The 60774-nt window shown below is 39.2% G+C and overlaps 3 protein-coding genes across 4 annotated transcripts; all 3 read left to right on the forward strand.

The window, feature by feature from the left end:
* Window positions 1–470: 470 nt before the first annotated feature.
* On the forward strand, window positions 471–19349 carry mid1 (midline 1). 2 transcript variants are annotated; one of them, XM_085373861.1, is made up of 10 exons: window positions 471–501; window positions 7761–8482; window positions 13556–13651; window positions 14097–14204; window positions 16458–16606; window positions 16703–16830; window positions 17453–17596; window positions 18146–18307; window positions 18398–18605; window positions 18882–19349. In XM_085373861.1, exons 2-10 carry the CDS (start codon window positions 7817–7819, stop codon window positions 19228–19230), a joined length of 2010 nt encoding a protein of 669 aa, XP_085229987.1. In that variant the 5' UTR covers window positions 471–501; window positions 7761–7816; the 3' UTR covers window positions 19231–19349. The 2 variants fall into 2 exon arrangements, with proteins under 2 accessions (XP_085229987.1, XP_085229986.1); XM_085373860.1 differs by lacking the exon at window positions 471–501 and adding an exon at window positions 1982–2163.
* Window positions 19350–22507: 3158 nt separating this feature from the next.
* cog3 (component of oligomeric golgi complex 3) lies at window positions 22508–36967 on the forward strand. The gene is made up of 23 exons (XM_085373883.1): window positions 22508–22702; window positions 22946–23092; window positions 23194–23255; window positions 25086–25251; window positions 26292–26366; window positions 26687–26779; window positions 27780–27905; window positions 28007–28087; window positions 28174–28217; window positions 28339–28465; window positions 29098–29189; window positions 29462–29601; window positions 30712–30872; window positions 32754–32862; window positions 32955–33073; window positions 33187–33276; window positions 33891–34011; window positions 34311–34399; window positions 34525–34659; window positions 35099–35174; window positions 35284–35411; window positions 35896–35994; window positions 36161–36967. The coding sequence occupies exons 1-23, from the start codon at window positions 22535–22537 to the stop codon at window positions 36188–36190; spliced, it is 2478 nt and encodes an 825-aa protein (XP_085230009.1). The 5' UTR covers window positions 22508–22534; the 3' UTR covers window positions 36191–36967.
* Window positions 36968–51916: 14949 nt separating this feature from the next.
* Window positions 51917–54990, forward strand: LOC146616153 (endothelin receptor type B-like). The gene is made up of 8 exons (XM_085375247.1): window positions 51917–52073; window positions 52224–52675; window positions 52801–52913; window positions 53100–53304; window positions 53512–53652; window positions 53741–53874; window positions 54004–54112; window positions 54823–54990. The coding sequence occupies exons 1-8, from the start codon at window positions 51917–51919 to the stop codon at window positions 54988–54990; spliced, it is 1479 nt and encodes a 492-aa protein (XP_085231373.1).
* The last annotated feature ends 5784 nt before the right edge of the window (window positions 54991–60774 follow it).

Consider the following 60774-nt stretch of genomic DNA (forward strand, 5'->3'; position numbering starts at 1 on the left):
CATCTTCACAATTCAATCTATCCCAGAGCTCTCATTTGTCATGCAGAGCACCTCTGTTCCCTGGTGACCAATCAGGAGTTCTTCCCTGTTGGCTAAAAGCACCCCCTTCACTGCCTCATCATCATTTGTGATTGACAGCCTCCCACAGGAAGGAGGGGGCTTATTTACCTCCTTGTGTTCTCATGGGACTAAGTTAATGATCCCAGCCAACAAAATAATACAAAGAGGGAAAAGCCTGAGAAGTCGGCGCCTGGTTGAACCATTTGGAGCAGTTTTGGCTTCTTTTATAGAGGATTAGAGAAAAAGAGGCTGTGTGAAGAGAATTTCAGAGATAGCAGTGAGACAGATGAAGCAGCAGAACCCAGACAGAAAGTGGGAGCTGAAGGGAGGCTTCTGAGGAAAGCCGGTGTTTTGAGAAAAATCCCTTCCTGGGCTTTATTTCTGTATTCATCTGTCACCCTGGCTGTGAACTGTGTGCTTGACTGAGTAACAGACAGCGAGGTAAGGCGTGATCTGTATTTCCAGTGGATGACACTTTAAAAGCTGTTTAGGTTTCTTTTAGACTTTGGAGTTTGGCTTTGAGGGAGTTTTAGTGTGCTAAATTAAATACGGTATTCTGCATATTTTTTTTGTCTGCATGTTTGAAATGTAGATATAAAAATGTAAACAAACATCAATGGTGATTTTATGGCCCAGTGAATTTTTCTGTGGTGCTCAGTTAAATATTTTTGCACTTTATTGCATGCTTCCACACTGCACATGGTGCTGACCTAACTGCAGCTGCAGTTATGATGCATTTCAACTCATTATTTGAGTTAACATATATAAGAATCTAAGTGTTTTTGTCATTCCCCTACATTTCTTTTGATCCTTTTTTATACTGAAAAATAAGATCTCACTGCTCCTCCTCCGGGGTTTTGGCTTAAAGTTAATCCAAACCAAGCCATGCCTTATATATTGTGGTTTAACCCCACAACATAAACGTCTGCTTTATATGGATGCCATTTAAAAAAAGAAGAACAAAAACCACTCTGACCTTATGTTGTTGACAAGGTTGTTGCAGGTAATGCCCTGCCTCAAAAGTAAGCTCGAATTCAGTGCTAATAAACGGATCAAACTTGATGTTATCAGTCTCACTATTTGGATGCCAATCCTGTCAGCCAGCACATGTTTGCGTTGGAAGCGTTTCTGTGAGACTGGTGAACAGATGCCAACAATCTGAGAAAACTTTCAACAATATCTAAGTCAGCTGTCGCAGCCACATTACATTCCTGTGTGTTTCCATTTCAGTGAATGTGTTCACAAGAAAAAAAAGGAAGAAAAAAAGAAGAAGGTGTTATTGCTTTAAGAAATAAGCTTTCTTCTGAGCGTTTTCCAAGCTAACATAAAGTAACCTTCCTACCTTGAGCAATGTTATTCATCAGCATTGAGATAATGAAGATAGCAATTCTTAATAGTTATATGGCATAAATGACTGACAGTCTATTAATATACCTCTGCTTAGCCATGATAGCATTTGCAAAGTGTCGCTCTTGTACTTTCTGAACAGTTGATTAATAATTGATTACTGTGTTTCATGAGGCACTATTCCATTTGGCTCCATTGAACCGTGACTTAGGCGTGAAGCTGCATTATTCTAGACTAATTTTAGCAGGGTTAACTATAAAGCATTGCAAATTTTGGTTTATATTATATGCAAATCTCATCGTACGAAACATGCAATGAATCTGAAATGAATCTGTTTATTAATGCAGTGCATGTTGTTTTTGTGGCATGCAGCTCAGCTATTTGGGGGGAAAAATCCATTGGAGGATGACAGCAAACCTCTTTCCGGAGTTATGGTAACACCCTATGCTCTAACAGTTCCGAGAGACAGACCAAACCAGTGAAAGGCCTGCCCCTTTCTTATGATTGGCTATCTCAACAATTTGCAGCCCACTACTTGTAGATGGGATAGGTGCAGTTCTCAGTGAGGGAAGAGAAAAGGGTGGTAAGTTTTGATCTTCCTGCTGTTTTTTCAGTAGGCTAGAAGGAAAGAGTTAGTGTCAGAAACTCACAGAGATTCAGGGGGCGAGTGACTTTGCTTAAAGTTCAGACCGCTGCAGTGGATCAGCTTGGTAGAGCCTAACTATCTGCTTGTTTATTGCTGTAATCATGTGGCAGGTAAGTCAGAGGGTCATTCTTAGCTCTGTTCACTGTGTTTCTGTGCCTCTGTATTTTTCTACCAAAACAATGAGTCATATGTTTCTAAGCCTGTAGGCAAGGATCTGTGCAAGAGCTGAGGTGGTTTGGCCTTGTGGTGCTCACAGATTCCTTCATGTTATGAAGTGTGGGTAGAACTTGTGGAATAAGATGACTAACTTGGAGGGCCAACAGGGATTTTGTAATTAAAAAGCGTCAAAGAGAGTGGGAGCAGACAAAGTCGATTTCCAGTGTTAAAGCAGCAATTCAGTGTAGCATTTCCTAAAACACACACTTTTACATGGCCTCTGCCTGAAAGAATATATCTTTTAGCCTTATTTTCTTTTCTCCCTCCCTCTCTCTCTCTCTCTCCTCCCACTTCCCTTTTTTTTTCCAACCCTTGCTCAGACTTAGAGATCCACTGCAGCACTGAGGAAGATAAAGCCACTCTTCCAACCACAATCTTGTGGCCTCGTGACCTACAAAATACCATTTACGGAGCTGATAAGATAAAGGATACAGACATTTTCCCTCTGCAAAATCTATCTCTATATATATTTATATAGTGTGTGTGCGTGTTTGTGCGTGCATGCGTGAGCCCATTTGCATCAGCCCTGCATACATAAAAACAGAGCAGAGCTAATGAAGAGTGAAGCTGAGTTATCGCATTTGAGTCTGTGGTTGCCCCTGTTAATAAGTAACTTATCTCATTCACTTGAGGAGGAATGTTAGACATCTTCCCACCAGAGCACTGCTTCTGATCACTAGTGTGACAAATAGATATCAAGCTGTCACCATGGTAACTCACGAGGTCTTTTTATAATGTATAATAATTAGAGTTTAGGAGAAGGAGCTGCAAGTGGTGGACGCTTTGGGAACAGAAGTATTAACTGACTATTAAATTTTTACACGTTTCTTAAGATTGCAGTTATTTTTTATTTGGGTGGGAATTTATAGGTCACCATTTAATTTCAACGTCAGACCGGACACTGTGCTTGCTGTAGTTCACAAATCAGCCACACGATGTCGCTCTTTGAATGTTTTCCACAACAGTTAGACTCATTCTTGTTGAATGACGTCTGCAAACTGGTTGTCCTTGCACAGGGGACAGACGGTAAACAAGAGCAGGTCTAAACATTATTTATGATTTCAGCAAAAACGTGCAGATTGAGATAGATCCGAAGTGAATGAGACATTTCTTCTGTGTGGACGTTTGAGTCACAAAACCACAGCTGCATACTTGGAAAGTCACATTTTCTAAAGTTCCTGTGGTGGTGGAAAGGATACAGTGTTTCCCCGCTGATGCCACCTGCCAAGCCGCCGAGAGGAAATGAGAGTTTGGTGCAACTTCTGATGTTGACCGGGATGACCTGTGTCAGTAAACATGCAGAGAAGTGACAGGCAGGAAGAATGAACATATTTCAGCTGACCTCTACACCTCCGTTTCCATTTCTTACGCTGTGAGAATGCCATTGCTAACATTAATTGGACCTGGTTTCCAGCTAAAGCTTTGTTTGCACAGCCACAACACCAAAACTTATAACGCTGTTATTCTTCTCCGTGCAGTTGTGCTTGACAGATGCGTTTTGAATTCAGTTGCCGAAATATTTAGATTTGTAATTAACTTGTCCTCCGTAATCATTTAAATAACAGCATTTGTAGCCCTTGGTCAGGGCCAGTTCCCATTAAGCTAATCTCAGTAATGTGTGCAGCTGCACATCAGGTAGATTTGTCAGTCTAATCAGCTGATTTGTGCTGCTGCAGCTGTAAATCATATTAGGCCAGAGTGGGCCGCTGCTGAGCTGGCTGCTTCAGGGAGCAGCAACAGGCCACACATTGGTCACAGCTACGCTGTGAAGACAGGATTATAGATAAATATGTTAGGTGTGTGCCCCAGGAAGGAAGACAAAGAGCAATCACACTCTTTCAGACTCCAAATACAGGGTTCAGAGCTATCATTAAGGGCGATAAAAGACCATAACCAAAGGGATTAGGCAGTACTTGAACAGGAAATTGTCTTCATATCTGAGACTTTGTAATTGTTTCATCTCTTAGTGACCCATTAGGCGACTTCCTAATCAAATAAAATTACACATGTTCAGTTAATACTTCAGTTTAAAGACAATCACACATTTAATTTCTTATTTCCCATACCTGTGATTCTTTGGATACCATACCCTAAGCATCTTCCTCAGTATAGAGTATGAAGAGAAACTGTCAGCTGAAAATGCTGCACTTATCCAAAAGCAATCAGTTTGCCAAACGTAGCTGTTAAAGTGATGTATAGAGTCAGATGTTTTTGTACAAGGTTTTATGTAGTATTCTGGTTGTATGGTCGTATTACTCTCCAAATTTAAGGTCTCATCTTATTTAACCATTATTGTTGAGAGAACTGAACTTTGGATCTCATTTGTTTTCATATTTAATGCTTTATGGTCTCAAAGTATGTAACTTCATAACACCAGAATACTCCCATAGCAATATTATATCAATACAATGTCTGTCATTATTAATGCATGTTCCAATTGGTGTGGATATGTGATATAACCTAATACAGCTTGTCCCAAAAGGTAATGAAATTTTATGTAGGCAATGTTACAATGCCCCATAGACAGACAGTAAGTACCAGAATTTGACTGTTCCCCTTTTTCTCATTAAATGGGGACAGAAGTCAGAATTTTGCCTTACACTTGTGAATACTTTGGTAAAGAGCAAAAAAAAAAGAGGTTATTTTTAAACTTAACTTTGAATCTTTTCAGTCATCAATGTGCATTTTTCTCCTGGTTTCCCTAAGCGCTGTTTATTCAAACTGATCAATTCTCTGTGCGATCTTATGATAGACACCAAATTCCCTGGCAATACCAGTGACATTCCAATATGTATCTCGCAAGCAATGTACCTTCTACCCAGTCCTTTGTACGAACTGTAGCATGCCTTTAATAGTTATAGTGTACCTGTCTCTCAGAGAGAAAAGTCACCCTGGGGACTCTTTTGATTGACAGAAGAATTCAAATGGAGCGCAGCAGGGGTGTGTCTGGAAATAGAGGCACATGGTAAGCAGATGGTACCTCAGTGATTCCCACATGAGGGCCAGCTGGTACAGACTGGAATGTAGCACATAATGTTAGAAAGTGCCAGTCTTTATTTGTAATTGTATGGCAGATTCTTCGTGCCTCAGCATTTTTTTTGCTGAGCAACTTTACAGTTATTTTGCAGCCTGTAAAAATCCATTGCATCAGATTTGTTGCATATTAAATAACAATGGCCTCAGAGAGGAGGGATAACAGACTCCGATAGATGGTGAACCAGCGATTCCACATAATTTTCTTGACTGGATGCTGCGGGAATCCCAAACCTCTGTCCCACATCACAGATGAGTCCCGCTGCCTCCCGGGCTCCTTCTCATCTGTGTTTGTGTCTTCAGCCTTTCTTTTTGAGTCTCCGGTGGAATTGCCAAGTACCTCAGCATTGTGCTGCTTGAAGCAGAGGTACAGTCACACAAGGGAACCTGAAACTGATCCGAACGCTTTGAATTTCTGAATGGGCAGGGCTGAGGGGACACTGACCTGCCTGTGAGGATGTGAACTAGGGCTCTACATGATACTGTGCCTCTGCTTATTTGCTGATTTTGACTCTCGCTCTCTTACACGCGCACTCTCTCTTTCTCCCTCTCTCTCTCTCGCTGTTGCCTGCTCTCTCTCTCTCTCTCTCTCTCTCTTCTTCCAGTACTGGCCTGAGCTCCAGCTGTAGGTGGAGCTGGCTTTCCTGGAATTGTCGGGCAACTTTTCCTGTTGTGCTTGCTACCTCTTGCTCAATCACTTGCTTAATGACAGCTCTGCTGCAGGACTTATGGGGCTCTGAAAACTTGTGCCATCTGGATGCATATCTCTACAAGCATGCTGGAGTTAATGACTGGTGCATTTTGTGGTATAAAGATATTTTCATGATTCGAGTCAGAAGTTCTCCTTCAGCAAAAATGTCTCGGCAGTACAAAGTGGGGCGAAATCCATCGGTGGGTAAAGTAAACTGTGTATGAATGGGAGCACTTTCAGGAGTGCGTAATGTACTTGGGGCTGTAACGCACTTTGCAAGGGCTCTTTGCCACAGTGTTGTTTTACAAGCTTTTTATAATGTGTGGATATTTTATACCATAAGCGATGACATCAGAGGATAAGTGTCTTTTTGCTTTGTGTTTGTCACACAAAGCCCTTTATTTAGTTTGTATTTAGGGCATCCTATTGAAAATAACAACTCGCAAAAGCATTATGTTTATCCAGTTGCTTTGCTAAAAAAAATATAATGTGTGATTTTGTCTTTTCTCTTGCTGCGGAAAATCTAACAAGTGGATGAAATTTTGAACAAGAAGTTGTTGTTTTTTTACCATGTTTTACTATCATGTTGTTACCCTGTAGAGGTTTATTTGCTTTAGTACAATGCAACAATGACTTCATATCATCTGTAAAGTTAACATAATATAGTATTGTTATTAAATAACATTTGTTCCTGAAAGCATATTTTGTTCACACCAGAGGGGTTTGGACAATGGAGCGGTATCCCTTGATTCTCAATTTCTAGGCACCTACATTTGCTGCTTTGCCTTTAAAGAACAAAATAGCACTGAAACAAAGGCCCGCAGATGCATCAGAGTCACAAGAGACACGTGCAACAATTGCTTCTTTTCTTGTGCAGTACAGTGGGATCGCTGAATGTCTGCGAGGATTTGAATAGAATAGAAAGAACAAACCCAGGTTTGTAGCTCATAGGTAATTGCTGTATCCTCATAACTTCAAAAGGCTACTTGTGCCCGACTGTCCTGATAATGAGCTTTTGCCTTCTTCACACATAATGAGTGGAGGTAGAGAGTTCACATAGAAAGACGCTGTGAGCACAGTGTGTCCACTCGCAGCTGGGGTGTCTGACTGGCCGGGAACAAAGGCTTAGTGTCTGTGATGGTGTGTAGCCCCAGCCATCAGCAAGCAGGCCAATACACTTCTGCTTGGCTGAGTTGTCAGTCCTCACTGGCCTGCTGGCCTACGGGCTACAGTATAGACAGGCTAGACTATTCCTGTGCCAAATTAAAAGGAGCTGCTGCTGCATTCTTTAAGTTCTCAGTTGAGCCACACAGACCAAACTGAAAGCTGATACATGTTTATGTATTATGTGCAAACACGTGTTTTTGCCCGAGAATTCTCCTGCTTGCTTGTTTTATTTTTCCAGTATTCTTCATTTCCATAATCAGATATCTCTTACAAATATTTATGTAATAAAATATTAATGTTTTTTACGTTCAGTCGATTTCTGGTGCATGCTGAAACTCAAGTAGAGATGAATAACTTTGTTTTTATTATCATAAATACTGGTAATTAGATCGGGTATGCGTAATGTGTTTTTTATTGTTCCTTCCAAAGAATATGTTGGATTTGATTGTGGACATTAGGACTCCAGCTAACTATTGTTTCTCCATCAGTTAATCTCAGAAAAATAACTTGATAGAAACTAATAAGCAACAGTCTATCATTTTTTTAACCTTTGTCGCTGCTGCTAGCATTTCCTGATTTATTTTTGTGTCATCTTTACAGATAGCTGATCAGCTTCCCTGGATTTCGCTGAACATCCCGCTTTGTTTTGCTTGAAAATGGAAACGCTGGAGTCTGAGTTGACCTGCCCAATCTGTCTGGAGCTTTTCGAGGACCCACTGCTGTTACCCTGCGCTCACAGTCTTTGTTTCAATTGCGCCCACCGAATCCTGGTCTCCCACTGCACCCCCAGCGAGCCAATTCAGTCCATCAGCGCCTTTCAGTGCCCCACCTGTCGCTATGTCATCACCCTCAATCAGAGGGGCTTAGAGGGACTCAAACGCAACGTCACTCTGCAGAATATCATCGACCGCTACCAGAAAGCTTCTTTAAGTGGACCCAACTCTCCTAACGAGACTCGGCGTGAGCGAGCCGTCCCTGACAGCACAGCCATGACGTCCCCCTGCAACCGGGTCCAGTGTCAGTTCTGCGAACAGGACCCTCCACAGGATGCCGTGAAGACTTGCGTCACCTGCGAGGTGTCATACTGCGAGGAGTGTCTCAAGGCCACCCATCCAAATAAAAAGCCTTTCACGGGACACCGTCTAATCGAGCCCTTGCTTGACTCACATCTACGAGGGCTTATGTGTCTGGAGCACGAGGACGAGAAGGTCAACATGTACTGTGTGACGGACGAGCAGCTGATCTGCGCATTGTGTAAGCTAGTTGGCCGACACCGAGACCACCAAGTCGCAGCCCTCAGTGACCGATATGACAAACTCAAGGTAAGAAATAATTTTAGAGAAGCTCAGGGATTTAGGACACAGTGAGAACAGATTTTTCACTAATGTTACCAGCACATAATTGAGAGACGGTTTCTGAATTTTTCAAAAACCTCTTTCAGCTTCTCAGCATGACAGGTTGGCAAGCTGATAATGAAAATATTGAATTTCCACATTATGATAAACTTAAGTGGGCTTTTTGCACAGCTCGATTTTGGCAACGCACAAACACACAGAGATAAATTAAGAGTATTGATTACAGGAATGTGAAACTAAATCTCATCGATTTATTTTTTAAGTCGTTTATCTGAAACAGACAGTCAACAAGAAAGTACTCCATGACGGATTTGCTACTCGAAAAATACAGATGATTTACAAGAATAAGTGCAATAATACTTCGCAGTTCTAGTAAGAGAGATAGAAGGGTGTTTTTGTGAAGCAAGTTTAGAGTTGAGTTTTTCTGTAGCGAATTAGCAAACACTACAAAAGTTCCTTTATTCGGCATTGTGAAATAAATAATTGTACGAAATGACTTCCTCTCTAAATTACGCTTAGCGATAATGTGTTTACTTTGAAGCTGTTTCCCACTTGGCCAGTCAGAGACTGCTTTCACACTTTTAGGTAGTACTGCTCATTGTCAGTAGATGGGCCGACATGAATAAGACATAAGAAGATGCTGTTTGCTGGAGTATAAAAGGGCGGTTTGGCTTTTCTTCACAAATAAGCTTCTATCATAAAAAAACTAGCTTAGGTAGGTGTATAAAGTAACTCGCAAACTCAACAGGATTATTTTATCGTCCACTATAAGCCAGTTGTTCCATGGAACTTTAACACAAAAAAGAAAGTTACCATACACAAGGGAACATCAAACATTTACTGTTTTAATTTGGGAAAGTCTTAAACTCGGCTGCAAAAAGCTTTTCAGTTCAGTTAAAGTTCACCTTAAAGTTTGTCTGCATGGCATAGGCTGCATAACAAAAAAAGAGCACCCTTATTCTTTTCACAAAACACTCCCTTAATGCATGACTCACAAAAGGATAGTTTTATGTATCACACGCAGCACTGAAAGCCTTTTTTGTCCCCATTCCTTTCTTTCACAATGCTTGGTCACAGTGGAAGTGGGATATAAACAATCTTTTTGCAACATATTGGGAAGATAGGACCAGCCTTAACCTCTCTCCTTTGTTTGATCGTGCTGTCATTGTGCAGAAATCTCCCGGCCGCTTTCTCTGTGTGGGGCGTGATCATTCGTTCCAGGAGGCAGAGCAGGTGATCAGCATCATTTCTTTAATTACACATTCGGGGCAGATTTACTGCGTAGATCTGCCTGGACCTGAATGTAACTTTTGAAGGGATCGATTACCAAATCAAGACCAGTGAAATGAAAGTGAAACGCTAGTTGCAGCTGGTCTGCATAACATGAAGTAATGAGGCATGGCAATATGGCCTGGATGGTTATTAATGCTAGAGTTAAAGCACTCAGCATTGTGAGCCTGGTGTGTTTTAATTATTTCACGAAGTAGTTAATGTGTGCTGTGACATTGTTACTTCCCTTTTAATGAGAATAAAATCCTGCAGATGTTTGCAGACATTAGGATTGTGGGTGAATTAAGGCGAACCGAATCATTTTCATCCTCTTGCAGACTGTTATAAGCAAAGGTCTATTTTCTCTCTTGAAAAACATTAACCAATTACCTTTTTCGGTATCCTATCGCCGTATCTCATATTTTACTATTTCATGTGTTTACTCTTTTTTTCCCCCCTTGATGCACATGCACTGTTAGTTGCATTGTTAGCCCAAGTGAAAGAGGAAATGACAATTTTCAACAAAGAGAGAAATAGTTTTTTTCTCATGGCATAGGACAGGACCCAGGTGGCATGCAGCTGAGCTTGTTGATAGTTGTTGGCTTTTTTCAAGCACATGTTTATAGCCACAGTGCCTCACATTTCTCGCAAATTCCCAGACAAAGGGATACTGGTGACTTGTAAAGGCACACATGTGCGTCTTTGTGTGCGTGTCTGTGTTTCAGCCTTAATTATGTGACATGATCCCAGTTAAATAATTATAAATCTTATATATCCATGTTATATTTTCTTATATCGCTGCATTCCTATTAAAGTCATAGGAAAGGCAGAAGCATTAAGGAAAACCCCCTTTTTTGCCAGATAATCACAGAGCTTATATGTAAACATACGAAACAGTCATGCAGACGTTGTAAAGCTTGAGCTGATCAAACCAGCTAGATTAAAACCGTGGGAAGAAACCCATGTAAACACGTGGAAAACAAGAGGAGGAAATGAAATTAAGACCCAGGACTACTCTATAACGAGGTGACGGTGGGATACTCAACCACAGCGCTGAAATATTTATTTTCAGTGATAGTAGGAAATGGATAAGTTACATTTTCTTCATTTCACTGTTATGACCTTGTGCGCGCCTAATTAAAAAGAGATTGCACTCATGTATTCCGCAGGTATTAGTTTCACCTCTTGACTTTGACGTACGCCTCGCATGTTCTCGTGATATAAATTTCCAAACATTGTCATCAGAGAACTTATACTAGAACAGCTCGGTCGCACACAGTATGTGGGTACTTTTAAAGTTCTATAAAAATCAAACCAACTGATATTTAATGTGGTATTTTTTGTGAGGAAAAAAAATCTGCATCATTACAATCAGTGTTGGAAAAGTTCTTTTTGAAAGGTTATAGAATAAAGACTACTAGTTAACCTGTTCAAACATAAATATGATTGTATTAATTACTAACTTACTACATTTGATGTCTTCAGTAAAACTAGTTCAAGTCCATTGCATTTTGATTTAGAAAGCACTTTCACAACTGGTGAAGAAGCTTTATTCTGTTTAGTGTAAAAGCCTGTTTCTCATTTTAGAAGGAAACCATTGTTGAATTTTTAGCAATATCCAGCCCTGAGAGGCATTCTTGTTCGCCAGCGTGGTCACTCACTTTGGTGTGGTTGGCTGGTCGCAGGCATAGCAGGCTCGGTTGCTTGGAGCAGTACGCATTGATTTGACATTTGGCAGAGAAGAGGTGGTTTAAAACTAAAACAAGAACAATCAAAAACAGCATTCAAGATTTCATATTGCCACATGAATGGAGCCTGTTAAGATGTAGAGGCAGCTGACCTGCTTTTTCTGGAAATCTTCCAAGGCAGGACTAAAGTGAACAATGAAAAGCAAAAAATGGATTCTACTTACAAGCTCATCAAAAAGTAATTAATAAATGTATAAGTTGATAACTTATTACAATTGCATCTATTTTTGATTCATTTACTTAAATACAGCACAGATTATACACATGTATGTATACACCAGAGTTACCACACACACTATGGTACAAATACAGTTACGGTGTTCTCCAGCAAAGTAATGCAAAACACGGCCTGTGTTGCTCACAGGATGAGGAGTCGCACAGTGAATAAAATTTCTAATGTTGACACAGGATAAAAGTCTGAGTCCTGACGTTGACCTTTCAGGACTCTAAGAGGAAGGAAGAGAGGCCAGCCAATGAAAAGGTGTGGAACCAGAAGCTTTCCCATACAAAAGGAAGCCACTATTCTTTCCTCTCATCAGATTTAAATGATTTTAGGAAAGAGACCTCCATTAGACAGAGCTGTCTAAACATGTGAAGAATATTCACGCTGCAAGAGAAGTTATTTTAGCTTAATTGAAAATGCCTGTACAGCAAAAATTTTCGCTGAGGTGATTTTACTTTGTTGTTTTTAACGGTCATACTGTATTTTGCTGTATTCACCATCAGCTGAATATCTTATGTTTCGTACACCACTTAGGAGGTTTCAAAGCCGCCATAACCTGGACCTGCAACGGATCATCTGAAATGGCTTTCATCACATTTTCTTTTCCATATAAATAAATTATCTTTGTAAGAGCAGTAAAACAGAGGCTCTGCTATTTTAGTACAGTGACTCACACACCTTATGAAATCACAATGTGAGACTGAACTAACATGACAGAGCCTCTCCCACCATCTATTTGCTTTAAATCTTTGCAGGCTTCTTGTGCTTGTTTGGTCTCATCTCAAAGTATTTGTGGGTTCTTTTTTTTCCTTTTGAATAAAGGGATGTTAGTCAGAGTTATATTTTTGTGATTAGTGTTTATGGTTCTCTACAATAATTTCTTTTAAATCAATGTTTTAGGAACCAGGTGCTATAGTTACAAACAGTGAAATTCAAAGGCAGTTTGTAACTGTTTGACTGTAAAATTTCAGATCCATTCACATGTATTGCTGAAGACTTAATAATAGATTGAAATACGTTGTTCTGCTTGTATTTGATTTAGCTGGAAATGCAGGTTTATTTTATTTTAATGTCTGGTGTCAGTTTTTTAAATGATGCTAGTATAGAAGTACTTTTAACTGCTTTTTTTCCCTAATGGGAAATTTGTAAATCATGGTCCAATTTGGAATAAAATAGAGATCATGAACACACTATAATTGACAAGTGGCTACAGCATGGGTGTGCAGTATCCTTAGTTTGCAGTCTAAATCTGTCATCCATATTTGAAGTTACAACCTTCTCCACCCATCTGCTTTTGGTTTTGCAAGACCACAGTTTTGTTTGAATTGAAATCATTTTAATATAATCATGCATTAATCTTTTACTTCCTCTGAATAATGCTTATAATATTAGACATTCTGTAATGTCACAGGACACCATCATCATGCTGCCCGATTATAGTAAGAGCTTAAGTTCGAAACATCACCCTTTGATCTGACTCGGTGATTAGCACACCCTGGGTTCAGTTGTCCAAATTACTGGCAGATGCTCTGCTTAGCTTCATGGCCTCAGTGGGCAGTATGATGGGATCTTTGGCACAAAGCTAGGACTTGGGGGGGGGGGGCTCACACTGATCAGAGCCCAAATCTGGCCACTCATATCCAGGGGCAACCTTGTGTGTCCTCTCATGTGCTCATTACACTTGATAAGGTCCTTATGTTCCTATTCACCTAACTCTCTTCCAGGATTTATTCAGCTGTTTACAGTTTGATTGGGGAGGCAGTGTATAATGAAATGTTCCCTTTCAATTTTGTTTTGCAGCAAGCCTTGGATTCCAACCTCAGCAATCTAATAAAGAGGACCAGTGAGTTGGAAAGTCTGATGGGCAAACTTATCCAAACCTGCCAACATGTGGAGGTGAGGTTATTTGTCTGTTCCTTTCAGGTTGGGGGTTTTAGCTTTCCCGGCAATCCGTGGGCAACAACTCATTAAATTATTAACACCGTGATGAATTACTGTATCCGAATGTGGAATTGTATCATGTCAACAAGACTGAGTGCTCATTACTCACAAGCTCAACAATTATTGTTAAATGACTGCAAATTTGGTATTTTAACAGCATGTGTAAGCTAAATATGAATTTATTTATGTCTAGATATAAATAAATAAATATGTATAAAGTAAATAGCATGTGATTCATTGAAAAGCCTTTCAAATAAAAGATTAAGATACTGCATTATGTCAGTTATCTCAAAATGACTGTGCTTTAAATGAATATATGTGTATGTGTGTGTGTGTAAACAAGGACAGCTGATTGCAACTCTGCTCTAATGTATGTTACCTGTACCCCTGTTTTGTCTAGGTAAATGCATCGCGACAAGAAAACAAGCTGCAGGAAGAGTGTGACCTGCTGATTAATATCATACAGCAGCGAAGACAAATCATAGCTACCAAGATAAAGGAGGGCAAGGTACCGTTTATCACACTTTGTATCTCGATAGCTTTTGTTTGTTTGTTTATCACCTCGTCCATGTTGATAACCTTGCTTCTTCACCCTAGGCTGCTGTTCTTATTAGAATACAGCAATAACAAATCACAGATGATGGGTAAAAAAAAGACTCTTCACACGTCTACTGCTCAAAGGGAGAGTATGTAACGCACGAAGGACGCATAAGTGATGTAATGCAACGTCTACAAAGGAAGATAAAAAAAATATGAAGAGTTAAACATATATGTATTGTCTAATACAAATCAGCAGTAGGAAAAGCATTGTAATTGAAAAAGCACTGTACAGTAGTTTAGTATTAAAAACACTATGATTTACTGATTTAATGATGTCCCAGGGATCTTCCAGGAATGGTGATACTATCTTCCAGAGAACTGATTGGTCAGTGGAACTGATTGGTCAGTAGGCAATGATTTCATGCCTGCTGATCTCTAATCTTTAATATAACCTGCTCTAGAGGCAAAAAGTGAACTGCCTTTATCATAAAGCAAACCCATGGTAACCCTGAAGTTACCTGGATAAGCCAAAATCAGGCTTTCACAGTGTAGGCCTCTGATTTGACTGGTGGCCAGTGTTAGCTAATGTGGGCAGACACATACTGCTTTGTAATCTGTACTGATGTTAGTTCTCAAAATGTGACATTTGGCTCCATCTGGACACATGTTACACTACATAAAAGCAGGTCTTGATACATAGTTTGATTTCCAGGCAGCATAAACTTTTGTATAGTTCTAATAATTCATGGAGGAAGGATGACATTTTTTCCGGTTTCTGGTGACCATAATGGTTCTCAGAAGTGTTTTCTTTGTTAGTAGCAGGGACTTTTCCTGCCAAGAGGAACCGTGGACATCAATAAAACAAAACAAACAAAAAAAAGTGAACATTAGCTAAACATCAGCTATGCAAGCAACAATTTTTTACAGTCTAACAAATTTGCAATGCATGGAGAAATGAGCAGTCTGTGAAGTGTTTGGCTTATTGAAACTCACACTGTGTTGCAAAGTAGAGAAAAAATAAAGAAAACTGAAACAGGATTATGGGAAAGTGAAAGTAAAGGAACACAGAAAGCGTGGATGGTGCTGTAGCCACCACTGGTCAGCTATTAAGTCCCTTCAGAGTTCCTATTAGCCATGTAAATGCAAACAGAAGGCAGGCCCTGAAAATGTGTTGTTCTCAGCGGGTAGCTTCTCTCCCCTGCCCCCCAGCAATCACCACTGGCTTTTCAAAAGCAGCTTTTATCAAAAATATACAAATAGTAAAACGTAGCACACATTACCGTGATGTTTACTGTTTCCTGCTTCACATCTTATTGAGTATTCAGTCAAGCTGCCTAACAGTGGGGCTGTTTTAGCAACTGACTGAGAAGAATCTTCAGGGAAAGAACAAAAAACATATGTGGCAAAGAGACATGCTTCAAGAACTAAAATGTAATTGCTTGCTATCCTGTTAATGTGAACAATTATAGGGCAACAAGCAAATATATTTTTGCCACTGTTTAGGAAGATTTAGGCACAAAAACAATTTACTTGGCTATGTTAAGGTTAAAGAATACAATATAGAATAGTTAAAAGAAAAGCTGACTTTGGATTCTAAAGAGAAAACAAATTGCAGTTCTCTTCTGCAGTGTGGACCTGTGTTTCAACATATTGATGGCCACTTATACTGACGAGAGTTTATTGCTTTGTTTTGTCCTCAGTATCAGGAGCGGGTGTCCATAATTTTAATATGGAGGTGTTATGCCTCTTGAATGGTTTCCCTTCCTTTTCCCCTGTCCGCCTTAGAGAAGCGGGAGCATGCTGTGCCATGTTCAGTGTCAGACTAAGATGAGTCTTGCTTCCTGTGATGGTCCACTCTGGAGGGGGCCTCTTTCCTTCCACACCTCATGGCTCATGACACAGGTTGTGAGGTTGCTTTCAGCCACTAAGCCATTGAGCCACAGAGGGGGGTTAGAAGGGTCTGGTTTCTATGACAATACTGTGTAGGATGTCTCATGAATACCCCTCTTATGCAAGTATTGCTTATAAAACAGGTTGTAGGACAGACTCTTGTGACTATGACACTACTGAAAAATCAGAGTTTTTTTCTCCCCAGCAGGATTTCCTTATTGGCAAAGTGAAACCCAATTTTACATTGGATAAGTTGCCGTCTCATAGGTCATGCATCGGTTGGTAGTTTACTAAGCTATTCATCTGTCTGCATATCCTATTTTCTGCCCAGTCTGTGAGGCTGAGGAAGCTAGCCCAGCAGATAGCCGGCTGCAAGCAGTGCATTGAGAGGTCCTCCTCGCTCATCACCCAGGCTGACCAAACCCTCAAGGAGACAGACCACGCTCGCTTTCTTCAGACAGCTAAAAGTATCTGCGAGAGGTGAGACACCAGCGAAAGGCAGACACGGGAACAAACAATAGAAACTGTGTGTAAAACTGTCGCCACATATTAATGTTAATATTTTCTTTGTACCAGAGTGTCTATGGCAACAGCATCCTCCCAAATCCTGTTACCAGAAATTAACCTGAATGACACATTTGATACTTTTGCTTTGGACTTCACAAGGGAGAAGAAAATGCTAGAAAGCTTAGATTACCTCACAGGTGAGTCGGGCCACGCATGTTAAGCACAGAGCATTTAATTGTTTGAAATGAATCCTCCATGTAAATTACTATAATCTGTTTGCTTGTTTAGTACCGCCTGATCAGTTTCCCCAAAACTTTCTTTTTCATACGATTTGCCGGCTTCCTTTATTGAAAGATGCACTTAAAATGAACCACAGCTTATCCGTGAATTATGGATTTATAAAATTACAGGCTTCGGCAAGCATAACAGCGGTGAGTTCATATTTAAACTATGTGATTGTGAAGGAGTGGCAGAAAACTAAAAAGCTCATATAATTTACAGCAATAGTTTTTTTGCTGCTGAATGAAACAGGTTTGATTGTTTATGCACGGCTCCTGTTGTGCACTGTGAATTTAACTCAGCGTGGGGGATGTAGCTGTAATAGCTGGAGGAACTCCAATATAGATTAATTACACTTGTCAGAATAAAGGACACATGCAGACACTCACACAAACACACACGTGCATACACACAAAGGGCTGGTGCTGTTTATCCATCACTGGTCTCTGTTTGTTATTTTGATGTTGTGTGCAGAATGAAATCAACACTGCTTTCATTATTTTCTCTGGGCAACATTTACCTTTTGTTTTGTGTTTGAAGCACCAAATCCACCAGTAATCCGCGAGGAACTCTGTACAGCTTCATATGACACGATCACGGTTCACTGGACATCAGATGATGAATTCTCTGTTGTATCATACGAGCTACAGTATGCCATCTTCACCAGCCAATCTAATGTTGTCAGTAAGTCCATATGTTGTTTTCTAAAGGAACCACAGTCAAATGTTTGGGGTGGAAAACACGATAGTGGTGGGATTTGAAAAGGATTTCTGAGAAAGATTTTCAAATAGTTCGAGGGGGTATGCTACAATATCCAAACATAATATTGTGTTTTAGCTGCTGGAGTGGAGAGCATTGTCCTGGCTCTCGTGGGTAATGAGATGTTTCCAAAATGCACTGTAATTTTTGCTGCATCTCAGAAGGGAAAGGAAAATAACAGTCAGACTGGATTTACATCCAGATGCACATCGTAAGCTGGATATTATCTCGAGGTTGAAATAAAGAGCAGACTGCTCGAATTGATCGCCCTAATTAGCCACAACATGCTCGATCAAGCATTTATTCTTATCTGCCTCAGCGCTCGAGCACACTTGAGTAGCAGTGCAACTATACTTGATGAATTAAAAATAGCAGCCTTAGATTGAAAGAGTTCATGTTGTTATACTGTGTTGTCTCACTCCTTAGTTTAAACTTAGTAATAATTCTCATGGTGAATTTGTGCTTTGTCTATAGGTTTGTGTAAATCTGCTGATAGCTGGATGATAGTACCAAACATCAAGCAAAATCACTACACGGTGCACGGACTCCAGTGTGGCACCAAGTACATTTTCATAGTGAAAGCAATAAACCAGGCTGGAACCCGCAGCAGTGAACCAGGGAAACTCAAGACAAACAGTACTTCAGCAGCTGTTCAGAAATGCTTGTGTTACTAAATAATTATTAATACTTGACAATTGTAATTAATACTTTTTTTAAAATTGTAAGGTCAGCCATTCAAACTGGAACCAAAGTCTGCTCACCGGAAGCTGAGGGTGTCCCATGACAACCTGACAGTAGAGAGGGATGAGACATCGTCCAAGAAGAGCCATAGTCAGGACCGCTTCTCCAGCCACAGTAGCTACGGTGTCACGGGAAATGTCTACATCGACAGTGGGCGCCATTACTGGGAGGCTCTGATTGGGGGAAGCACATGGTAAAACATTTAAGTTCGTAGCATGGCTCACAGGTAGTTCAGTGTCAGACTCCTGGTTGGCTGGACTCAAGACTAAACAAAGATAGGCTCGCTAGTCATTGGATAGATTTCCATGAAATTTGCTACATTGCTACAGTTAGAATGTCTGCTCTTATTTCTGCTTAAGTCTGTAGATGTATTGTTTTTATGTAAGCGTGAATGATGTTTCAGATTTAGAATGTTACTACTAAACCTGTATTTATGAAATGTAATTATTTCCTCTCATTGGTTACGCAGGTTTGCAGTAGGAATTGCGTACAAGTCAGCGCCGAAACACGAGTGGGTCGGCAAAAACTCAGGCTCCTGGGTAATGTCTCGCTGCAACAACTCATGGGTGGTGCGTCACAACAGTAAAGAGATTCCCATCGAGCCCTCGCCCCACTTGCGGCGTCTCGGGGTGTTGTTGGACTATGATTCTGGATCTCTGTCTTTTTATGACGCTGTTGGTTCTCAGCACTTGTATACGTTTGACATTGACTTTGCTCAGCCAGTCTGCCCTGTGTTCAATGTTTGGAACAGATGCCTAACAATCCTGAGTGGACTGCCTATCCCCGATCACTTAGAGGGAACAGACTACAATAACTGATAAACCTGCCCCGTCTTTCCTGGATTTTCTTTTTTGTATCCAGAAAGGGACTTGATAGTGTGCACCTTTGAAAAAAAGAAAAAAGGATACAGTGACATTGGTGTAGATTTCCAAAACTAATCTGAGCTATTTAATAAATGTTTTCTTTGCTTTGCACATTTATGTACATTACTCTTTTGGTTGGTGACAATTCCAAATTCACTAGCTGGCTCCACATTTTTTTACATTCATATTGCACACTTTTTTATTAATATACTTTTAAGCAAAATGGCGAATTTTTAATGACATCTATTAAGGGGGCTCATATGTTTGTGGAAGGTTGATTTAGAGGCCATTGGAAATTTTGTGTTTTTGAACTTTTTTAAGTCGTAGCACTTTGATAAAGTTGTCATTATAATATAAATGATTACTTGTCAATGTTTCTAAGAAAAAAAAACATGTAAATGCAGGATCTAAGAATAATAGTTAAGAACGGTTTCACTTTTTTTTAATTCTAATAAGAAATCAGTCAATTCAGGGGTTTTTATGTATTTATTTCTGAAAATGTTCTAGTAAAGTTTAGCATCTCGGGAATATTCATCTCCTCATTATAGCCGTTTTAAAATGGATCTTCATCATAATTATGCCATTTTAAGTTTCTCTGACAAGATCTAATAAAAGTGACTTCGCATGATTATTTGCGTGACTATCCTCCTTGTGTCATGAATAATGCAATCCACAAATGTGTTTCAGTAGGGCTGTCACCAAAGCAGATTTGGACAGGATAATAGCATACTGAAAAACAACTGACAACAAAGGATTCACTGCAAGTTCTATAGAAATTTTGAAGAAAAGAACAATTAATTTTTTAAAAATCTGTGCATTGACTTTTCTCTCTCTTTCTGACTGACTGATAACCCCCCCCCCACACACACACACACACATATATGTATATATGTATATAAACGCACCATTCTTTACAATTTTGTAAAATGTGTGCCTCCTATAATATATCTGCTTTTCTACCTCATTTAATCATCAGTAACAGTACATTGTAACTTAACACAATGCACCATCATTTATTTTTGAGTTTTATTTTAACATTGGAATGCTTTTTTTTATGAAAAGATAACACAGCCATCATAAAGAAAAGTGTCAACGTTGCTTTGCAGGACTGACTTTAACCTGCATTGAGCCACAACACAATTTTTGACAAGATTTGCTCTGACATTTCGTTTTGTATTGGAGTAGCGTGGCTTGAATTCTGCAGCGTTTCCTTTCAACAAAGTACAAGAGCAAAAAAAGAAAAAGAAAAAAAAAGAAGATCTGAACTCTGTGACCTCCCCATGAGACACCCTGCAGACAAAGCCATAATAAGTGAGCACTACCTCCTCCATGTAATGTCACCAGAGCTTGATTTTGTGATGTGTTCATTTTTTGCGTGGGAAGAAATACTTGAAGCTATTTGTGAAGAGGATCTAGTCAACCAGAAGTATACTAAATGCTACACATTGCCAGTTGTCACTTCACCTCCTCAATTAAAAAATAAATCGTTAAATTAAAATTAATTATTGAAATTTGTCAGTAGATTTGTTAGCTGTAAAATAAACAGTGGTATTAAAGTTCCTTCCTGTTAAATAGTAACATTTAACTTAAGGACAGTTTTTTTCTACTGATTAAAAAAAAATAGTAAAACCTGCTAAGCTTATATACATCAACTTTAGTAAAGAAACGCTGTAGCATGAAAAACACAAGTAGACACATTATTGTTTTTACTTTTACTTCTGCATGAATAAATGGACGCAGACATAGAAGAGTTAACGGAGTGAAAATATCCCGGAGCCTGAATTTTTGTCTATTAAAAATGTTTCCCAGGGCTCCACCTGCTGGATTTTTTTTTTTTTTCTGTGATAGATTAACGTGTTGCTGGGTGCCATTTTTTGTCCCGCCCACAAATTCCATCTGCCACGTTGATCTGTTTGTTTTGTGGTGTTTGTTTAGTAAAACCTACAATGGGCCTTCACCATAACCTGGATGATAGCTGAAATTTCTGGTTAGGCATCTAACATTTATTTATTTATTTATTTAACGATCAAAACCAGCTATGCACGAACAGTTACTTTCAAGTGGTTCTGTTATGACCAGTACATGCATACACACACTTTTCCCAGAGAAACAAAATGCAATAAAACACACAAACAGGAGTGTTCCCAAGATTTTTTGAAATGAGGTGGCACTGGGGGACCAACAATCAGCTGGCAGGGGGCATGAGAAAACAGAAAATTCTATGAGAAATAAATATCAAACCACGTCACTAAAAGACAAACTGAAAATTCAGCACATTAGAAAAACTTTAGTTGTTGCCTTAATAAATGTGCATTGGATGTGGGTGACCCTTGACCATGGAACTGAAACAAAACATTAAACACTGAGTCCCAAGGTAATGGAGCTCACAAATTGCAGTCTGGTTGCAACCATTAATGTCTATTGTTCTGCTGAGTGGTAGAATTAAAGACAGATCTCCCATTATTCCTTTGTTTTATGTTAACCTGTGCAAGGTAAAAAAGTAATGTTAGGCAGTGGACCAAGTCACTGTGAAGTACATATATGAGTCAGTTTTTTATTAGCACACCCTTATTATTCAGTTGCATATCGTTATATAGCTGTATTACGATAACTCACTGAGGAGCACAATACTGTTTTTCCTCAAAAACAGATGATGGTGTTGCAATGTTATGACAACACAGCTTTGGAGAGGTGACACAGGAGGCCCAAAACTGTAGCCACGTCCTTGAACATGAGTAGTTATAACTTCTATCCCTCCCTCCATCCATCCCTCCATCCATCCATCCATCCATTTACTTTCCCTTATACAATTCAAGGATGTGGAGCTGGATGTCTGGAGCAGCTAATCCCCACCTGGCAGCAGGGGTGCATCCTGGCTGGGTAGGTTATCAGAATCCATTACGGACAGAAAACCTCAAATTCACTGTCAAATCCACATCTAAACCAGTTCAGGAGAATGTCTTTGGACTGTGGGCGGAAACTCATATGATAATATCTTCCATTGTACCATTTTGCTTAATAACTCGTTTTTTTAATACTGAAAAAATGTCATTTTGTAATTTAAAAAAATGAAGACAGAGAAGTTCTGTATATTATCCTTTTCATGCTTTTAAAATATATTTGCAAAAGTGTTTTAAGACACGGAGCGAAACTCACCATCGCAGTGGGATCACCGACCTCTTTATCAAGCCCCGCCCACACTCCCGGAACAGGAAGTACCAGCGCGTTGCTGCTGACGTTGGTGCTGTCTAATCTAACGATGGCGTCCACAGATCAGTCCCTCTTGGACTTAACAGATAAGGAAACCCGGGAGAAACTGTCGCTATGGGACCGCCGTGCCGATGCCACGGCTCCCCTCACGGAGAAACAGATGGACTCCGTCCTGGAGATCCGAGCCGCGGCCGAAAAGCTCTCTGTGCCCTCTGAGGTGAGCTGGAGCTCTGGACTCTGCTAGCTAGCTAGCAGTGCTGCTAACTTACTTTCTAAACGCAAGTGATGTCAAATAAAAGTCGAGGCTGCCACTGTATGACCTTAATTCCCCCTTTCATTACGTTACAAGTTAATTTATCTGGCATGTATGTATTTGTGCTTCACCACCTCGTCAACATGTCCAGGTAGTTAGCTTGAAATCAAGGAGCTTAGAAATAAGGAGCCTTGTTTTGTTTTGCAGCTACCCATTGAAGACTTGTGTAGCTTGTCATCTAGATCCTTGCAGTCCCCTTTCACTGCGACTGTTCCCGATTCAACAGAAAACATCCTGCTCAAAGGATTTCAGATGCTCAACATGGAAAACAATAGAATAGAAACTGCACAACAGGTGTCTGACCCAGTCAGCTTTAAGCAGTTATGCACCCAGTCAGATTTACCATACCTTAATAAGATGCATGGGTGTAATATAATTCCTTTTTTTTTTTGTAGTTTTTTGCCTGGTTTGCCAAGCTGCAGGCAAACATGGGCCAGGACGAGAATGCAAAATACAGGTATGTAAATCTTATACTCCTCTGTAGTATCATGCTGTGTGTAGGGCTGGATATTGATAAGATTATATACAAGTTATAGGCTGGATCCTTTACCAGTTGTCTAATTTATTCCTGATCAGCTTTCCAAAAAGATAGGCCTTAATAGGTCATGAATCAAGTTATGTATTAGTCTCAAGTGTACAGTACAAATAACCTCACTGAGGTTCGCATATGCTTCACTGCCATGTGTTTTTCATAAATTTTAATATTTGGTATTGCTCTGCTCCAGAACACCAGGCATTTTTTTGTTTTCAAACCAGCTCTTCATCTAAATAATCATCATTGCATGTCTAAAATCACAATTTTAGTCACCCATCATGCTTGGATTGAATTTTCCCTAATATCGGTTTTCCATCACTTTTATATCAAGATGAAATCTTTTTGCTTGCTCATCGCTGACATAACCTAAATTTGGTGGAAAAAATTAGAGATGAAAATGTAAAACGTGCATCTTCAGTGAAATTCTGGCCCCCTACCCAGCATGTTGGCCATAAGCTCAGCGTTATTCTCTGCTCTGCAAAAATTCTGGACAATGTGCACCAGTGCTTCCAAAGCTGCAGATTCATTTGGTGTCATTTTTCTTTTTGAACTTGTCACCGAGTATCCGTTCAGTTTTCTATCCAGTCATTCTCGTTGTTGACTACTTGGAAAATAATAACTTAAAAAAAAGAACATATACATGAACCAGCAAGTGAAATTTGTAAAGGTGTTGGTGAAAGTGCTTGTTGAACAGTGTATCAGATGTTTGCATTCTGAATCAGAGAAACACATCAGCTTTGATTTAAAGGCGTTATTAAACATGCATAATTCTATTTGCAAGGTTCAAGCTTTCTGTTCGGTCAGACAGTCAGATTTATGTTCACCAGTCATGTTTGAGAAGACATTTGCATGCAGCTTAATAGTTGGTGAGGGCAGCAAAAGAAGAAACGATTGAAATGAGATTTCTAACCATCGGAGATACTCCAACAGTTTTGTTTTTTAAAATCACTTTTTATAAAAGAACTCATTGGCATTTTTAAACAATGACTGGCAGACTGAACAGGAAGGTTTGACCCGGATATCCACTAACTCTGCGAAGGCCAGCAGACAATAGCCAGAGGTTTTCCAGATTGTGTGTGCGTTGACTGGGTGTTTGTTTAGAGGAGGACAAGGTCAAATTACATGTTTTTGAAAGAATAAATCAGAATCAAACATGATGCTCTGTGATGCATCCATCCTTCGTCTGCTTATCCAGTTGAGGGTCGTGGGGGGCTGGAGTCGATCCATCCTACTGTTAGAGGCAGGGTACACCGTGGATAGGTCATTAATCAGGTGTAACACACAGAGACAGATAGCCATTTAAGCTCACATTCACATCTACTGTCAGTTTAGAATCACTGGCCTAACGCCATGCGGGAGGAAGCTGGAATATCCAGAGAGAACCCACGCAGACAGATGTGTGACGGTGCTAAACACTGCATCACCATTCTCTCCCACCTCTGTGCTTTATAAAATGCACCATCATACACTACTCACTCAGTTTTCAGATCTCTTAATTGCAGCAAAGTTGTTTCAAGAGTAAAATGAATGAAGTAAGAAATGACAGCTCACAGTGTGCGCTGCTTTCACATATCATCAGGCATGCGCCGCTGTGTTAGTTTCACTCAGCCAAAAAAGTGCAACCATCAAGTGTCACCTTACTGTTGCTGTTGTCAAATCTTCTAAAGCATGAAGCCAATATTTAGCTTCAGTGCACTATGCTGTCAAAGTTGAATGAAAGGAAGCAAAAGATAATGTCTGCTTTCCACTTAGGAAAACCAGAGATGATCTAAACTGCTACCAGGAACACTGTGATGTTATACTAAAAGATGTCAACACAGCTCTTGAGCACTTGGATTCCCTTCAGAAACAGTACCTGTTTGTGTCCAATAAGACTGGCGCCCTACATGAGGCCTGTGAACAGCTTCTTAAAGAACAGGTGAGATGCGCACGGGCACATCAGACTGTAAGCACTTTCCTTTATTAAAATCAGAAGATCCCTGGTAATCAGAAATTGTATGTACTTTGATGCAATATAAAGCATATATAATTATTAAATAAAGCCATTTTTGGTGTCATTTTGTAAAGATTATTCTTATTTTAAGTTAATCAATATGTGCTTGAAATACTGATTTCCTGCTTTAATTCAAGTTGTTTTACAATAAAATTGTATTAACTGTTTATGAATTCAAGTCAAATTTATATGAAGTCCCCAGTTTTCAACATTAATTGAACACTCACAACTGCCTGAGAAGTAATTTCATGGCAAGATGAAGCCTGTTCCCTCGTTATTTCATGACAAATGAAGAAGATAAAAAAAGCTGTTTTAAATTTGTAATTAAAAGCTTTTCAAAGGAATATGAGGATGTCAGAGAGATGATGATGATGATTCAAGGGAGGGAGATCATCGTTAGGATAAAAAACAAAACAAATGAACCTTCCAGAAAAATAACATCATCTTTGGAAGTGGTCAAATCAGCAAACTGGTGCATTCTTAAAGATAATGAATGCACTGGCCAGCTCAGCTATGCCAAAGAGCCTGAAAGACCACAGAGAACTAAGTGCGTGATGACAGAATTATTTCCATGATTAAGAAAAACTACTTCAAAATATCTAACCAAGTCAACAACACTCTTAAGGTGGTGGATGTATCATTGTCAAGGTCTACAAAGAAGAAAATGAAATTATGGACTATACCAAACCAGGGATGGTAATAATTGTTTCGCCGTTCTCTGAGGAATAAATTAGTACATTGTTGAGTCTGCTGTTAAATGTCTTATAAATGTGTTATAAACTCGAGCTTTTTGCTTTTTGTTCTTTTTTTTCCCCCCACAAGTGTTGGAGATTTGTGCTCAGGCTCGTAGAGACTGGACTGTTGTTAGAAGCTGAACTGAAATTATTAAGCTTCTTATAGCATGATTTTTATTATCTATTTTTGCTTGTTTTAACAATGGTGTTTTGTTTTCTCTCTGTTTGCAGGCAGAACTTGTTGACCTGGCAGAAAGCATACAGCAGAAACTGTCATATTTTAATGAGTTAGAAAACATAAACACGGTAGGCTGTGTCTGTTTGTTTGTTCGTTTGTTAAATGACTAAAACTATGCACTGAAATATGTTTAACTGGTTATTAGATATAGATTTTATTTTCGCACTCAGTTGCTGTAATTTTAAATAAGAAATTATTCTCAATTTTTACATCTTGAAAAATAAGACGAAGTAAAATCTGTAGTTTCTTGTTTTTTTTCTAGATATAGATTTAATTTTTACTGATCTGAAATTATGAATAACACACATAGCAGTGTTTACCAAAAACATTTTTTTTAAATTATAAAAAAGTATTAATTAATTAAAATCGAATGTCTTTGCCTTTGCAGAAACTGAACTCGCCAACCTTGTCTGTAAATAGTGAAGGTTTTATACCAATGCTGTCTAAGTTGGATGACTGCATTGAATATGTTTCATCACATGTAAGTACATTGTGCTGTCAGTTTTGCCTTTGAAGATCTCGTTTTACCTTTTTGTAGGAATATCAGGGATAGAGTAATCAGTAATCAGAAGGATGTGACATTTTTGTTGGAAGCGAATTTCCTTTTATGTAGTGAATGCACATTTACAGCGTGTGATGGAAAAGTTCTGTAAAAAGATCCATTAAAATCAAAAACATGCCCTATATTGTGTTAAAGGTCATATTCTTTTACACCTCTAAAGCATTTTTAGTGCAGATGGTATTTTTTACAACTTTTAGTGGAAGTCTTGTTATTGTCCCTTGCACTTGTGATCTGGATCTCTACCAGCGTGTCAAAACTGCAGACATTGTTGCTGGGAGACAAATCTCATGAGTGGTTCTGATGGTGAGGGAAAATTGTTTTGGTATACCTCCAAAAAAGTGCACTGTGAGCCATCCCGCCGTGCACAATACTTTAGATTGTTTCCTCAAAATGTTCTCCGTCAGACACCTCAGGATGTTACAGTAGAACTCGGCATTGATAAAATTTATGTTGAGCAATAAGCTGCCTTCAGGCTTGGACACTCAGGAGTCATCAACTTAAAAAAATGCTTGCTCATACCCAGAGATCCAGATGTCTTGATGAGCCTCCAGATGAAATCATGTTGAAACAGGAATTTGTGCTTCCTCTCTGTGTGAGTTTGAGGTCCAAAGTGAAATTGCAGAGTGCACAGTGCATGTGGTCAGAACAGGATTTACAGTCTAGAAATAGCACCATGGACACGACCAGCAAGGTGACCTTGAGCGCGTCAAATCTTTTGATGATCATGGAGGTGCTCTCAGAACACTTTAATCACACCTCATATGCTCAGTGTACATTTACAGTGAGTAATCGGGCACCGGTGAGTAATCAGGGATGTAGACAAGGGGGTGGGGATCAGGGAAACGCAGACCAAAATGATAACCTGTGATAACTCCAGAATGAATGATGTTTAACACTTGCTTATCTCTTTTCATTCCAGCCAAGTTTCAAGGACTATCCTGTTTATTTGGCCAAATTTAAACAATGTCTCTCTAAAGCTATGCATTTCATGAAGATTCACATTGTAAACACTATGCAAAACCTCACAAGCCAGTTAACAAAAAGGGTAAGTAAGCATTCTGTTTTTCTTTAGTGCTATTGACCACTGGTACACACACTGTATGCGTTTAGTGGAGTTTAATTTTGATTTCTTTTTGACTCCCACAGGATCCAATGGGTTTAACTAATGCAGACAACGCCTTTACCCTTTACTATGTAAAGTTCAGAGCAGCTTCACCAAAAGTTCGGGTGAGTTTAACGTTCTGTTGCCTGCTATTTATGCAGATCATAATTTTCTACAGTAAAAATCAAAATTTCTTTTTTCCCCTCTTCAGTCATTGATTGAACAGATAGAGCAGCGAGCAGAGAAGATTCCAGAGTGAGTATTTCTTTAGAAAAAGGCAGTAGTGGCAGCGGTAGCATTAACCTTTTATAAATGTATATTTTGTTATAGTTAATGTGCTAAATGAAGTCTTCTATATTTATATTTATGCAAACAGATACCATCAGCTTCTTGATGAAGTTCATCAGTGTTATCTTGATCAAAGAGAGCAGCTCTTAAGTCCCTGCATTACATCCACCATTACTGACTTGACCAGCCAGAACAGCAAAGACCACTGTGCTTTGGTAAGTCTACTTAAAGGCTGGAATGGCTCTTTAGATATAGTAAGGTGACATTTGAGTTTGCTAAGAATGGACAGCTTGGGGCCCTCTGGGATATTTTCTGCACTGTGTTGAAGCACAAAGCTGTGCACATTATAAATGACCTTAACTTGAAGTTGTGAACAGCAGGGGTCCAGAGATTTCTCCTGTTTTATTCAGAAGTGGATTGCTTTGGAGACTAGGTGTTGTCAGTGTATCCCTAGTCATCCATAACAGTGCTGATTATTACGCTTTGTGTCTGAAATTTTAATAGACCCAAAAATTGGCACAATAAAAGTAAAACTTTTTTCTTTTAGTCATCTCCAATTTCATACTTCCGACAAACCCGATCCAGTTTTGAAGCCTGCAAAGGTTCAGTATTTTGACACTATCATGGCATTTGAAGCACTTCTCTAATTGGCTTGATGGGGATGCTATAATTAAAGCATTTCATGCAACAGAACGTCATAACAGCCGCACCATCTGCTCAGGTTATGCATCTTGTTAATGACTGCTGTAATAGGTGGCTGTATCATTTATGTGTGTTTGCTTGTTTGAGGTGAAGCCAAAGTATTTGCAGGCAATACAGCATGTGATCATTATGTGTATTTGTACAGGTTCGCAGTGGCTGTGCCTTTATGGTTCACGTGTGTCAGGATGAACACCAGCTGTACAATGAGTTCTTCTCCAAACCTACACCTAAACTAGAGTGAGCGGTATTCACATTAGTGTTTAGTAGCTCATGCAGGAAATGTGTGTTTGTTTAAGGTGTGGCATTTTAAACAGAACAATAGGCATTTCCAGTTTTGCTTATTATGTGCAGTGTTATGACAGTTTGTATTGTAGTTTAAGGGCTTTTTTTGCATATTTAAATATCGAAATGCCATTACTTAAGTCTTTGATTCTGCCAATGGAAGCTTAGACAGAAAGTATCGCATATGTTTCTTACAATGCATTGAAACAGTTTTTAATATCTGACAGTGAGCTGCTGGAGAAGCTGTGTTTGTCCCTGTATGATGTCCTCCGGCCTCTGATAATTCACATCATCCACCTGGAAACCCTGTCTGAGCTCTGTAGCATCCTCAAGAATGAGATGTTGGAAGATCATGTTCAAAATAATGGTATGTTGGAACTTGGTTCCTTTTTCTTCTTTCTGTAGGCGATTATTTGACTTGCACAGTCATGAAGAGAAGTTAAAAAATAAATTCTGCCAGCTCATCAATATTTCTGACAGTCTTCTTCAGTGCCACATCTCATATCACAACATGTCAGCTGAGTTATTGTCAGGACTCTTTTTCAGCCACTGTTCTGTGTTGTTGATTGATAGACTTGTATCTTGTGGATCGATGTTTTTGTTGCATCACCCAATATTTCTTAAGCTAGAGTTCTTGTATTGCTTGGCTGAAATTCTCCCATAAAATTTAAAATTTCTTTCAAATAATTGCAAAGCCTCTTGGCTCCTGCTCAATCACACTCCACAGTTGGGATGAGGTTTTGATATTGGTGTGGAGTGCCTTTTTTCTGTCCTAACACAGCAGAAATGTTGTGCAGCACCGAGGCAAACTTGAGACATGTTTCTTTTTTTAAAAACTCTTGAGAGCAGTGGTATTTTTTTTGTAGTGTTCTTTCATTACCGTCATTTTCATTTACTGCTTTTCTTCTTATGGACATGTGATCAGAGACAAAGCGAGCTGTGAGTGAGGGTCCTTGGGTCCTTTTTCACATTGTGCTTTTGGCTTGATTTTTGCCAGACACCCACTCCTAGGTAGAGTAGCAACAGACCTGATTTTCTTCATTTTGTGGTGAGTTTGATAAACTCCCAGGTCTGCAAAATTCTGGGATAATTCTGGCTGGATTTGTAGAGTTGATTGATATTGTTTAGTTTCCTGACACCGACCCAGCTTTTAAACATAGTCAGCAAGTTTTCAATAGGGTTGAATTCAGGGCTTTTGGAAGGCCAATCCAGAAGCTCAAGTCTAGGCTGCTCTATCCATTCTGATCCCAGTTTTGATGTGTGTTTGGGATCATTGTCCTGTTGGAACACCCAACTTTGTCCAAGCTTCAGTCATCTAGCTTTTGATTTGAGGTGTGAAGTTGAAGTTTGAAACTTTCCAACTTGTATAAATTTATATAATTCACTTTCTTAGATCGTCATAATATTCAGGTTATAGTTCAGACCCTAAAGCAAAGTAGTGGTTGAACTGTAAACTGACCTGCGTGCTTTCATGCAGCTGCTCAGCTGGGGGCCTTTGATGCCGTTGTGAAGCAGATGCTGGAGGACGTTCAGGAGAGGCTGGTCTATAGGACTCACATTTATATCCAGACCGATATCATAGGCTACAAACCAGCTCCAGGGGATCTGGCTTACCCTGAAAAACTGGAGATGATGGAGGTAAGGTTTTTATATGTTCCTTTTTAAGATCTCTGTTATGTAGTTTTGCAGGCAAGCTTTAAGGGATAATTTGGTTTGGTTCTTATTCAAAGGCAGTGGTCCAATCCAAATATGTGCCCTAAGACCTAAACAGTTCACCTAGTATGTGATTGAGTGTTAAAAGATGCAATTGCTCAAAATATTACGAGTAGGAGTAAATAAGACTTTTGACATGTCTTATTACTTTTGTAGTGACCAAACATGTTATATACTGTTGTTGGTTTGGGACTTTATACTTTTTTTTGTCTTAAGAGTAAAGATACTTGAGAAATAACAATAACTTGAGGTTAAATTGGTTCCTTTGTGTTTGTATAACTTTGTCTAAATCTTCTGGAGCTCACCTAGTTGGTGCTTTGATGTCTGGGTAACATCTTGCTGAGTGGGGACTTTTTTTTTTAAACACAGTGCTAACCTTTGGCATAAAGCTAAATGTATCTCTCCCTATAATTTATGATATTTTTGCCACTTAATTTTCCATTAAAGGTCTATTTTTAAAAAGGTTTTGGTGGAACTGAAGTCATTATTAGTCATTAACCATCTGTGCCCTCCTCAAAACCACCAGTCAGAAACAGTCATTTCACCTTGCAGAACATAGGAGTTACCCTTTAAAACATCACAGCTGAGGCAGCTGTTTTAGCTGCTGATTGGAAAGGCCTGTCTAACAAAAAGAGGTGTAGAGGTGAAAGTATTCCTGAATACGGCATGCACTTTAACTGATACAATTTTTGGGTTAGCTGGCTGAAGCACATTTTGCTGCTGATGTCTTTCACAGCAGTAAAGTGCTTTTGCTTCCTTTTTTTTGTAGGGAATACGCTGTGAATGAGTTCCTCATACAACGTCCTTTCAAAGAACCAGAACTGTCATTCTAACTTATAAATTCTGTTATGTGCTGTGGTGTCATAGTATATACTTGTCCCTCTACATATGCTTTTTTTAAATAAATAAATACTGCTGTAATACTTTCAGCTTCTATGCAGTTAGCTGCTATGCAACCTCGATGTAATTAGTGCTGCAAAAATAGTATTTTCATATACTGTGTATGTATTTTATTTATTTCTTTTTTTATTGTTGATACACTAGTTTAAATTATATGTCAGTAGAAAGGAAAAGTGGTGATCACAAGCTCCCACGTAAGTGTTTTTTCATACGCACCATTAGCACTGTCTGCAGGTCCATGAAAATATATTTTAAGTGTGAATTTAAGCCTTAGAAAACTTAAGTTTCATGAATGTCTGAACGTGTTGTTAAATATGCCTTTGAATTGTTACTAATGTCTTAAAATCTTCTAATGTCTTGCATACATACACTTTCTCAAACTCACACATTCTCTGATATTTCCTCTGATATTTATGAGTCTTTTTGTCTCGCTTCTTTGACTTTTTAAGTTTTATTTTATGTTAAACTTTCAAAGACCCATAGATTTCTTCTGTAGAAGAGACATCTAACGCTTTCTGTCTGCAGCTTCATAATAAGTTTGAATGTTTTAAGCTGAATTATGCAAATTTATTACTGTGGAATTTCTTTGGTCTTGTGAATACTCAAATGCCGTTAGATATGCCTTTGAGTCCTAACTTTTATTTAATGACTTTTAAATGTTTTGCACCTACACTTTTTTTCCCCATTAACATCAGATCACCCTGATGTTCTTAGTATTTCTTAGATGTTTATCTGACTTCCTGTTTGTATACAAACTTGTTTTGCAAGTAAAATTTTATATTCATTTAGCCTTTTCGAAACCCGTGGGCCTCCCGTTGAAGCAAAAGTGGAAGAACATGACTTTCCAGAATCTTAAAATGTTCCTGCCTACCAACTCTCGCGTTTTACTTTCCCTGTCTTCAATAGAAAATTGCTCAGAGCTTGAAGGAAGAGCAGATGAAGCAGATGTCACAGGAGTCCGTTTTTTCTGATGTACAGCTTGACGATTCTAGTGGAAGAAGAAACAGCAGCGCTGGTCTGTGTTTCCAGATTGTGACACTAGCTTCCTGACAGTGTTTGGTGTTGCTGTCATTTATTGCCCAATGGCTTCTCCTCTTTTGAATATAGGCAAAGTAGAAGCATCTCGCCTCCAGACATCCGTCTCTCCTGCAGATCTGCATGGCATGTGGTACCCTACCGTCAGACGAACACTGGTTTGTCTGTCCAAGCTCTACAGATGTATTGATGTGAGTTCTTTGTGTTATTAGTTGTTGTTTTTTGTATGGAAACATGTACAGCGTTTATTTTAACGCTTTTAAATTTCTTATTCGTGCATTTCCAACTCTTGGTCTTTTTCCAGAAAGCAGTCTTCCAGGGTTTATCTCAAGAAGCCTTATCTGCCTGCATCCAGTCCCTGCTTAAAGCTTCTGATATCATCCTTAAAAACAAGGTTGGCATGCAGCGTAGAGTATGCCTTTGTATTTCTTCTGAGCTTTTAAAATTGCATTTTTATTAAAAAAAATAGTCTGGAAAGTGCCTTTCTTTTTACGTAGTAAATAAGATGTGGTCCCCGCTAATGAAAAATCCCTTCAGGCTACAAGATCCTTAACTAAAGCAGCTGGGATGTCATTTAAAGTTTATTTTAATCGGTACTTTGTTATGCTCCACAGAGTGTTCAGCAGACCATCCCTTATTTATGGGCTTCTCTCACCTTCAAATTTGCTGTCAATATCTGTGCTAACTGGCCCATTTCAACCTAACGCTTTAAATTAAAGCAGCAGCATCAGTCTCAGAGGACACATTCCCACCCCTTGTTGATGTCTTTTTCCAATGTTTTAGTTGCTAGTTGAGCAATAAATGATTTCAGATGCCTTTTTCCCCCCCTCACAGTAATATGTCTCTTTCTGGCTATGGTTAATCAGCAGTTATTAATTAGGCATATTCCCTTATCGTCACTGAGCCCATGCTTTTTATGTTCTCTGTAGTTTGGATAGTCATCAGATGTCCTTTTGTTCTTGGCTGCCTGCAGTGTGGATTTTACCGTGTGCCTTTTACGTTCTGTAGACACAAATAGATGGGCAACTTTTCCTGATCAAGCACCTGCTGATAATGCGTGAACAGATTGCCCCATTTCACACCGATTTTGCCATCAAGGAAATCTCACTGGACCTGAAAAAAACGCGAGGTAAGATAATTAAAGGTGGAGGGAACATTGACGTTCAGCTCCATAAAGCCACTCATTACATTTTCATGCTCATTAAGCAACTTGTGCCTATCACATGCACCGGTGGCAACAATTAATGTGGAAATTGTAATCCAACACTATAATGTACATTAACCAGTGGCACACAGGGCAGATTTGCTCTCCCATCACCCTTCTCATAGTCAGTAAAGTATTACATGTGGCCACTAGAGGGCAATCTAATTCTGCACCAGCACAGATTTAGCGTCTCTTCTGTTTTTTCTTCTTTTTTTTTGGTTAAGATGCTGCCTTCAAAATCCTGAACCCTAAGGCTGTTCCCAAATTCTTCCGACTTAACAGTCACAACGCCATACTTGAATTCCTGTTGGAGGTAGTGTTTTTTTTTCTTCACCTTTTTTGACTAAATATACCATACACTTTATGTACTTTGATAGCACCCTGCCTGAGGGAAATGCCACTTGATAGTCCTAAAGCCTTTTTCTCTGTGGCCCCCAGGGAACACCAGAGATAAAGGAGCACTACATTGACTCTAAGAAGGATGTGGACCGACACCTGAAGTTCAGCTGTGAGCAGTTTATTCAGCAGCAGACTCAGATCTTTGTGGGGAACCTTGAGGAGTTTCTCACCAAGGTAATTGTTAGAGCGAAGGCAGAGTTAGCCTCAGGCAGCAAAGGCTCATCCTGACCTTCATTTTTTTCAGCTTTTACCTTTTACAAACATTATTTGCTTATTCAGTGATCACTGAAGGTCTCGGTACTTAACTGACAAGCGAAGATAAAATGACAGTTTGGTTTTTTTTCTTCATCGAGAAAATCTAATTCAGCGTGTGTATATATGTGTTCTTGTGCTTTGTGTTCTTTAACTGCAATAATTCTACCAGGTAACACACTGCCTATGCCTTCTTTCTACCTACCAGACTCTGTTTTGTGCTATTATTTATGTAAATACCGCTGTGATTGAATTAGTTTAAATGGCAGCAGACCCTCTTGTGCTTGTTTTCTTACCATAAATGACACAATTTAAGCCTTTTCAAATTTTCATGTTTTACCTTGGCTGCGTCTGCTTTCAGGTTGCAGCTCTTAAAACTATGGCCATCCAAGGTGGTCCCACGTACAGTATGTCTCAGCAACCTTGGGCACAGCCAGGTAAGATTTGTCTCAGGAAATGCCATAAGCATCGTACTGTAATTCATCAAAACCTGTATAGTAAATGCTAGAGGGCATGTCAGTGTTTTTTTTCTTTCTCTCTTTTCAGCAAAGATCAACGATATAGTGATGGCTACCTACCGCGTGATGAAGAGCAAGCTGCCAAGCACTTTACAGAGCATGTCCTTGTACTTGGCCAATAGAGACACAGAGTTCATCCTTTTCAAGCCTGTCCGGGTGGGTGGCAGCAAACCAAGGATATAGCATGTTACTACATGAGTCACTTTCTTTTTAAGCCATTGTTAAAGCTCGAGGAATCCAAGAATCCTTTAAGACTGTCTTTACAAAGCAGGGATATTATGCTCCCCAAGGTCCAATCAGCAGTTTTTAATAATATAAATAACACTGTATTTGCATGTATCATTTTTCGAGAGCTATAGAAAAAGGTCACGTTTGAAATCTACTTTTGGAATGACTCTTGTTTAAATTTTGGCTTTTAGATTGTGCCTTTAGCTGTAAATTGTTAGTGAGATTGAACTCTAATAGAGAAATCTTTGTGCTGCCTGTGTACTATTCGTCAAGGTGCCAGGTGAGGCTGAATGAGAGAGAAACAAAATTCAGCGGTTGACATGGAAACAAGATAGCGAGGGGACATAGGCCAGATGGAAATGCGGTTTTAATTTCCTTCCAGCACTCAGTAATAGGATGGCTTTTTCCACAGAATAACATCCAGCAGGTATTCCAAAGACTGCACGCTTTGCTTCAGGAGGAATACAGTGGAGAAGACCTTCAAATCATTGCATGTCCATCTATGGAGCAGGTACAGCACTGTGGGATTAGCACTGCCTAAAGGCATCTGACTTAGTTTTAATAACACTGCTGCAGCATCCAAAACTGCTGAAAGCAACTTGAGTGAAGAAACATTAAATAAGGTATATCAGCTAAGGCACGGTGAGCACTCATCATTTTTCACGGCTCTCTTTCAGATTAACCTGCTGCTGTCTGTGAATAAGTAATGTGGGGTGTAAGGATTCTGATTTAACTGCCTCTGGATAGTGATGGGCTGCTCCAGCGCCGGCCATGACCAGGAGCTTTGAGGTTGAGTGGGCGAGATGACCAGATGACTGCACCTGAGCTGCATGCTGGACCAGGAGAACTGAACCAACAGCAAAAAAAAGAAAAATCAGCACAGGGCCAAAGAATTTCCTATAGAAACTCAAGTAGCTACAAGTATGAAGGGGGTTCGGGTGAAGTCTACACACAAACTGGGAAGTGGAGATTATCCTGTGGGTTACTGAGTTGATCATTTTGTTTGACTAAAATTAAATGTGGTGTTGGGGGTTTTAAGGTTGCTTTGTTGTAGAACAAATCCACTTTGAAAAGGGCGGATTTGTGATTACAGTTGCATCTCTCTGTACACCAAATTGAATTTGCACACTCTGTGATGGTGGGGTGCAGGCAGCGGCGCTTCAGGTGCACGAATGGAGCCACTAAGCAGTCGCTCATCAGCGCAGGTAGCTAACAGCCAGTAAAAGGGGCTCACATTCAGAGCTCCCTTGAGTGGTTTGGAAGGGTAAGAGAAAATGCTGCAAAATGTTTTATTCATCTATTTTAAACTGTAAGAGTCTTTGTAACACAGTTAACAGAAATATGATGACCTGTAGTACGTGTGTCTCAGATCCAACAAAGTTTTCCCCTCTAATCAACGCAAAATCCAAGCAGCTGTTTTTTCACCTCCTTACAAATTGTTTTCTTATTTCTATTGCAAGTGTGTAAAGACAATGGAATGTTATGTTTTATACTTTTTCCTTTTATAACTAAGTTTATTAAAACAAATATACTTCTACTCTATCACAATAATAGACTGTTGGGAGCTGTGCCCTGCACATGACTTGTGGGTATGTTTCCTGCAAGGTAACAAAAGTAACAGGACATTATACATGTAACTTTTGCGTAGCTCTGTCCGATGTAAAATGATGTGTACAGTTATTATATTTAAGGACATTCTGATTTAAAAAAAAAAAAAAAAAAAAAGTTGATGATCTTCGGCTCGTTTTATAAAGCTCTTTGTCACTGAATTCAAATTCGGAGCACACTGCAGCTTTAGTCACTTCAAACAAATGAGAAACTGCCATTCAAGGACATCATCGGCTTTAGGGGGTCTTCTTGGCAGACCGTTGCTGTTTCACTGGCAGCTGCCGTCTTTCCATGTGAGAGATGAAGCTTTGCTGGGGCTTGACCTTCTGTGGACTGACAGGCTTTTGATAGGTGATGAGGGACTGGATGTTCTGGAGCAGGACATTGATCTCTGCACTCTTCTGCTGCAGATACCTCTGAAGCATGTCAGGCTCTGGCAGCATTAGACCTTTGCCTTGATTCAGCTGCGACAGCAAGGCAGTAGAAAGGAGAATCAATGCTTTGGTCTAAAATTAGGTTTGCTCTTCGTATCTTGTATTCCTGCAATTCCTAAAAAACTATAATAATAACACAAGCCACACTAACTTACTTTCAGTTTTGTCCAAACTTTACACTGACTTTATCAGTGTTTTGGATTGAATGCAGTTGTGTTGGGCAGAAGTGCTGTCACTGTGAAACACTACATGATGCTTATTGTCAAGACAGCTCCGGTGTTTTGCTTTTGTTTTGTTTTCCTTAAAATGTTTTGAGTTACTACAGTACGTGCCTCCACATGAAGTCAGATTTACCCTTATAAAGAGAAGCAGCGGCTGAACAATAAACCCCTCAGGGGTCTTACTGTCTCTTCCAGATCGTTTGTCATTTCCTTCTGCTGCCAAGTTTGTCAATAATTGAACAGTGAAACTTGAAATTCTTCAACAGAAACATGCTGAGAACAAAACAGAATTTAATTATATAGTAAAATGCTCATTTTATACCAATTACATTTCCACTATGAAGAAAAATAGGAAAAATATTATAGAACCAATTATAGCCATCTCCTTGGTAACCAGTAACCTGTCCTAAGTTGCTTCAGTGTGAAGCTGCTAATTTTTGTCTTTAGAGGATCACACATAGAAGACCATTCAGCTGTCAGAATAGCTGATTTTATATGTATTTATATAGTTAAGGCTGGTAATCAAAAGGATGTGCGATTGTTTGGTGAATCTCTGATCTTCAATTAGATATACACTAAAGACTCACATGAATTTTCTATCTGAAAATTTTTTTTTAAAATGTTTCGTAAGTGGTGCAACCCCTGATGAGCCAAATTTATTCATCAAAGAAGAACAAAATTAAAGGAACACACAGAAAACACATCAGATCTTAATGGGGAGAAAAAACAATATTGACTGGGTAATGTGTTAGGAACAAAAGGATGCCACATCATCTGATGGGAATGAAAATGAAAATGGGTGTGTTTGATTTCTACAGAGAGCAGAAATCAAACACACCCAAAAAATTCAAAGTGAAAAAACGATGTAGTAGTCTACTCCATGTTACAAAATGGAACTCAGTAGTTTGTATGGCCCCACATTCATTGTATGTGTATTGTGTGCATGCCTGACAGCGTCGGGACGTGCTCCTAAAGAGAAAACAGATGGTGTCTTGGGGGATCTCCTCCCAGGTCTGGACCAGGGGACCACTGAGCTCCTGGAGAGTCATTCCAGCTGCTGGATGGTAAAACATAATGTCACAGAGGTGCTTTGTGTTCTTTAGATTTTGCAAGCATGGATGCCAGTCAACAGTATCTAATCCTTTATCCAACTGGAACTTTCTCCATACTCTCTTCACATAAGACTGGGCTTTGTTATGCACTTGGAGAAACCCAGGACCTTCTGCACCAGGTTCTAAGCATATGGAGAATTTTTATACATGCAATCAGGACATAGAGGTCTATGCATCCCTCCAGCCATCACACTGGTCATGCTGATCGATATTACAGACAGCATAATGTTCTCCACGGCTTCCTTGGAGCCTTTCACGTCAGTCACATATTCAGGGTGAACCTGCTCTCATCTGTGAATAGCACAGGGTGCCAGTGGTGAACCTGCCAATTCTGGTATTCTATAGGAAATGCTAATTGGGCTCCACAGTGCTGGGCAGTGAGCACAGGAGCCACAAGAGGAGGTCAGGCCCTCAGGCCACCTTCATGAAGTCTGTTTCTCATTGTTTGGTCAGAGACATTTTGTGCCTCTGGCAGTGCTCACTTTGTTCCTCCTTGCACCAAAGACTGCTGATGGGTTAAGGAGCTAGAGTAACTGTCTTGTGGAATCTCCTCCATGGTTTTGGGATCGCTGGAAGTCACAACACAACCTTCTGGCAATGGTTCATATTGATGTGCGTTCTTGGAGGAGTTGGACCTGTGTGTGCTTCCTTTGCAGTGTCGAGGTAATCACCTCATGCATAGAAAGGTAATACAAAAATGTAATGTTGGAAGCCACCAGAATTGTTAGCAGTACTGACCTTTGATCTATCTACACCGCTGGGTCCCCATCAGCCACATTTTCTTCAGCAATAACTACCGCAGGCTTCAGGAAATCCTCTGATATCTCACAAGCTGCCTTCTTCACAGAAGCAGTCATTATTTATTCATTCACTCATTTTTATTATCATTTGTTTGTTAGAGAGGCAGAGAAGAGCGTTTTGGTAAAAATCTAAGCGGAAATGTTTTTATTTTAAAGGCCACGAATCTGGATTGATGTTTTTTGAGCTCTTGTCTTTTAAGAGTAATTTCAAATGGTGCTTGATTTAAGATTTTATTTATCCAGGCAGACAAATCCAAATTATTCCAAAAGATAAACAAATGGAGGTGATTTAATTCTAATCTAACAATCATTGTTTGGTTAAAGCAGACTCAAACAGAACTTCTTGGGATACCTCATGTCTTTTAGTGAATTTGGATGGTTGGGTCACAGAGAATGACTGAGAGGACATGCTCACACCGCAAAAGCACTAAAATTTGACTTATTCAGCCTTGATAGCTTACTTCTGAACCTGAATCACAGGCTATTGGCATTGTAGCTTACATAAGAGTGCTCCAATCGAAAGCTGCCAAATCCAAATTCAAAACTTGGAGTAAACTCCAGATCTGCTTAATGTATCACTGAATAATGGGGGAACAGGCTTCACCTGGCTATAAAACTGTTAGTCAGTTGTCCGATCATCTTTGAGGCTCTGAAATAGTGCACGATGTATAAAAATGGTTGTCTTTTCTAAATGGCTAATGCATTTACTTAGGTTAAACCCGATGGATTAAAGCTGAAAGACTTATCCAACCCAGTTTACTGTGTGAAGCTCAACTGAGGCTCATTGTTAAGTCACAAATTCACTAGGTTCTAAACAAAGTAGTGCTCATATATCAGAATTGGATATTTGATGTTTTAAATTACCTCGGTTTGTTTGATATCCCCAGTAATCGTAACTCACTGCTGCACACAGTGACTTCTGTGAGCAAAATCACTTATTTTCACTTCAGTCAGTTTTTATTTATCATGAGCTGCACACACACACACTCACACACACACACATTCTTACCTCTTTTGGGTCATTGCTGTTGACTATCAGATCGCTGGTCACCGGGGGTTTCTTCAGCGGCTGGCAGCACTCACATCAAATGTTCAGCACGGTCTGCGGCAATGCCTCTGATCCACTTGACGTTGGGGGTCTGAAGACATTATTTGAATAGATGCTTTTCATTCTCTTCTCTCTGTCTTTGTCTCTAAAAGACACTGTCAGAAACACAGCATCTAAATATCCCAGCAGCTAATGAGGTATTCAAAGACAGGGTCGGAGACGGACACATTTTAAAACAAGCAAAAGCCCCTACAGGCAAGCTTTGATGCAAAAAAGAAAAAGAAAGAAATGCACACTAATTGCATGGTCCATAAATGAATTCACATTTATAGCAGGGGATGAAAACCAGCAGTTTAAAAGTAGTACTTTCTTGCATACCTTGTCCAGACTAGTTAGCAGCTCATTCGTTTCTCGTTGGCAGGCTGGAGGAGCTGGGGGAGTTTCCGTGCTGAGCAAATCCAACACTTCATTATCTGGGGATATCTCCACCTCAGATTTCGTGTTTTTAGGAACACTCTGAGGAGAAAAAAAAAAAACAAAGACACTTCATAATTTATTAAATTCTTTGAGGTCTTTAACTTGTGCTTCATGAATAAATCAAAACCGTGAAACTCGGTCTCTGGATACCATGTCATATCATCTTTCACAAGATAAAACTTACACTGTGACAAGGATAGACAAGGCTCTGAAAACCCACATTCAGTATTTCTTTGGCAATAGGAAAAAGATCTCTGAAAAACACAAAAAAGCCTCCGTGTATGCTAATTGTATCAATTCACCATTTATTTCTCGACTCTCCAGAAAAAAAGGGTGTTTTTAAATGTTGATTTAATAGCATAAAACACTAGAATCTAGCTACACTAGGCAAATTAGACAATTCCTCGAGAGATTATTGTTGTAAACATTCTCCGTAGTATATATCCTGATTATAACCTTCCTTTTTGTACAAATGTTGATTTTTTTTTCTTCTTTCTTTTGTTGTCTCCATCTCACTTGATTTGCCTAGCGAGTCAGGTTTTTGCATCATTACTGTGATACTTTTGGAGATGCGCAGAGAAACCACAAAAAAAGGAAGAAGCAGACACAGAATGGACGGATAAAAACAACAATTTTCACCGCTAGTGTAAGCAATTGTGTCTATAAGACACCACAACAGGGAAAAAACTTTACCTCAAGTTCTTTAAATCCTACCTCATCTTCTGTTTGATCTCTCCTGTTCTCGCCACAGCCATTAGTGTACAGGACTGTGCACAGTATATGGTGTGGATAAAAGCAAAATCAAAAGCTTTACGGACTTTAGATGTTTAGAGTCTTATCCATCAAACAGGTACCATTAGCTTGGTATATTTGATTGGTTCCAAATTCATCCTGCTGCATGACAACAAGGCAAACACGCAGCCAGAGACATAAAAGACTATCGTCAGTGACAAGCAAAACAACGAAGCATGCAACAGATGGTATGATCCTCTCAGAAGTCTGATCTTAATATCTACTTAGTAGGAAAGAACACAAAGAAACTAAGCAACCGAGTCAGTCTGAGTGGGCCTACCGTCTTCAAAAACCATGTGCATATACAACTAAAGCACAACAACTGCATTATTCTTAAATTAAGATAATTAGTAGTGTCTTATGTGTAATTAAAAGCTAACATTTTAGTTAGAATACACTGCCTGGCATGTCAGTGTGTAAGATTTTTCTACAGTGATACATTTTTCATTTACAATTTCAGTGATTTGCACAGGATATGCCAGTTTCACTACATGCTGAACACTTTTCCAGTTATTTATATATACTGTATATTTAAATATAACATGTGATAGTATGGATCCAGTTTGTTGTGCATTTCCAATGACACTGAAAACCTTGTTAAATATACTTTACACTACTGTACTTAATCACGCTCATGCCAACAAAGCAGAGGAGGGAAGAGCCAAAAGAAAAAGACATTGCTACCAACATTTTTGCCTCAGCGCTGTGTTGTGTGTCATGATCCGTACAACTTGGACAAGTTAACACGGCGTTATGGTCATGGTTAGTACATGCCATTTAAATCTCTGGGGAATGTGTTAATTGACAGTCTTCTTATGGGCCATTTTTATTAGCGGGAACAGGAGGTTGAGATGGACGTGGCAGAATTGATGATGCTGAGCTTTTCACTGGGAGTGACCTGGAGGGACAGGATTAGACGTGGGTAGACCTGAGCTGTTCTTCTGACAATTTCCCTACAACTTGTCCTTCTGACAGCTCAGGTTGAGTGGATTGGTGACAAAGTAAGAGCGGTAATGTTGAGATGGGTTGGACATATGCAGAGGAGGGATAGTGGATATATTGGGCAAAGGCTGTTGAATATGGAGCTGCCAGCCAGGAGTAAAAGGGGACGAGCACAGAGAAGGTTTATGGATGTTGTGAGAGACGAAATGGCGATTTCTGGGGTGGCAGAAGAAAATGCTAGTGATAGCAGGAAATACAGGCAGAAGATCCACTGTGGCGACACCAAAAGGGAACAGCCGAAAGAAGAAATGGTCAAAATCAATCTTCAATTACTGAAAAAATAAGTTTCATTTTAACAGAGTGAAAAAAATGCAACGAATTTGAGACTCATCTATTTTCAGTGTACATTTACAGGAATGTTTTGACACAACATGTATGGTAGTATGGAGACTGAAAAGTTTATAGTTGCCTCACAATGTATGTATTGGGATGCTACGGACATGATTAATTTATGAAAGGATTTCTACAAGTTTGATTTTTATATGCTCTGCACAAAAAACAGCCATCCCTTATACCGTTCTAGAAAGACTCCTAGATAACAAATGAGATGAAAAAAATGTCAGAGAGGAACCTAAGTGGATAGCAATTATGATGAAAATAAAATCTTTAGTATTTTTTTGTTTATTAACTTTAAAGAAATTGCACAAGACTGGCAAGTATGACCTATTAAGAATTAATTCAGACTGACTCACTACAGCTGGGCAGACAGAGCAAGAGTGCATGCAGTTTAACCATTTCATATAAATTAGAAATAGCATACAGAATGTGAAAAAAATAGTATTGCGATGTGTCCGGCTGAATGGTAACGTATTAGCAGTCAACAATTTATTGCAAGATGACCGGTTGTTATCTGTTATGTTTAAAAGATTTCGTATAAATGGCGAATAATTCATAGCGCTAGGAAGAACGAGGAAAGACAGAATGGACTGTGTTTACCATTTAATGTGTGTGTGTGTGTGTGTGTGTGTGTGTGTGTGTGTGTGTGTGTGTGTGTGTGTGTGTGTGTGTGTGTGTGTGTGTGTAGCTGCTGATCAAATCTTTTACAATCTGAATGCAACCGTGAATGACTTTGCACCATATTATTCAAACAAATCTGAAATAATGCAATGCTGTAAAACGCCATCGCTGCCATAAAAGAGGCGAGCTTTTTGCCAATTCTGTATTTCTCTCTTAATTTACATCGGCCTTTATCTTTCCGGGTCACTTCTCCTTCTCCATTTGTTTGTTAAACCACTGCATCTGGGGAAGGAAAATGTAATGTGGCTTAATGTGGTGCAGATTTGCAGAGTGGTGGAACTTGCAGGTCTGCATCAGGCCAAGCAGAAAGTAAGTCTCTGTGCTTGTCATTTGGAACACTGTGCTCTGGCTTTTTATGATTCTTTAGAAACGAAAGACAAAAAATGCTTCATTAAAATCAAAATGACACATTATCCCTTTTCAAATTTATTTTTCTTTTCTTTACAACTAATGATTATCATGAATGGCTGCTCTGATATACTGCGTGGTTTATAATGGAGGCTCCCGCTGTATATTTTTCACGTATAAGAGCGGCATATCAAATCATCGCAAGCACAGTTTGTAGTGCATAAATTTACCATTAACAACTTTAAGCTTTGACCTCAGATGAAGCTTAATATTTCCATGATGTGCGAAGGTGAAATAGGTTACGTGCATTTTTAGGGGGATATGCACACACACAAACTGATGTGCAGCCCAAGAGTGAAGGTGAGAAGCTTGAAGGGAAGGTTGCATACTTGTGGATAAAAATACAGCCAATTCCTGCACCTCCTCAGATCTCCGGTCTCACCAAAGCAGAGACCTCTACCAGGGGTCAGATTCAACCTTTAAACATACCACAGAGATTAGTGAGGCAGCTGGTCCAAAGGTCTTTAAAGAAACCTATCAAAAAAACTGCAGGTTTGAATTGGTTTTCAACATTAATTTTATATTTGGTTAAAAGGAATAGTTTTACATTTTGGAGATCGCACTTCTCCTCTAATAAAATAAATTAGATGAAAGCTTAGGTAATCTTTTACTGAGGTCATATACCAGACTATTTATGTGGGAGGAAGTTTTACTACATTTGGAGACAGGAGGCAAGTTGCAACTAGTATTTTACTGAGATGAGCTAAGAAGCTGCATATTTGCTATAAAGACAGGAGAGTGGTATCCATCTGCACATCTTCTTCTAATTCTCCACCACAAAGCAAATATGTTTCTTAAAATGTCAAACCATTACCTCAAGGCCTCATTTTTAGAAAGCCCTCTGTTTAAATCCATTTCATAACCCTTATAGAGTAACAATTACCATATCATTCCACTGGGATGATAGCATGTGGAACAGCTTTTATTTTGCAAAAATGCCTTTGATGCTGGGCGCTACGTCCTTTCTACCAGGATTATGTAAGTGAAGTCAGCAGCTTCTGCGGAAGATATTATAATGGCTGCTTTCCCAGAAGGACAGCTTTGTCTATTAAGGATCATTAACACTGTGCAAACCTTTTATCAAAGGGAACAAATGTAGTCTCTCATTTGTACTTTGACCTTGTCCTTGATCGTCCACTTTCAGCACTGCTTAAAAGGATGCAAAACATTATCCGTTCCATTCACGCATAAGGTCAGAAAACATTTCCCACTTTTGTGGAACTGCTTAATTAGCCTGCCTCCTTTAGCTGTGACACGAAGCCAAATAAACACAATCGGCTCAACACTTTGGTCTGCCCTCCTTTTCCGAAGCGTACAGAGCTTTTTGAATTCTGCAGTGATGTCCTTTTTTTTTTTCTACTCGATTTTGCCACAGATGATCAAACACATATGCTTTAAGATGGAACACAACAACAGCAATGTCATTACAAATGCATGAGCATACCTTTGGATCATCATCATCTGTCTGTTCTTGTAGACACAATGTAAACATGCTAGTAGTAATTTTTGTTTTTAAATATTACCCCAGGGATGAGGCTCATCAATGATCTTTTTTGACATCCATTTGAAGAGTTTGTTTGATCTTAATACAACCTTAAGAAACAAAGGATACTATCTATGTATTCGTATCATCTCCATGGGAAGCATAAAAGACCACATGCTTAATATTGCTGTAATTTATCTTGAGAAGTCTCGAGGTTGCATACATAATTATACCTTTGTACAAGTCTTGGGTTTTCTATGGAGCTTCAAATGTTTCAGCCTACTTAAAAAAAAATACAAAAAAATCTGCAGATAGGGGGAAATAGTACTCTGGTGTTGCCAGATAACTGTACCAATTAGAATTATTAAGGAACCTTTCAGGTCTAGTGTTGCTAAGTGCAGGGCCAAATGAGTAGGGTTTAATGTAGTCCAGCTAAATCTGTGTGGACCTGGCAACAATCTGTTACATCTTATCATATTGCGAGTTTGGAGCTATTAAGTGCCAATTTCTTTCTCAGATAGATTCTAATGGGAAGGAAATTGCAAGAACTACAATTAATTCTATAGATAATGCTTTCAAAGCTTCTTAAACAGTTTTACCTCTCCCTATGTCCTACATTCCTATGGCCTATAATTTCATGATCAAATTGGTTGGTTCTGGTAGTTGGGTAAACACTGATGTCTTTTTTTTTAATTAAATGTTTTTAAATGACTGCTTCAGTATCCCAAAAGGACTTTACATATGATTTTTACTTACAACAGCTGAACACAAATAGTGGCGATAGCAATCCATACCAAAACAAAAAAAATATGCGGAAGAAGACAATTTGCCAGCTACACAATTCAAGCTTCTCCACTAAATAAATATTAGTAAACTCGACTAATAGAACCAAAATAGGACTGCCAAAAACAGCACTGCCAGAAACTCCCAAATTAACTAATAATTAATAAACAACAATGAAAAAGCAACTGAGGGATAACACCGTTGATGGACTTAAGGGAGAAAGAGAAAGAGAGAGTGAACCTTGCCCACCTTCATGCACCAGCTTCTCTGACTACATATAAGAGTGCAGTCAGCTTTCTGCTGCCAATCATTACTTGGGATGACTCAAAGAGGAGAGAGCACCTTAATAAGGATGACAGAAAATCAATGATGATATCAATCTATCTATCAGTGATGATAGATGTGCTGGTGCGCTGAGGCATGTAACAGGCAATCACTTCTTCTGCGAGAAAAACCTACAGTACTGTAGGCTTGGATAACTTGGAAAAGAGCTTTTTAAATTTACTCTGGTTATCTGGTTGTCTAATATTGATGTTTTATGATCTGAAACATGTAAGCGTGACAAATATGCGAAACAAATACATAATAATAAAAAACTTATGTTGTATCTGCCGCTACCTCTCCCACATGTTTGGACCCAGAGCTGAAGGGGGTGGCTGGACCAAGACAGCTAGAATCTATCGCTAGGTAGAGCTAGCTGGCCATAGATAACCCTGAACCCTGAGTTGAATATGTGGAACTGGATAGATGGATGTCTCTCCATCTGTCTGTCACTCTGTCCATCAGTCCTCGGTGGCACTAAAGGTTCAGGAAACTGCTGGGGTGCTTTTGTCTCATGGGACACTGTGTTCCTTTCTCTTTTGCCTTCTACCACCATCAGACTTGTCGTCAATGAAAGATATCAAGTAGCTTAGCACAGACAACACAAGACAGTCAAAGCAGCCACTGATTTAACAACGGTCTTATTATTTTATTTAACACACTGAAATGTACTGGGCAGCTTACTAGATGCCAATTAATGTTGTTTTAATTTATATAGAGTTTTGTTTTCCTCTTAAAATATAAATTAAACACCAAATGCTACTGAACATCTGGATTTTGTGCAAAAACTTTATTTCTTATTGTTTATATTGGTATGCTGCCTGTCTTGTCTTCCTTTTGACTAATCGCTTTGCCATCATCACTCTCAGCAGTGACAGAACCATTTAGTTAAAGAGGTCGTACGTCACATTTTGTTAAGCTCTTGTTTTGTTTCTTTGTTCAAATTACTCTTTAGACAAATACTGTGCGATACTGAGGTGCGGAAATAAGGTTATTTGATTTTAATGGGCGTTTTTCCGGCAACAGTTGGACAACATCATATTAAATAATAATTACAAGACTTGTCTTCATCTCTGGTTGCTGTGGGTTCATGTGTCCGCTGACAAAAATATCTGTAATGAAATGAGTTGGGATGAGTTGGGGAGGGCGAGAGAGCTCCCTCAGATTGTAGTCACGTCCATTCTGTTAACATCCAGAGGCCGTAGTGGTGCAGTTATAGAACGAGGAATGTGCAGCTTACTTTTTGAGTAAAGCACTGTTAGAGTGGAATAACCACAACGTGGTGATTGTGAAATTAATTTACCCTATTTTTGTGTAAGAACTGTAACCTGCCCCAACAATTGGGGAGGTTTTGGTTATGCTCTGAAAGCTTCCTACAGCCACTCGTACAGTGGGCATGAACCCTTTCTTACCAGGTGAGTCAGTCATTCTGTAAATATTATCAGAACCGGAGTGCTTCCCATTTCATTGACTTTTAATTAACAAAACTACATCCACACTCTAAGAATATGCCTCTTTTTCTAGCAGTTGCCAGTAGTTTTTTTTTTAAAACTTTTTTCATGGCATAGATTCAACAGGGTATTGTATTGACGTCATAGCATTGTACAATTTCTGCAGACTTGTTTACATCACATCAATGATGCAAACCTCCTGTCTCACCACATCCTAAAGATGCTATATTGTATTTGAGACTGGTGAGGTGGAGCCCACCATGATCAACTCACCATCATGTTCAAGAAACTAGTTTAAGATGATTTGTGACATGGCGTTTGTCTTGCTGGAAGCAGAAGACGGGTACACTGTTGTCATAAAGGGATGGACGTGATCAGAAGCAACACTCAGGCTGTTTTATTTAAATGATGGTACCAAGGGACATAATAGTGTGCCCAGCAAAAGCCTGAAATGTTGATACAAGCCTGGATCTTTGTCTAATTCTGACCCTACCATCTGAATGTTGCAGGAGAAACTGAGGCTTGCCCAGCTTTGGTGAGTCTTTTGCTTATGTAGTCAGTCTCCTTCATAGTTTAAGGTGTTGTGTAATCAGAGATAATCTTCCATATATCTTGGTTGTGTTGACGGTTTAATTGAGATACAGTTGAGTTACTTCCTACTAGCTCACAAACATTCTGGCCAGTCTCCTCTGACCTCTGACGTCACCAAAACATTTTCCTCCAGAGTATTGTCGCTCCCTGGATGTTTTCTCATTCTCTGTAAACCTTAGAGATGATTGTGTAAGAAATTCCCAGTAGATCAACAGTTTGTGAAATATTTATACCAGCCTGTCTGGCACCAACAACAATGACACATTCAAAGTCACCTAAATCAACTTTCTTCCCCATTCTGAAGCTCAGTTTGATTTTCAGCAGGTCATCTTGATCCTGTCTACGTGCCTAAAAGCACTGAGTTGCTGCCACATGAATAGCAGATTACATATTTGTGTCAACGAGCAGTTGAACAGGTGTACCTAACAAAGTGGCTGGTGAGTGCATGTGAAGGGCTAATAGAAGTGCTGGCAATAGACAGACTGAGGGGGAAAAGGGCCATCTTTTTTAGATTCAACACCTGGAACCAGCAGCAAAAAAACTGATTGATAATCACCTCTGCACCTCTGATATTATAGCCACCACATGCAGCTATTACTGTGGGGAAAAAGCCATCACTGTCATTACCAAGTTTGTTTTGGCCTGTATGCTAGGAAACAAGAATGACCCACACGCTTTTCATCATCTGTCTCCTAACTCTGCCCTTGCAGAGGAATCTGGCAGTGGTGACAGTGGTGATATCTGATGCATTAATATACAATGTAAGCAGTGCTTTAATGCTGGTGGGCACTTTTCGAAAAAGAAAAAAAAAGGCTCTATATATAGAGAGATTTGCAGTTTATAAATAAAATGCAATAATCTCATGACGTTTACAGTGTCTTAAAGCAAATATGAAGAAAATTGTATAAGATATCATATCAAATGTCAACGTTTTTTTTTTTTTTAATGATTATTATTATAAAAAATGGTGTTGGTGAAAAAAGTGCTAGAAAAGAAAAGTTGGGTAACAACAAAAGGTGAAAAATGTACAACTGTCTTTGAAAGACTGTGTTGGCAATTAGTTCATTTTAAGAACATAATTTCTCAGTTTAAAAATGTCAGTAGTTACCATCTAGGTTCATAATTTTATTTCAAGATTTCAGGAATGCTTAAAATATCCACAAAACCACAATACTGAATGGCTTTGCTGTTAGAGCCATCAGCCAGAACTGCATTAATAACAGCAGCTAATTGGGGACACTGTCCACGTTCACCTCTGCATGCATCAACGGGATTCTTCAATTTCCTTTTGAACTACACAAGAGAGAAATAATTAGGATTTTGACAGCTGTCTAAGTCATGAGATCCAAGAGGGGGCTGGAACAGGTGACCCAATCTTAGCCATACTGATGACACAGCTTACCTTGACAGCTGAAAGAGGGGCTCTGCTCCACCCACTCCCAATCTGTGTGTGTTTGAGTACTCATCAGAGTAATAAATCTTCCATCCAACAAACAAACCTTCATGAACTCTGGTGGAACTGAAGAAAACAGCGATGGGAGACAAAAAAAAATGCTTCACGAGAGCAATTTTATTCAGTATTTTTGGTGGATAAGCTACAAAAGAGCTTCTTGCTCACATGACTTACCTGCTGTGATAAGCCATGTAAGCGTGGACACATTTCACAGCTTAGACCATAATCATTGCAAATACCGAGGCTGCAATCTGTAATAAACCCAAGCATTTTGGTTTCCAAATTAAACTGTGTCCAGTGCAGATATGCAGCTGCGGTAATGGTGGGTTTGGCGAGTCATTACATCTGACAGCAGTGGTAGGGTTTGTCAGGTAAAAAGCTCTTTAGCCAAACCGACCACCAAGATAACCGTCATATCCATTAAAGCACAACTGAGGCCAAAGACCAAAAAACAGCTGGTTTCAGATCAGTTTTACCAGCAGTTTGACTCAAAATGGAGTTAATTAAAGTGACAAATGAAACAGAAATGCAAGGTGCTGTGTTTAGAAGTCTTTACATATTACCATAATTACTTCTATGGGTCCTGCATGAAAAAGATACCAAAAAAAATGTTGTATTTATTTGGAATATACCGAAAACTTAGCTGCGAACAGTTGTCACAGTCTTTTATTCTCAATTCACTTCTCATAATCTGTACTTCTTGCAAAAAAACATGCCAGCATGTAGTTTCCCAAGGTCATCTGTGAGCAGCGAGGCACAGATTTCAATGTTGAAATGAGTAGTTGTCAAGTATGTTATTAACAGTGGGATCTTTCTTGTCGTCACGTCTCCTGCTCCTCCAGGCTCTTCAGGTTGTCGTTAGACTGTCGAGGGGGAGAAGTCACCTTCACCGGGACCCTCAGGAGAGGCAGAAGCAGTAACTCTGGTAGGACTGAGACCGAGTCATGTTTTCAAATTGATATGTGTCAACTGAGGCAAAAAAATGTCAGCTGAAACTCTCTAAATGTTGTAGTTAAAATTTGCATCATTTTCGTTATTATTCAAGTGCGTTTGCCTGTCAGTATTTGTGCATCAGGCTCATGTACATCCAAAATGTAATATAGCTGCAGAAGATATTTTTCCAGTTCCCATTGCATTCATTAATGATGACTCGATAGAGTGTGACTTAGTGATAAAGGCTTTGTGGCTCTAAGCAAAGAAAATCTCTTGCTTCACTAAAATAGACATTTTGCTACATTTAGATTTTGTGAGGATATGTCAAATAAGATAATGGACAAGTTTTAGTAACAGAGGGAAAAACTGTAACACAATATCCCTACTGAAGCCTATAAAATGATCTCACTCTGCGATAGCAGACAATACACTTCAACACCATCCTTTCATTCAGGGTGATGCATCAAGGGAAGTAATTACAGTCACTACTGACAGATCGATGACTAATGCTGACAACAGTACCTTAGTCTATAAAACCCTGATTTTCCTCAGCCGGGTTATAGCAGGCAACAAAGAACCGTCCTTTGTATTAAACATACAGCCTGTTTATTATTACAGAGACTATCTGCAGGCAGTGTGTATGTGTTCATCTGAAGGTAAGCTGGCAATCATAATCAATGCTATTATTAATATTTTTTCCCTTTTAAATAAATAAAAATAAGTTAAATGAATCATTTACATTGCACTAAATCGTAAAGCTAATTAGCTGTGCTGATTATAACAGCTTTCATTTTTCCATTCCACAGTTGGCAAAAAGGCGTTTTTGAGGAATTTTACAACAATGTGGATTTTCACTCTGGTTCTGTTTTTGGGAAATCTTCTTGTCGGTGAAACGGCCAACAACCAGGACTCAGAACCATCTCCTGTAATTGAGCTCTCTGCAACAACCTCCCCTGGTTTTTTAATACTGGAAAAGGAGAAATCCAACAGCTCAATTCATCCACCTCAAGTAGCAGGACCAAAAACATCACACCCTCCTATGTGTTCAGAGTCAGCTAGAATCAGAGTCACCTTCAAATATGTCAATATTATAGTTTCCCTGGTTGTTTTCGTTGTTGGAATAGTCGGGAATTCCGCCTTACTTCGAATTATCTACGTAAACAAACGCATGAGAAGTGGCCCTAACATTCTCATTGCGAGCCTTGCTTTGGGAGATCTAATCCACATTGTGATAGACATTCCAATCAACGCTTACAGGGTGAGTTATTTACCACATGGTGTGCAATTATTGTTTTCTTTTCTGCACTTAATTTCAGCTGGAATTGATTGTGGGTGTTTTTCTTTTTTTAAATTGCCAAAAATGCCCTTTTGTTTTTGTTGCAGCTCATGGCAGAAAATTGGCCCTTCGGTTTAGTACTTTGCAAACTCATTCCCTTCATACAAAAAACCTCTGTTGGAATTACTGTGTTGAGCTTATGTGCCTTGAGTGTTGACAGGTAAGGAGATAAACAGCACTGTCCTGTGCCCTCCAAGAAAATAGTGTTCCGTGCCTCCTATCTGTATTTCATCAGGCAGACAGATTTATTTAGCATTAGCCCTTGAAATGTTCTTGAGCTGAAAATGCATCATTGTTACAGACAAAAAGTTCCTCAAGCCATAACATTTTCTCATTGATTTTACAGATACAGAGCTGTTGTGTCCTGGAATCAAATCAAAGGCATCTGGGTTTCAGTGTGGACAGCAATTGAAATAGGTCTGATATGGGTTATTTCTATCCTGCTGGCTGTCCCTGAAGTTGTGGGCTTTGATATGATAACAATGGACTATAAAGAGAAGCGTCTCACGATATGTCTACTACACCCAATGCAAACCACGGGGTTCATGCAGGTAATGTAATTGTCTTCATAACATTTAAGTTTTCATGTCAATTGTCAAAGATAACTAAAAAATGTAACAATTATCATAGTTTTTCTTCTGTCTTCAGCCAGCAGATGCAAAGTACGCTTGTTTTCAACCTACACGTGTGTCAAATATTGTTTCTTGAATGGTGCTCTCGCATCCACGACTGATAGCCTTGTCGTGTTCAACCAACAGATTTATAAAGCAGTGAAAGACTGGTGGCTCTTTGGCTTCTACTTTTGCATGCCACTAGTTTGGACTGCAGTGTTCTACACGCTGATGACCAGGAAAATGCTGAGAAAAACTGAGACTACATTATGCGAACACATCAAGCAGGTAGCATTGTGGTTTTTGGCAGATTTTGCATCATTCTGGCAATGTTTCCTTTTTAAAGCTTATTTTGATCATGTCCTTTCTTTTGAAGAGAAGAGAAGTTGCAAAAACTGTCTTCTGCCTGGTGATTGTGTTTGCACTCTGCTGGTTGCCTCTGTACCTCAGCAGAATCTTGAAATTAACAATTTATGATGAAAAAGATCCTAATAGGTGTCAGCTGCTGAGGTGAGCACAAAGTACTAAGAACCTTTAATTTAAAGTTTATATATATATATATATATATATTTTTTTTTTTCTGCTGTTCACTGGCCAGCCTATGAGCTTTCCTGACATTTTCTGACAACTCTTTTTCAGCGTCTTTCTTGTCCTTGACTATTTTGGCATAAATATGGCATCCCTGAACTCATGCATCAACCCTATTGCATTGTACATTGTCAGCAAAAGATTCAAGAGATGCTTTAAGGTAAGCGTCATGCTCTTATTGTTATTCTTATAGATGGCACTATTTAGTTTAAATAAATCGGGTATATCTTGAAAACATATTGGTCCACATTGTATGAGCTATCAGGGGTGTCATTAAGGACATATGGAGTCATGTCTGTAAAATAGCCAGACTGCAGCAAGTAATAACCTGAGGGGGTAATAAGTGAAAATGGTCTGAGAAAAAAACACATCATCAGACACTTGGCAATCTACCAGACAGTTGGTCACTGAATCAAAGTGACGTGCTATAAAAGAAGAAGAAAACATCGCTTCAAGGCAATTTTTAAGGGAAAAAAAAATCAAGAGCCTTTATTGTACCACAAGTTCAGAAGAAGATACCTAAAACATTCTTTCATTTATTTTATCTATACTTACATTTTTTTGCACTGCACAATACATGGATTTCTTTCTTCATAGCAACATATTTTTTTTAATGTAATATTTATGAAACACCCAAAGCTGAAGCTTGCTTTAAACAACTGTCTTTCCAGACTACATTTCTATTCCCGATAAGGTTTGCGCTCTCTGAATTAATGAAAACTCAATCTGTGGATCATTAGCGATTGCTTTACTGTAGATTTGGACAGGAAATACTTCACATAAAAACGTCATAATAGGCAGTTTTTGCCAGGTGAAGCTGATGGGAAATGTTTGTTGTCCTCTGACCAAATTTTCCGGGTGGTCCTTCAGGCATGTCTGTGCAGGTGTCTACCTCTTCAAGCTGTTGCCCATGACGAGATGCAGTCTGTTTTGAAGTCCAGAATGCAGGATCAAGCCTCAGAGCAGAGCTGCAACATCAAAGCTCACAAGCAGACTCCTGTACCTGAACCTGAGCAGGAGAACACCTTACTGTGCTAACAAAACTCACTTTGAAAACACTTTGTGAGATTGTCGATATATCTTTATTAAATATACATGGCCATCAAAACAGCTACAAAGGCAGCTCTATCAGCAGCTCGGCAACCTTGACATGCCATCCTAATAATATAAAATACCTTCTGAATAACATGGAGCCCTGTCTTTTGTAATGCTGTCGTCAGTTGAACATCTGCTTTGGCATGAGCAACCTGGAGTCAGACTGTTCAGACTATTTGCCCTCGAGGCTTGACTCACTCCCTAACATTACATCAGATTTTACCTAGTACCTATCCTGTATCATGCATCACAGTTCTCAAATCACTGTTTTGGGCACGATGTTAACCTGGCACCCATCAACAGAAATCTTGTCACGGCTTAGCGCCTGCATATATATATTATCTTAATTCTGTTTCTGGATTCTGGAAAGACACTATGCCAGAGGAAATTAAGCGAAGGGGAATTCAGAATTGTCATGGTGGGTTTTATGAGGTACGGTGTATTATTATCTCATACTATTTACATATCTGTTAACTTTCATATGCTGCACATCATTTCAAGAGTTTATGGCATTCTTTTCCTGCATGAACCTTGAGAAATATATCAAATTGGTGCCACAAGTAGATTTCGTCTCCACTACTGAATGACTGATTGATGGTGGCCTATTTTTAATGCATTGTTAAATGTGTAATGCATGGAGACACTTTATGAAAGACCTGTGAGTGGGGGAGAAGAAAAACGAAGATGACAGAATGAGGTCAGGAAGAGAGAGGGATTGGGGGGAGTCTGAGGGGGGCACCTGATAGGTCTTCCTGTCACAGGACAAGGCAAGCACAAATAGAGTGCTGCTCTCCCAGCTAACGCTGTATCAGTCTGCAGAAGTGTCTCGACGCTGTGTGCTGGAATGCCTATTAAAAGTTTATCTCGTGTAAGTAAACTTGACTGTTTGCAAAAATGGAGTCGTTTGTTTGAATAAAAGCTTCTGACTTCTTGTTATGCTTTGTGACGCTTATACAAAAGAGAGGTGCATACTGATCAAAGAAAGCCTTTATCTGAATGCTTTTTATTTTTTTGAACTGTTGTATACACCAGCGAAAATAATAAAAACAGTGACAGGTTAAATGAATTACAGTGATTATCTTATATAATCATAAGCAATATTTTTTAAACTGTCCATAACTGGAGTTATGAAGCCACAGGCTGAGTGTTTTTGCAGTTGCCATGTTGGTGTTTTGAACAGGACGTGACAGGTGATGGGTAAAATCAGTGTTAAACCGAGGACACGACACGCTTATTGGTTAAGGACTTGTCAATCACAATCACAAGTGACTGACAAGTCCTCTTTGGCTAAGGGCTTGTCAATCACAAGTCCTTAGCGAAAGAGCATTTCCTGGATTATCCTCCTGTCTGATTCTAACAATGGCATTACAAAATGAACTTCATGTTTTATTCAATATGACCTGAAACTAGTGACTGAGCCAATAAAGTCATTGGAAAGTGTTCACTGAGGTCATAGAGCTGTGCTGTTTTCCAATATCTATCCAGCTCGTCTTGTTTTTGTAAACAAAGGAGTCGCCCCTTGCTGGACATGAAGAAGAATGCTGGCTTAAGTCAAATCTCCTTTCAGACCTTTGCTACAGTGCCACCCCTGTAAAAATATTGCCAGGAAAAAAACGCATCACAAATAATTAATAATTTGCAAAAATATAACTTGCAATACAAATAAGTACATTTTGTTTATATAACATGTGTGGTTGCCTTCACGTGTCTGCCAGAATCGATTTTCTACTCAAACTTCACCACGTTATGTGTTATGAATAATATAATTATGTATCGACTTGCTTGTACGGACAGTGGTCAAAAAGGACAGACTGAAAGTTTTTCAGTAATAAGGGTCTGAGGGTGAGTTTTATTTGAAGCTTGGAGTTCAGCCGTCGGGGCGCAATTTTGTGCATCCGTGACCAATTGGCGTTTATGGATTTCCTTGTTTATTGCCTTGTTTGAGAATTTGATTGGACAATTTAACATCACACATCCTGACAGCACAGGCACTCTTGTCTTGTAGAGGAAGAAGAGGCACTCGCTAGCTAGCTAGGATGGCAATTTCGAGTGCTGCTTGTGTTGAAGTGTTCATGTTTATTTAAGATTTGTGTTTTTAAAGGTTTTTTTTTATAGCAACGGTTTAAGAAATATTACTATTGGTGTCAGATTTGTGTTTTTTTCCCCTTATCTGTAAGATGCTTTACATTGTCCTGTCTGACCCAACTGCGCCCCCACCAATATTTTTACCTCCACTTATCACTGGGGTTAACCACTGGAAGCTGCATCTGTTTTAATTTATTGTTTTTTTAAATTCTGTTGTTATAATGCAAAGCTCTGCTTGAAAACCGTGTGTCCTTGCATGTCAGAACCAATGGTGATAGCAATTATTGTGGACTGAAGCAAGACCCCAAACTCTCAGTGTGCAGTTTAAAAGGTTTATTTGACAGGAATTCAAATATAACAACAGACTTGCAGCTGGGGGATTATGGTTCTCCACACAGGAAGTGACTTCTGTCAGAAAGACGAAGGAGGTTAATCCGTGTTGCTGGTAAGTTCTGAAGCCTTTAATGTTTGAACTGAATTGGATTCTTACTTGAGTATTCTAAGCAAAGAGGCAGTGAGGGAAGTGACCGGCCAGGAGGCAGGTGTTGGTGGAGGGTTGAGAGGCAGGTGAGTAATTCCACAATTCCTTTGTGCAGGAGCGGACAAGTCCAGAATATCAGGTAAGTATTTTCCACAGGGGGAGAGCTCTTTAGTCAGCATGATGATGTTAGCTCAGGCAACTTTTAGTTTTTTCTCTCAGTTTTCCTTTTAATTATTTGACTTTTTCTATTTGTTTATTATTTATATCCTATGTGTTTTTATTATTTAGTTTCAATGTACAGTACTTTGTGTCAGCTGTGGTTGTTTTAAAGTGCTCTATAAATAAAGATGGGTGGATGGGGTGGAACCTGGACATCAGAAAGCCTGATTTTAACAATCAAACAATGATAGTCTGGCAAAGAATCAAATCCTGAGGTGGTCCTTAAATACTGTTGAGTGATGATCAGATAAGAAGCAAGCACATTGGCTGAAGAGCAGGAAACCAGTAGGCACTGCCAGCAGGAGCCCAGAGTTTACTCTGCCCCCCTCCACCTGAGAGAAGAGGAAAGAGCGTGACGAGAGAGAGAGAGGGAGAGAGAGAGAGAGAGAGAGAGCAACAAAGGACAACAACCCTGACCATTCTTGGACAGTGACAAGACATTCATACGGCCCTTACTTTGATATGTGTCACTCACCTGAACTTTGTTGCATACTTACCAATTAATCCACTGAACTGGTCTCAAAAGTCCCCAGATCACAGTCCTTTTAAGCATCCTTGGAATGTGAATGGAGCAGCTACCCAAAGGACCCAAAGGATAAGTTGCCAATGCCCTGATTTCAGACAATACGAGACACCACCAGAGGTCACCTGTCCACACCACAATGGCTCAAAACTGAGTTTAATGTTGATCATCGAGTATCTTATATATTTACACTTTTGTGAAAGCCTGCAGTTTAAAGCTTTGTGTTTGTTTTGTAGTCAGGCAAGAGACAAATGAAAAGTTTCGGCATTTACTCTAAAATTTCTGTTTAAAATTCTGAAAACTTAATTACATTGGCACTGGTACCAATTAACTGAGGTCAGCATCCTCCTGTTTGTGCTAATTTTTATTGCCAGCTAACCGAAGCCAGATCTGTGCACTGTAGAACTGCTCCCTAACGTTTATTCCGAGCAAAATGCCGTCTGACTATTTTTTCTCTATTTACTTTTTCTTTATCCGTCTGAGGAAATCAGTCTACAGGCTGTCAGAAAAAGCCATGTAAGTCGGGAAAGTACTTCTTTTTAAAAATCCATTAGCACAATATAAAAGTTAAAACATAAAGGTTTGACATCCTTACACACAGAACTTTGAAAATAGAAAAAAAATATTTTTTTAACAGTGTGTTCCTTTAATATTTCTTAATACATCATATACAGAACACAAGCAACTATTTATTCCCACACCACATACATTCAAACCAGCAGGCTGTCATCATTATGTGTCTAATCAAATAACTATGAATACTAGAATAAATCAATCAAAAATTAGAATCAGGTTTCGATTTTAAAGCCGATTAACTTCTATAATATTTTCTGTTGTCTATGTGCAAAAACATAGAGCATCAGAAAAATGCTTATTTAGACTTATTTCTTGTAATCTTTGAAGATCACCTCATTTTTAAATTGCACTTTATTAGAACCATCTGACTCTAAATGTGTTTGTTTGTGATTAGAGATGCCAAAAATATGCTTCAAGAGAACAGAGAAAGTAACGTACACGCTTTTCAGCCCACACAGTCACAGTGTCTGCTATGCTCATACACTCATGCATCTCTTTCTGTTCTGACATAAGAGAGACCGTGTCTCTGAGGCTTTGACTGTTGGATGCAACAGCATTGGACAGGACACAGGAGTTCAATATGCTCATTTATACTGAAGCCAATTTGTACAGTTTTTGATCTATGGCCCACATTTTTAAATCACTCCTGTCTGGGTCTCCTGTTTCTTCTTACTTTATGTTTTATGACCCCCTCAATTCCACATACCTTTCTATAGCAATGGATTTGCCATTATAATTCATCATTATTTGTACTGGTAGCTAACTTTAGGGCGATGAGGTTTGCATATATGCAGTAGCACACTCAATCAGATGCTCCTGTCAAATGCTAATTTGTGTCCAAAGCTGTCAAATGCTCAACTCTCTTTTGTTAATGTAAACGCCAGCAGATAATTAACAAATGGGCCATTACTATCATTTCCCAGCAGTAAACGCTCACAACTGCCAGATGACACTGACACAATCAGGCTCCAGTATCCAGAGGAGGGTGACGTCAGTGTCAACATCAACCGGAGAGCACGAGTCTCAGACCTTCTTTAGTAATCTCTGTGCACACACGGCTCAAATATGGCTCCCCACAGTGCTTCCCAGACTCCCCAGACTGTGAATTTAATTAAACAGTGTGAAATTAATTAATCAGTGGGGTGGCAGGTAAAAGGACTTCTCACTGGAACTGCTCACGCAACCAAGACAGGCATTTCATGTGTGCTGACAGTTATTAATTTGCTGTATGTTTGATTATAATGTTTCTATATAGAGATGCTGAAATTCCGAGAGATTAAAAGAGCTTGGCATGGGAAAAAAAAGTCATGCAAATTATCAAAATAACAGCTCCCGAAAATCAAAGTGTAAACCTGTGTTTGATCTGTTCTATCAATTAATTAAAAATTTCAGTTCTGTATAATAATGTGGTGCAAATTAGATGGAAATGAGATAAAATATTCATTTAGTTATCTGGGGAATCTGCCTGGAGGGCTTTTTAGTCTTCAGTCTGGCTCAAAATGCTGTCCATATGGCAATTATGTACAGTAGTGTTGCAGGAGGATTGGTCTGATGCCTACTGGCAGAGAGGAGCCTGCCTGTGACAAACTGCTGCTAGGATCTGATGTGAGTTGAGGGAGATAATGAGGCTGTTGTAAGCCTTAAGTATAGAGCCTGCCCCCGGGGTGGCATATCTAAGTGCTCAGGCTTCTTCATTGTTGCACGTGCTGCTGAGGATTAGAAACACATTTACTTTTTTCTTCATAAACTTTGTCAGTACTTCCTGCAACTCTTTAGACAACTTCTGCTTTCATGTGGAAAGCCTCTTGACATTGCTTTGTGGAGGAGCTTTTTTTTCTTTTTC

Source organism: Diplotaxodon limnothrissa, linkage group LG16, assembly GCF_057381915.1.
Source record: "Diplotaxodon limnothrissa isolate DT_005_m linkage group LG16, D_limnothrissa_male_GT1.1, whole genome shotgun sequence".
Classification (NCBI taxonomy): domain Eukaryota; kingdom Metazoa; phylum Chordata; class Actinopteri; order Cichliformes; family Cichlidae; genus Diplotaxodon; species Diplotaxodon limnothrissa.

What these genes read in the sequence shown, in the direction of transcription:
- mid1 (XM_085373861.1), top strand. Translation starts at nt 7,817, where the DNA reads ATGGAAACGCTGGAGTCTGAGTTGACCTGCCCAATCTGTCTGGAGCTT. An exon ending in AAACCTGCCAACATGTGGAG is followed by an intron (nt 13,652 to 14,096) that starts GTGAGGTTATTT and finishes TGTTTTGTCTAG; the next exon opens with GTAAATGCATCGCGACAAGA. An exon ending in AGGGAAACTCAAGACAAACA is followed by an intron (nt 18,308 to 18,397) that starts GTACTTCAGCAG and finishes TAAAATTGTAAG; the next exon opens with GTCAGCCATTCAAACTGGAA.
- cog3 (XM_085373883.1), top strand. Translation starts at nt 22,535, where the DNA reads ATGGCGTCCACAGATCAGTCCCTCTTGGACTTAACAGATAAGGAAACC. An exon ending in TTGAATATGTTTCATCACAT is followed by an intron (nt 26,780 to 27,779) that starts GTAAGTACATTG and finishes TTTTCATTCCAG; the next exon opens with CCAAGTTTCAAGGACTATCC. An exon ending in AAGAAGAAACAGCAGCGCTG is followed by an intron (nt 32,863 to 32,954) that starts GTCTGTGTTTCC and finishes TTTTGAATATAG; the next exon opens with GCAAAGTAGAAGCATCTCGC.
- LOC146616153 (XM_085375247.1), top strand. Translation starts at nt 51,917, where the DNA reads ATGACTAATGCTGACAACAGTACCTTAGTCTATAAAACCCTGATTTTC. An exon ending in TGTGCCTTGAGTGTTGACAG is followed by an intron (nt 52,914 to 53,099) that starts GTAAGGAGATAA and finishes TTGATTTTACAG; the next exon opens with ATACAGAGCTGTTGTGTCCT. An exon ending in AAACCACGGGGTTCATGCAG is followed by an intron (nt 53,305 to 53,511) that starts GTAATGTAATTG and finishes TTCAACCAACAG; the next exon opens with ATTTATAAAGCAGTGAAAGA.